This window comes from Meriones unguiculatus, chromosome 1 (genome assembly GCF_030254825.1).
Source record: "Meriones unguiculatus strain TT.TT164.6M chromosome 1, Bangor_MerUng_6.1, whole genome shotgun sequence".
Classification (NCBI taxonomy): domain Eukaryota; kingdom Metazoa; phylum Chordata; class Mammalia; order Rodentia; family Muridae; genus Meriones; species Meriones unguiculatus.
Genome location: NC_083349.1, coordinates 52168551 through 52240639, shown reverse-complemented (window position 1 = coordinate 52240639; position 72089 = coordinate 52168551). Strand labels below are relative to the sequence as shown.

General features: G+C 45.1%; 1 protein-coding gene and 1 long non-coding RNA gene across 2 annotated transcripts; both read left to right on the top strand.

The window, feature by feature from the left end:
- The first annotated feature begins 23126 nt into the window (after nucleotides 1-23126).
- Nucleotides 23127-28885, top strand: LOC132655751 (uncharacterized). Its single transcript, XR_009593557.1, has 2 exons — nucleotides 23127-23274; nucleotides 26612-28885. It is a non-coding gene; the product is annotated as an uncharacterized LOC132655751 (long non-coding RNA).
- Nucleotides 28886-32526: 3641 nt separating this feature from the next.
- On the top strand, nucleotides 32527-37417 carry Ppp1r3c (protein phosphatase 1 regulatory subunit 3C). The gene is made up of 2 exons (XM_021631256.2): nucleotides 32527-32685; nucleotides 34792-37417. The coding sequence occupies exons 1-2, from the start codon at nucleotides 32672-32674 to the stop codon at nucleotides 35729-35731; spliced, it is 954 nt and encodes a 317-aa protein (XP_021486931.1). The 5' UTR covers nucleotides 32527-32671; the 3' UTR covers nucleotides 35732-37417.
- Nucleotides 37418-72089: the final 34672 nt, after the last annotated feature.

Sequence of the window (72089 nt, the reverse complement as noted above, 5' to 3'; positions counted from 1 at the left end):
AATACAAGTGGAAGCTGTGACTCTAACCTCTCAGAGCTGATGTCTCAGTGAGTGCCTGCATTTCTAGCTTCTTCCAGTAGGAGGTGCTGATGCCTTCTATTGTGGCCTTACTTTATCACTTGGCTCAGGGTAGAATTAATATTCCTGCCATAAATCTGAGATAAACGCTAGGCTCTTCAATGCTTATAAAGCAGAACAATAATAACAACAACAAAAACCAAACTTCTTATGTCCTAATCTAGCTCACTATTTTTCTATCTACCCTGATAACCTTGGCATCCAAAAGAGATAAGAAATATCTATTATTCACAGCATGTATTGAATTTAAAATGTGTAATAGGTGGCTCAGAGGTGAGAAAATTATTCATTTAGCCACCCAAACAATATATATGAGAGCTAAAGATGCAGGGGAATGGGCCTTATTGTTGATACAGAAGACAGGAAGTTTGGGAAGTGCCTGTGAGAGCAGTGTGTGAGTCACTTCGCATCACTCTAACGGAGCATCTGAGACAGATGCCTTAAGGGAGGAGAGATTTATCGTGTGCACGACTTCCAGAGGTTTTGTTTATTGAAGGCTTACTCCATTGTGAAGGGGCTCTGGTGAGGCAGAGCACCATGGTGAGAGAAGGGCCTGGGGTAGGTAAGTGGCTTATCCAGGAAGCAGAGAAAAAGGAAAAGTCTTGAACCAAGACACCTTCCAAACTGATGCTCCAGTTACCATCTTCCTCCAAACAGGCCCCATGTAAAAGCCAGATGAAGCCAACACACCCAGAACTCAACACCTTTCAATAGCACCCCAACTCTGGGCCAAGCCTTAAATACAGGACCTTTTTTTTTTTCCTGTAATGTCTTGTATCTGAACCATCATAGCAGCAGCAGAAAAGTCCTGTAAGAAAGTAAGAGAGCCCAGTGAGTTCGGACTACTTTCACACAGGCGATACAGCTGTTTTATGGAAGAGGCAACAGATGCGTTGAGACTTTTAAGAGTGAAGGTTCAGGAAAGCAGCAGGAACATAGCATGGTGTGACCTGATGAGGGTGATGAAGGTGGGAAATAAGCCGGGGAGGATGACAAGTTGCTATGCTAATAGGCAAAGTCTAAGTAAAAGCTCAGACTTTGTTTTAGTTTTTGCCTTAAAAACATCTGACTTTGCACAGGTGTATTTGCTGTCCAGAAGTTCCTAGAAGGTCACAACAGGGGTCCATGCCTGTGTCATGCTTGAGCTGTTTCAAGGAGAACAACCTCTCTACTTCTATGTCTGGGAACCAACATGAACGGCAAATACCAGATACATCATCTTAGCAACCTGCAACAAAAAGCAGAGAGCAGTTAGAAGTCTTTGTCCAAACCCAGAAAATGAATGAAAAGAACGCCAAGGGAAAGATGACAAACTGGAGGGATCTGTGATTTGTCCTTTAGATCAGGATAGCCCAATTGCTTGCAACTTGAATGGCATGGGGATAGAGACCAGAGCTATTCACAAACTACGGTCTTCCTACTTAAATATTATATTGAAAGCAGTGGTTAACAGCAGCTCATTGTGGTGGGTTTGTACACAATAGTTTATGCAGTCACGCCATTCTGGAGAGTTACATGATGTACTTAAAAAAAAAAAAAGATTTATTTATTTATTTTGCACAATGTTCTGTCTGCATATACACCTGCACGCCAGAAGAGGGCACCAGATCTCATTCTAGGTGGTTGTGAGCCACCATGTGGTTGCTGGGAATTGAACTCAGGACCTCTGGAAGAGCAGCTAGTACCTTTAACCTCTGAGCCATCTCTCCAACCCACATGGCATATTTTTTAAGCTTTCTGTTTTCAATTTAATCTTAAATTCTCTGGAATGAATAGTAAGACTGAGCAAAAATAGTGAGTGAAATAATTCTGAGGAATAAGGACATAATGGAAGTGGAGAAGTTAAGTTGGATTTAGTGAGTAGGTGAGGCTGTTTAGTCAAGTGATTGATCAGGTCAGGTGAGAAATGCTAGGAAGACAAAACAAAACAGAAACAACACAACAATTGCCAGAAAGATATGAAAAACTCTGGAGTTTCTGTGATTATTGTAATTACTCAGGTCAAAAAACATGACCTGAGTAATTACATGAGATAAATCCCTTATATCATGAAACAAAATGCTCCAAGGTGTGGCTGATGAATAGGGCATTTACATTTTATCATTTACTTTCCCATTTCTTCTTTTTATTTTTTATTTTTTTATTAATTACAGTTTATTCACTTTGTTTCCCAGCTGTATCCCCCTCCCCTCCCAAACCCATCCTTCTTCCCTTTTCTTCTCCTGTGTCCCTCCCCCAGTCCACTGGGGAGGTCTTCCTCCTTTTCCATCTGACCTTAGTCTATCAGGTCTCATCAGGACTGGCTTCTTTGTCTTCCTCTGAGGTCTGGTGAGGCTGCTCCCCCCTCAGGTGGAGGTGATCCAAGAGCCAACTCATGAGTTCATTTCAGAGATGGTCCCTGGTCCTATTATTGGGGAACCTTCTTGGATACTGAGCTGCCTTGGGCTACTTCTGTGCAGGGGTTCTAAGTTTCTCCATGCATGGTCCTTGGTTGGAGTATCAGTCTCAGGAAAGACCCCTGTGCCCAGATTTTTGGTTCTGCTGCTCCTCTTGTGGAGTTCCTGTTCTCTCCAGGTCTTTCTATCTCCTCCTTCTTTCATAAGATTCCCTGCACTCTGCCCAAAGTTTGGCTATGCATCTCAGCATATTCTCTGATACACTCTTGGGTGGAGTCTTTCAGAAGCCCTCTGTGAGAGGTTCCTGTCCTGTTCCCTGTTTTCTCCCTCTTCCGATGTCCATCTCATTTGCCTTTCTGAATGAAGACTGAAAGAAAATGTAAAATCTAAAAAATTCTATTTTTCCTTAGGAACTATTAAAAGGAGTTAATCTTTTATATTCTTGTCATTTGTTATTTTTTTTTCTTGCTGTGAGTAGATGAAGAATCAGAATGTAACAGTAGATCATTTGATTGCATGCACGATTACTGTGCACTGACATTAATCCAGGTGCTAGATATGAGATGCCGGTTCACTTGGCTGAAAAGAACTGGACAGCGCAGATCCTCCTGTCAAGGTAAGTAAGGATAAATCGATATGGAAGTCGCCAGTCATGGTATGTCATGGAGACTGCTTCATCCGAAGCTTGGGCAGGAGAGATCAGACTAGGAGTGGAGCTCTAGGTGGTAGACTGGAAGCTTATGTCATATCATGGGTTGTCTGCTTAACGTAGACTCTGCCTTCTGCTCTTTGGCAGTCTGTAAGGATATAGGGTAGTCACTTTGTATTGTGGTTGATCTCCAAGAGCAGGTGGGAGGAGAAGTTTACTGGCTAGAGGTGTGCTATGGGCCAGGGTCTCAAAAAACCAGAAAAGGAAGACAATATCTTTTAGAGGTCATTGTCCCATCCTGGGGAAGACCTAGTGTGATGTAATCCTTAGCAATAGAACAAGTGTGTGAGTGTATTGAAGGTGAGGTGGGGCGGGTGATTTTTTTTTTTCCTGCTTTCTCCATGGAAGCACTGTGAGAGGCCCTCTGTTCTCTTGGTTTGACACAGGGCTTGTTGTCAGCTTTCGGATTAGGCAAAGGTAAGCAAAGTTCAAGACAAATATTATCATGAATGGAAGGACTGGACTGGTGAGAAAGTTTTCGCAGCTCTGCACAATTTTGTAAAGAATGAAATTGTGTTTTCAAACAGTTGGAGCAGATTCTACTGCACACAGCAACTTTGCAAAAGATGGTTTTGACTTGAATCTAGCTCTTGATTTCCAGCATGCTCACATGACAGAAGTTCAAAGTTCATGAGTCTGTGCTGATGTACCCATCAGAAAACTGGTAAAAAGGCTTATTGCTTCAGCTTGAATCCCCCGCATCCCAGAAGAACATAGTCTTATTTTTAATAGACACAAGCACTATATTAAATACTACAATGGAGATGCTCTGGAAATGCCTGGCTGTGGAGATATAGGTGTTTGTTTTTCTGCCCTTTGTCTGTCCTTGTGGACACTTTCAGCCAGATCTGATCACAGCTAACAAACCACCAGATGAACTAGGGTTACCTTTCGGCTAAACACAGCTCTTTATGTTAGGCAGTCTATTATCTAGGTGACAATTTAAGTACTTGAACAACTATAGGCCTGGCTGAAGTTCAAGTAGATTCCAAAGTCATTAGTTGCATCTTAAACACAACACAGAAGAACATAAACCAAATGTTAAAACATTTTTCATGATGACCAGTAGCAATTGTTTTTCTAAGGAAGGCAACACAAATCAGTAAAGGAATTCTGCTTCTGAGCAGGAGGTCAGATAAAACAGGTTTTTTTTTTTTTTTTTTTTTTTTTTTTTTTTTTCTAGATGTTTCTAGACCTTTCAAGAAAAAGTGACCTGCTCATTTTGTGGAAGCAGAGCCAGTGTCTGGGATTAGTGAAAATTAGGCTTACTCAGTGTCTGTTTGTCTAAGCTGACTAATGGCTGATTAATGAGAACATAGCCACAGAACATGTGGGTTGCACACTTATGCTTTGAATTCTCTTGAATATACATCCAGGGGTGATATAACTTGATTATATAGTAATTGCAATTTTAGTTGTTTGAGGAGCCTCTACGCTGATTTCCACAGTGGCTACACTGACTTACATTCTCATAGCAGGTACGCCTAGAGTGAAAAAGTCTGTGCACATATCTAACACCAGTACACACTGTCCACAACGTTTCCCTTTGGCATACTTGGGATCTTATTTCTAACAGATTTTCCAGTTCATTCTCCAGCCCTTAAGAGCCACCTTCTCATTTTATAGGTCAGTTAACGCTGATGTTGGGTAACATCTCCCAGTGCCTTGGCGCTGCCTACACCACCTCTCCATTGGCAGGCCTTAGCATCCTCAGCTGGTAGGAGGCTCACTTGTTCCTTACCTTAAGAAACCTGAGAGGAGGGCCAGGCGTGGTCAGTGAGGGGCATGTCCACAGTCTGGAGTGGACTCACCCGCAGTGTTCTGCACGCCTCATCCAGAGCTGCCATTTTTACCCAGAACAGTTTCTGTGAGAAAGAAAGGCAGGGGCTAGTTTTCCCCAAGGCCTTTTAGAGACTCTGAGAATATTAAAACTTTCGGGCTGGAGAGATGCCTCAGTAGTTAAGTGTACTGGCTGCTCTTCTAGAGGACCCAGGTTCAATTCCCAGCACCCACATGGCAGCTCACAACTGTCTGTAACTCCAGTTCCGGGACTCTGACGCCCTTGCACAGACATACACGCAGGCAAAACACCAAAGCGTTTAAGATAGAAATAAATAAGTCACAAAAAAAATTAAAAAGGTTTTATTCCTGCTTTAGCTTGTAAAACTGCGAAGTGATTGGGTTACTATTAATTTAGTTTACGAAAATAAAATTACTGCATAATAGGTAGCTAAGTCTGGGCCCAGACACAGGTTCAAACGCTGATCCAGGCTTAGTCAGCTGTGTGATACTGGATCAGCTGCATGTTCTTCTGTACCTCAGTTTCTAATCAACAAAATGGGCTCCATGGTACTTCCTCGCAGGGCTTTATGTGAGGATGAAATGTGTCACAGAGAAGCTATGTGCACCGTGTAAGAGCCGCTGTGCCCTCACTTCTCTTGCTGTCTTTACTGGGCTCCAGGTGATGCCCTCTGTTAACAGTGTGGGGCTTATTCACGTTTTTATCTCCAATGGCATTTGTCTCACTCATGTCAGGATATCATGCTAGCTGTAGGCAAGGTTTCTTCTGCAGATAATTAAAAAATTCTAAATTAAAGGACCTGGCAATGCATGCCTGGGCCTGACAGTGCCTTGACAGTCTTTGTGAGACGGTGGAGACAGTTTTCAGTCTGCACTGCAAACCTCTGCCCACAGCAGAGGCCCTTCCTAGCCCTCAGTGTCCCACCAGGCTTGTCCTTGCGCTGCCAGGCTGACAAGGGAGTGACTGGGAGCAAGAACTTCTGACCCTTAGGATGCTATAATCCACGAGCCGTTTGGCTGGCCACACGGCTTAACTCTTCCTTTCCCTTTAAGTCTCAGGTTCTGTTTCCCTGTGTGACCGTGTGTCCAGTTGGCCTGGCACACGTTCCGCATTGCTAATAGTCTCCCTCTCCCTGGCACGATGCAATGAGCCCATGTGCCAGTACTTGCCATACCCATGGAGGATTGTGCTAATCTCACTCCCTAAATATAGTTGTGGCTGTCACTGCCCAACCTGTGGATGATGTGCACTCTCCACCGGCACATCTTACCCACTTCACGTGTTCCAGCACCCGCCTGCTGTTGCCCTGCAAAAGCTTGGTATTTAGGAAGAATGGCATAAAGGGCCATGGAAGCCGGGCAGATGGGAGCCGGGATGCAGGAAGGCAGGGTGTCCTGCTCTGAGGTCACTCTGAGGTGACCTTGGCTGTTACCCATGGTCAGAATTCAGATAATGGCACCAACACCTTGATATTAGAGACCTGTTTTGCATCCTGGCCAGGTCTGGCCATATTCTAGGATCACCAGTCGTCTGTTGCCGAGCAGTGAGAGGGACCTGGCAGACCCGACATACAGGTGTGGGGCTGTTGCTCTGTGCTTCTGTGCTTGCACAGTCTCTGCCCCTCTTCACCTGGCAGCAGAGGACGTAGCGCCTTGCGTGGCATGATAGGCAAAGGAGAGGGAGAGGCTTGCTTTTCGCAGAACATTTCAAATCATTATGACTAGGAGGAGCCCTTCACCAGGGCCTTCGGGCCCACTGGTGTACCCCATTGAGTGCTATGGCATTTACACCTGGGGAGGCTGGGCAGGGGATGACTACTGATTATGTCTAGGGCAAGTGTGTTCCTGGTTTCTCTTCCTGCAGGAAGAAATTACCCATGCCAGTCGCTTGTTTGAGAACTCTATATATCTAATGTGTGTGTGTGTGTGTGTGGGAACTCGTGCACACATATGTGTGCATCTGAAGGCCAGAGGACAGCCAGTGAACCCTGGGGTTTCAGCTGTTCCTGCCTCCCAGGTGCTGGGATGACAAGGGTACGCCACCGTGTCTGAGCTTTCACTTGGTTTCTGGGGATCAAAATAAGGTCCTCTGCTTGCAGGACAAGCCCTTTACCAGCTTGTCACCTCTTGAAGCAGTGTCTTGTCTTGTTTGGTTTTGTCTCAGTTTTCGACATTCTAAGATGAGGCTTCACATTGGGGCCCTGGCTACCCTGAAACTCCTCTGCAGACCAGGTTAGCCTCAAACTTGTGGTGACTTGAGCATGCAAGGATTGCTGGTGTCTCATCACACCTGGGTTTCTTGTATTTTAGCTAGACTAGACAGTGAACCCATCCAGTGAACCCTGGATGGGAAAGAAAGGATGCACAGAGGGATGTATATATATTCAACCCTGGGCCTCCAGGCTGGTGGATAGGGGCCATTGGCTTTGAAGTTCTTAAAGTTTTATCAGTGAGAGACAATAATTAAATTATTTTCATTTATCTACCCATCATCTGTCTATTTAGTGTGTTTGTATGTAAGTGTGTGTGTATTTGCATGCATGACTGAGCACATATCCCGTGGAACTATTGGAGGCCAGAGGACAACTTTGTAGTTATCAATTCTGTCCTTCTACCTTGTGGGTCCTGGGAATCTAACTCAGGTTGATGGCGGGTGTCTTCATCAGATTAAGCCTCCCTGATATCTTTAAAATGTTCAATATTTTGTGTATAGGTGTTTTGTCAGCTTGTATATCTGCATTCTACCTGTGTGTCTGATGCCAATGCAGGCCAGAAGAGGGTGTCTGGAACTGGAATCACAGGTGGCTGTGAGCTACTGGATTGAACTCCAGTCTTCCAGAAGAGCATCTAGTGCTCTTAATCACTGAGCTACTGCTCTAGTCCCCTAAATTATTTTGAGTTTTTTTAGAAAAATGTATTTATTTGTATTTTATATACATTGGTGTTTTACCTGCACGTTTGTCTGTGTGAAGTGTCAGAACAGGAGTTACAGATGCCTGTGAGCTACCATGTGGGTGCAGGGAATTGAACCTTGGTCCTCTGAAAAAGTAGCCAGTGCTCTTAACTGCTGAGCCATCTCTCTAGCTCCTAAAATTACCTTTTATCTAGTGCTTCCGCTCCAAACACAATTATAAAAAAAAAAAAAATCTGAAAACATGATTTCCAAACAATAGTTCAGAACAAAGGAACTCTCCCCCCACAGGAAATCTTATGCCAGACATCAGTTAGTAAGTCTGGAATGACAGCACCTCCCAAGAGTATCTATGTGAAGCATGCTTCCTGACACAGATCTTGTTCAACGAACCGCCTATCCGACTATTCCCTTTTAAGTTGGTCTTACGTGTTTTTGTGAGCATTTCCAAACAGTGGGAAACAGACTAGGAAGACAAGGAGTCTGCCTCGGAGGAGTGACTGCTTGCACAACCACTTAAAACACAGCAACCTTTGCGAGAAGGAAATTCGTTTGTTCCTAGGAGCTTGGGCATTCTTATTTCTTATTCTGGCCGGCTCCCCATCTAGAGCAGCGGTTCTGTGGACCCAGCACCAACTGGAGCTTGCCCAAGTACAGACTATTTAGATGTGGGCACATGGGCACTCACTGGGTGTTTTGACGACTTCTAGACCATTCTGCTCTAAGTGAAAGTTTGAGAACTGTGAGTTTAAACTATAATTTTCTTGCCAAACAGATCTGCAATCCCATGAGGTGTTTTCAATAGTTTTCTTTGTTTTTAATTAAAAGATGATCATCCTGTTTAATGCTATATACCATAAAAGGGAAATTGTGCAAAAACTGTTACTTCTAGGTTGTAACTGAGTATGATACCACAGTTCTTACTAGTTTAAAAAAAGATTTATGTGTGTGTGTGTGTGTGTGTGTGTGTGTTTGTGTGTAACTGAGTGTATGTATGTGCACCACATAAGTTCAGGTGTCCATGGAGGCCAGATGAAGGTACTGGATCCCCTTGAACTGGAGTTAAAGGAGGCTGTGAGTCATCAAGCCTGGGCGCTTAGCTGAAGTCCTCTGCAGGAGCAGCAAGTGCCCTTAACCTCTGGGATACCTCTCTAGTCTCTTGCTAGTGAGTAACAGCAGGAAAAGGAGAGTTTTGAAACAAGGTAAATGTTTCAAATGTAAAATGTAAGGGTTTGGAGTCTGTGCTTTGGGGGATGATGACGATGATGATGATGACTCACAGGATCTCATGTATCTGAGACTGGCCTGGAAGTCACTATGTAGCAAAGGATGACCTTGAACTTTGGGTCCTCCTGCTTCTGTCTTCCATAATGCTAGAATTACAGCCATGTGTTTGGTTTTTTTCAGTACTGAGGCGCAAAGCCAGGGCTTTATGCATGCTCAGTGAACACTCTACCACCTGACCTAGTTTTCCTGGCTCATTGGCTGCTGAGCTCCATCTTTTGGTTTCCTGAAATCCTCTCGGAAGCAACTCTCCTGGGATCAGCCACACTGCCCACACTGCACTCCAGCGATTGCCTGGCCTTCCTGCTGGCCATAGGCGGCTTCCACCCCCTCTCCTCTGCCCCTACACCTGAGTGGCATGCTTTACTGGCCCACATAGCTGTTGTCACTCCCCTGGCTTCAGTCTATGTGAGCACTTTGATGCTTTAAGTCCTCGCGCCACACCCCTAATCCCTTAAATGTACACTCCACATGAAAAACAAAACAAACCAACCCAACCCAATTCTTCTCCCCAGGCATAGACTCCACAGCCCCCCTCCTGAAATTCATGCATGATAACACGATCAATCAGCAGTGGGTGGAAATGTTAGATTCTGTCCCTCACTGAGTGTGCGCTCGGAAACCTTGAAAGACACCAGGCATGCCGACAGTGACCCAGCTTCCTCACTTTGCAAGCCAGCATTCCTCAGCTTCATGTCGGTGACTGCAGAACTCTGGATATCTTTGAGGTTCTTTTTATTTTTTTGACAAAGCAGTAGAAATATATTTTCTTGCAGTTCTGGAGTGTTGGTTTCTCCGAGAGGCCTTTCTTCCAGTCTTCCAGATAAGATTGCCGTCTTCTTTCCAAATCCCACACAGCCTCTTTTCTGTGCACACTTGTGGGGAAAATTGGCATTCTGGTATCTTTTCCTTATTATTATTTCTTTTAACTAATTTGTTTTTAATTGGGAAATAAAAATTGCAGCTATATATCATCCTGTACAATTATGCCTTCTTGAAATATTGTTCTACTGTGCGGTGGCTAAATCGACCTGGTTCAAGGATGTGCTGAGAGAGTTCCTTTCTGAATCTGTTCTGTCCCTTGATGCACTGTTGCGCCATTCTCCTCAGGTTTCCTAGAGGCTGGGAAAGCCGTGGCTCCCACTCCCCTCTCCTGTCAGCAGGCCTTTTTATCTTTGTGGCAGGGATCAGGTATTGTGGGTGGAGTGCGGATGGTCTATTAGTGGATCTGAAAACTGATACCTGCCCCATCCATGCTCTTGCATGATCTGGCTTGGATGTGTGCTGGCTGGCATCCGTGTGCACCGCTTTGTATAAGGTTTATAGAACACCTTTGGGTTTCATCATTACAAAGCACCTCAGGCTGTCTGAGAGGGGATCAGGGAACTCTCATTCTTGCTGTGTTACTGACAGGATAACAGAGCTGGAGGACGGCCCTCTTTCCATAGGCTGCTGAGCTAATGAAAGGAAAAGCGGGGCTTACCTGGGTTTATATTAACTTTACCAAGTCACTTTTGCTAAGCAGATATAATCTCATACCAATACAATCCAAAGGACAGGTCGATGGCTTTGTTCAGCGAAAATTTGACTTATGCATTCATGAAAACCACATTTGTATTGGCTTTACAAGTAAGTAGCACTTCAATCCAGTACTTTTGCAGAAACTTTTCTTCTTCTTATTTTTTTTTTTTTTTTTATAAATAAGAAAACACAGTTTGGATAGAGTGACCTGATTAAGGTTACATGGGCGGCATAGCAGTTGCCACTGGCTTCCCTGATGGAACACTTGTTTCCTATGCTCCTCTCCACTGTAAGGCTTGGGGTTTCCCAAGCCTTTTCTTCTGAGAACTACAGACATATGGGTTTCTCTCACACTCTTCCATGGGCTCTGCCAGACTGTGGGGATGGCAGCAAGGCATCTGGAGATTCTTTCAAGTGGCTACTGCTGGGAACTGCTGCATCAGGGAAAAGATGGGTATAGGCATTCAAAATACTTTCTTTTAAGTTTTAAAAAATGTGGCATAACATTGTTATTTGTGGTTCATTTCTTCTTAGTAAATGCAAGAACTCTGATCACTAGGCTTTTTATTTAATTAACTAGCTAACTTATTTTGTGTGTGTGTGTGTGTGTGTGTGTGTGTGTGTGTGTTTAGGGTTTGAGCCCAGGTCCTTGAATACTCTAGGCAATTACTTTACTTTGCAGCTGTGTTTCTGGCCCTTAATTCTTTATGTACAATTTTCTGTGGGAGTTTTGGATTTCTGTATGACAACACCAATTAAATTTCACAGAGTGAAATGCTGACCTGAATAGGGAGAGCTTAGATTCAAATTCCATCCTCAGAGGGCTAGCCATTTCTTCCCTCTTGCAAATACATTTCCATGTCACAACTCATCCGAAAATAGCTATCAGTTATTGAATTGCTTCTCAGAGCATCTCTGCCAAGAACTGCCATTGCCAGAAGACTGGGGACTTTCAATGTCAGCAGCCCCTGGGAGCTTGTTAGTGCTGTGGGTGTCCACCAGGAAGGACTGCTCCGCTTTAGCCAACAGGAGTCTTTTTTTTTTTTTAAAGCTGGCTTACGACTATACTGGGTGTTCAGGATCTCAGCGTAGCACTGAATTTTTAATCACAAACACCGTGCTGTGGGCTGACATACTTTAGTTAGCAAGAACAGTCAGCCGGAAGCAGAACTACAGAAGCCAAAAATCAAGGTTAGCATATTTGGAGACTTTCCCACAACTATGGACCGTGGACTTTGATGGATTAGGCCTTTGTTTTAGTTTTGGCAGTCTGTGTGCTGACTTTTACAGCCTAAGTGGTACTTCCATCATGGAGTCAGTTGTGCTGAGGCTGGGGTCCTAGTATAGTTGGAAAAACAGACCGCAGGCAGCCCGAAGCAGAACCTGCATTCGGTGAGATGCCCAGGTTATGCATACACGTGTTAGTATTTAGAAGCACCAGTTAGGGCACAGTGTGTTTTACTAACACCGAGAGCCTTTCGTGTACAGATCTAACAAGCCTCATAAGAATACTAAGTTTTCATCTTCCCCTTGTGTCCAGTCTTTCCCCCTTGTTACTACTTTCTAAAGAAGGCAATAAAAACAACCACATACATAGCTTTTAGATTGCGTAAGCCACATACTACCATGGCTTACTCTTCACTTGTTTCAGTGCTTTCTCAACATCACGTCCTTAGAGAGGTCTTCACCAGCTGCTCATAAAACTGGCAAAGAGAAACTCCCTTCTGGAGTACTTACAGCTCCTTAGCCTCCTTTGTGCTTGAGCAATCTTCCCCAGAATGTTTTAACAGAGCGGTCACACTTACCTTCCGTGGGCCCAACTGTCCTCTGTAAAAGGAATTTTTATTCCCGTTTCACTTGTCATCTCAAAGGTTTACTGCCTCCTTCAGCTAACCGAGGCCTAGTCCTGGAAGCTTCTAGCCTTTGTACAATCTAACCTAGGCCTAGAATGCTTTCAGCCTCTGAGACTTATGCTCGTTCTTTCTTGTTCTTACTGAGCTCTGGGCTGGCTGGGTCAACTCAGTTGTTCTGGCTCAAATGCTTCTCCTAGCTGACTTATTCAATCTGGCTTCTCTGTTGGCCCCTGAATTGCTCTGCTTGGTCTCAGACTGACTAGCAATCTTTTCTAATCTTTTGGCTCCTCTCTCAATCTCTGGCTCCTCTCTCATCTCACTCTTCACCTGAGTTCTCTCTCTATTTCTGTCCTGGTAAAACCGTCCCCTTTCTACCTGTATTACCTGTTAAGTAGCTTCCCTTTCCCCTCTCTTCTCGTGAGAGTTGGGCATATCCTATTCTGTCAAATCTTTCTCTGATTCATTACTGTTTCTGTCACTCAATTAGACATCACTTTCAAAAATGGGTGCTTCCTTCTACAAACTAACTTTACCTTCATTGTTTGGGATTAAAGGAGTATACTTCCATCTCTAAATTTTTCTTTACTTGATACTTTCCAGGCTGGCCTGGGACTCAGAGATCTGCTAGCCTCTGTCTTCTGGATTAAAGGCATGTTTGTATTCCAGGTGGATCACACAGACCTAGAAGGTCTTTGGATGTGATCTTTTACCAGAGCAGCCATGTTCTGAATTAAAATTCCTCTACAGTCTTCCTTGAGTCCCTACCCTGCCTTCAGTACCTAGAATCGTAGCCAACACATAACAGTCTTTAGGTATTTGCTGAATAATTGGATCAGGAAAGACTACATCTTAAAATCATTCAAGCCAAGAATTCCATGGCTCTGGGTGTGTGGGGTGGCTTTAGACTCCACCACTTAAGGTGGCGGAGTGCATGGTTCAGACAGCTCTCCTCCATGTGGGAGAGTCTCAACGATTAGCTGCCAGAACCACCACTAGCTTGCAACTAAAAGGTATTAAAGCACACCTAAAAAACAAGAGACAAAACAGGCTTTCCAAACCGGACCAGACATTTAATGCTTATTGGCCAATAGCTCTGAGGCAAGAAAGAGAGGTTGAACTAACGTCCTTTGCTATCAAGAAAAGCATTCACCAGTTCTTTGCTACCAAGAAGAGCAAACCAACAGCAATTTCCTACTGGGAAAGCATCAAGCAAAGAAGAACTTTTATTGTTGTTCCTTTTCTTCAAGTATTTCAAGAAAAACCATAAAATGGTAGGCGAGAAAAAGCACTCAACAACCCCTAAATCAAATGATACTTCTAGAGATGAAAAACTGATACTTGAAATGGAAAAAGTCACCAAATGGAGTTGATTAGTTAAACATTTAAGAAGGAAAGATGACAATGTATTGTGGGAGAAAATGAGGGAGGGTTTGGGAGAAGAGGAGGGAGGTGGCTACAGCTGGGATACAAAGTGAATAAATTGTAATAAAAAGTAAATAAATAATTTAAAATAATAATAATAAAAGAAACACCCTGCTGAAGCATTATTATGTGTGAGGTAGCTAGAGTTACTTAAAAATATAGTCAGGAAAAGATGCACACTACACAGTCCAGGGCAACTTCCAAAATGTGGAAAATAAGCTTTTGGTGAAACACAATGATCAGTTAAAAAAAATAAATAAAAGCAAACAACAGCACCAAAATAAACAGCAAACAAATACAAAATAAAAATAAAATCCCAGACAAATAGAAAACAAGCAGCCAGACCTAAATCCAACCAGTTTGGTAACTGCATTAATGAAAATGATCTAAGCAGTCCAATCAGAGAAAGAGGCTGTCAGATGTGATACACAACAAAACAAAAACAAAGTAAAAACCAAACTACCCCAAGCTGACACTCTCTACACATAAAAAGGCAGGGAAAATATAGCATGGAAAAACTGAGCTCAAAAAGAGCTTGAATGGGCAGGAGGTGGCTCAGTGGGAGAATGTGTGCTTAGTTCTCATGAGGACCCGGCATAGCACCCAAAAACAACAGGTAAAAGTAAAGTAAGGTCCTCTGTGGCAGGTTTCTAGGTTGTTTCCTGTTTTCTTCTTCTGATGTCCATCTTCTTTGCCTTTCGGGATGGGGATTGAGCATCTTAGTCAGGGTCTTCTCTCTTAAATAGTTTCTTTAGATGTACAGATTTTAGTAGGTTTATCTTATGTTATATGTCTATATGAGTGAGTATATACCATGTGTGTCTTTCTGCTTCTGGGACAACTCGCTCAGGATGATCCTTTCCAGGTCCCACCATTTACCTGCAAATTTCATGATTTCCTTATTTTTCATTGCAGAGTAATATTCCATTGTGTAGATGTACCACAATTTCTGCATCCATTCTTCAGTTGAGGGGCATCTGGGCTGTTTCCAGCTTCTGGCTATTACAAATAAAGCTGCTACAAACATGATTGAGCAAATGTCCTTATTGTTTACTTGAGCCTCTTTTGGATATATGCCTAGGAGTGGTATGGCTGGATCTTGAGGAAGCGCTATTCCTAGTTGTCTGAGAAAGCACCAGATTGATTTCCAGAGTGGTTGTACAAGTTTACATTCCCACCAACAGTGGAGCAGGGTTTGCATTTCTCCACAACCTCTCCAGCATGTGTTGTCACTTAAGTTTTTCATCTTGGCCATTCTGATGGGTGTAAGGTGAAATCTCAGGGTCGTTTTGATTTGCATTTCCCTAATGGCTAATGAGGTTGAGCATTTCTTTAAGTGTTTCTCTGCCATTCGATATTCCTCTACAGAGAGTTCTCTGTTTAGCTTTGTTCCCCATTTTTTAATTGGATTACTTGATTTGCTGCTTTTCAGCTTCTTTAGTTCTTTATCTATACTGGATATTAGCCCTCTGTCAGATAAAGGGTTGATGAAGATTCTTTCCCAATCTGTAGGCTGTCGTTTGTTTTGATGACAGTGTCCTTTGCTTTACAGAAGCTTTTCAGTTTCATGAGGTCCCATTTATTGATTGTTGCTCTTAGAGCCTGTGCTGTTGGTGTTCTGTTCAGGAAGTTTTCTCCTGTACCAATGAGTTCTAGGGTTTTCCCCACTTTTTCTTCTAACTGATTTAATGTGTCTGGTTTTATGTTGAGGTCTTTGATCCACTTGGACTTTAGTTTTGTGCAGGGTGATAAGTATGGATCTATTTGCATTTTTCTACATGTAGACATCCAGTTAGACCAGTACCATTTGTTGAAGATGCTGTCTTTTTTCCATGGTATGGTTTTGGCATCTTATGGCCAACTGTTGTGCAGAGTGCATGGAATCTTATGTAAGAAGTGGGAAATAGTAAGATCTGGAGAGGACAGGAACCCCACAAGGAGAGCAACAGAACCAGAAATTTGAACACAGGGGTCTGCCCAGAGACTCATACTCCAACCAAGTACCGCTTTCAAGAACTCAGGAGAGCGGGGGCCCTGTTTAGAATTTATGGAGATAAGTCACAAAACGAGAAGTGTGAAAAATCAATTGGTGTTTTTTTTCTTTCTTTCCGCTCATTTAAAGGCAGAGGCTCTCAAAACGGAAAATCAGAGTGTGAAATGCCATCCGTTAGCTTGAGTTTCTGTAAAGTGTGGTTGTGAGGACTAGTTATGACTGGTTCTGGTTCCAAACTGCCTTTTGATGCACATCTTCCCTTAGGTTGGAGGACAGAGGTCATTTGTAGGTAATGCCGAGCCCCTCATGCTCTGGCCTGGCCAGCCTTGCATGAGGATGTGGAAACACTGGTTGGTGCTCAAGTGAAATGACATCCCGAAGTTGGCTACCCGGGGACTACGGCCTCCTTTTCACAAACGCCAACCTTATGGCTTACTGAGCGAGCCAAGTACGCCTTTCACCTTCCTAGATCTTAAAGAAATGGCCAAGAAGTTATTCTCTACAAAATAGTGCTAATGTTTAATTTGGGATTTGGCTTATTGTATTTGATGTGTCTGGTCACTGTGTCACCACATCATCACAGGGTTCCCTAGACATGAAGATGAGGAGCATGTTCTCCGCTTGTAGAACAGGATTATGATCATGTGTGCCTGCAGGGTTATGGGAAGGACGACGTGAACCAACGTACAGGTGTTTAGAGTTCCCTGTTCATGGCCTTCAAAGGCTGCTGTTGTCCAAAGTAGAAACTTCACATTTCACAACATGGCTTTCAAAGATCCTTGGTGATCCAGCTTCACCCCACTCCCCACCTCCTCATCTTACCTGAGTCATTTAATGCCAGTGCTCCACCTTGATGCACTTTTGTGCCTTGGCTCCCTCTGACCCCTGATGGAAGATCCTAGCCCCCACCTGCCCAGTCCCACCCCTCTTGTTGGTGTCCTACCCATCCCTTGGTGCAGGGAAGGAAAGCAGTTCCTGTTTGCATGTCCAGATCACTCTATCTGGACCTTATGGAAACCCCACTTTTTACCAATTTACATATCATCTCTGTATGTTCTAAAGGACAGGCCTGAGGCTATTTCACCTTGAATATTCAGTCACATTGGCATTTTGTCTTGCCCTGCATATTTTATGAATGAATGTATTAAAACTGAGAGTTTCTATTTGGGAAAGCTTAGGGGCTCGTGGGAGTCACTGTCCTGCATTTATCTAAATTGTGTAGAATTATCTTCCTTTGTGTATTGACTAATGAGTGTGAAATTGCTCTCCTAATTAATGGTATTCCATTAGAACACCTCATGAGTCTCACCCAGTTTTAGAAAACTGTGAGCTCATTATCTGGAGAGATGCCAAGTTGACAGCTTTGACTCCTTTATGTGGAGTTTCAGGGATGGTTGTCTGTCCACCTGGGTGTGGGTAGGACTGAGTCACTGCAGCTGATAGATTGGTTTGCCCTCTAAAACTAATGATCTGGTGGTCAGAATCCTTGAATCCTTTGTTATCCAACTTTCTGATGTGTGTTTAGGATTCTGGACAATAGAGTGTAGAGTCTGCCTTGAATGAGACTCTCCTGTCTTTGAGGCTGGCTCATCACGAAGCATTTTCAGCTCTGCCACAGCTCACAGGCTTTGCCTGAGCAAGTCTCTATTAATTAAGTCTGCATTAAAATTACCTGGCTTAGATAAGACAATTTATTTTGATCTCACCATTTCAGATAGTTTCCGTCCTTTAAAATGGGGATGGCACAGCAGAGGGCTCTATGTGGCGGTGTGAGGGTGAAGGCTGTTCACAGTGTGACAGTCCGGAAAGCAGAGGACTAGGAGTAGAGGCCAACGGGTCTTCAAAGGCCTGGTGACCTGCTTCATCCAGCTAAGTCACATCTCTGGAAGCCTCCAGGGACAATGCCATTGGCGAGGAAACAAGCATTTAAGTGATTCCAACTGTAACTACATCTAATGAGCAAAGTCTCCTTGGCTTCCTAGTTCACTGTTGGAGAGCCCAGTTGTTAGAACACTTTCTCTTATATTGAATCAAAATTTGTGTTTCACGTTGGCTAGAAGAGGCGCCTGTCATCGAGCCTCACAGCCTGACTCTGATAGCTGCGAAGGAGAGAAATGGTTCGTACTCCTCTGACCTCTACACACGATATGACATGTGTACACACACACACACACACACACATACACTAAATAAATAAACACATAAGTAAATGTAAAAAAATTTTATCACTTTTCTCATTAGTCCTATTTTAGTCTTGGAGCCAAGTAGAAGTTTGCTCTCCCTTCTGTACCTGAACTTTGCATATTCATAAAAATATACATTGATACTTCCATAGACCAGCAACTTTGACAGCATGTGTCAAAATCCTTTTGGTCTCTTTTTGAATTTCCTGTTCATTAGTGATCTTTCTAAAATGTAGGAGCAGGATATATCATGCTCACCTGTAGTTACAACTATGTTCACTTCCAGGCACCTTTCTTATTTATTTATTTGTTATTTTATTTATTATTTATACAGCATTCTGCCTGCACGTGTGTCTACTCACCATTAGAGGGCACTAGATCTCACTATGAGGTGTTCCCCGCCCTCCATGTGGTTGCTGGGAATTAAACTCAGGACCTTTGGAAGAACGACCAGTACTCTTAACCTCTGAGCCATCTCTCCAGCCCCTCCAGGTACCTTCTATTGATGTTTTTTTTTTTAAAATGTCATCTCATTTAATGCTCTAAACAGCGTGATGCAGCAAGTTCTTACTCCTTTCATTTATAGATGAGGAATCCATAGCTTATTTAAGACATTGATGGACTCAAGGTTTTATAGCAGTAAAGACTAAAAGCGTGTGTGCTGATTTTTCCTAAAGCTGACAACTCTCCACCCCATGATTGCACCTATTATTTAACAGCTTAATTGTAATAAATCTAATCCTCCAAATACAGTCCGTAGGTTTGAACTGAGTGTAATGCAGGAAGTCTAACGGCTGAGAGATGGCTCTGCCCTGGCTGGAGGGCCCAGCAGTGTGGTCTGAACAAATGCCAAATGACACTCTGTCACTCCGCATTGCTGGGTGACTTCCTTGATGGCATGTAGCAGCCTCTCCGTGCTCATTCACTAAGCCGTTGCAAGTGATCACTTGCTGCAAATAACTGTTAGGGAATGGCGGGGGTGGGGTGGGCGGGGGGAGAGCAGGCCCGTGATCTGGTTGAACGGTTGGTAAGTTAGAACAGGTTGGCCTCCTTGTCTGTTGTAAAATGACAAGACAGGCTACCCAGAACTGATGCGAAGCAGAGGGCAGCGATGTGACTGGAAATGCTCTGCACTGCCTCCTTTAAGAGGAGGGAGTTTTGTGGAGGAGGCTGCATTTGGACCTATTTCATGCTTTCTTTGCTCTTGTTTCAATCCCTAAAGATGCTATTTCGATTGGTCCTTCTCACGTAAGAGTTTTATGAAAATCAAATAAGGAAATTGAAAGGAGTTTAGTACAATGTGTGTCATTCAGTGAACCATCACTGAAGTTGACAATTTATTATTGGAGAAAACAGCATTAGGTGAGGTTCTGCTATGGAATTCTGAAGTTTCCCTGGCCTGGCTTCAAATCCAAACTGGTGTAATTATAATCATTTAATTTCTCCAAGCCTCTGATCATCAACTGCAGAATGGAGTGGATGATAATAACACTGCTAAAGTAGGAATATTATATGAGCTGATGTTGGTATCACAAATCACAAATCTGAAAAACAGTTTATATGAGGGTTTTTTCGTTGTTATTTATTTATTTTTTTTTGTTTGTCTGATAGGATTACTTATCTTTTGAGCTGGACCTTGGATAAGTAGTATTTGGATAAGAAGCAAAACATGCTAGATTGAGGATATCAGGCATGAGGTAGGTACCCAATGATGAGTAAAGAGGTCACTTCATTGGGCCATCTAAACTGAGTGAGGAACTCAGCGACCAGAGCTGGGCAATCTTGGATGCTAGGGTGAAGATCTGGGGTCTAGTTTCTCTGGCCAATGCAGCTATGTTGGGATGTGTACAAGATCATGCTCGCTTTTCATTGTCCTCCCATTCCTCCTAGTTCTGTGCCATACTCTTGACTTATCACATATGGCCACCGTTTGCCAGGTTTATGACTTCAGCTGCTTCCCCCCTGGACCCTCTGCTCCCTCTCGCACCCCTGTTTCCTCACCACTCTATAAAGATCTATAAAGATGTTAGGAATGATTACTTCAAACAAAACTCAAGCTTAGTTGTATACTTGAGCGTATTTTGGATATATGCCTAGGAGTGGTATGGCTGGATCTTGAGGTAGCACTATTCCTAATTTTCTGAGAAAGCATCAGATTGACTTCCAAAGTGGTTGTAAAAGTTTACATTCCCACCAGCAGTGGAGGAGGGTTCCCTTTTCTCTACATCCTCTCCAGCATGTGTTGTCACTTGAGTTTTTGATCTTGGCCATTCTGTTAGGGTCGTTTTGATTTGCATTTCCCTGATGACTAAGGATGTTGAGCATTTCTTTAAGTGTTTCTTTGCCATTTGATATTCCTCTATTGAGAATTCTTTGTTTAGCTCTGTACCCCATTTTTTAGATGGGTTACTTGGTTTGTTGGTATTTAACTTCTTGAGTTATTAATATATTCTGGATATTAGTCCTCTATCAGATATAGGGTTGGTGAAGATCCTTTCCCAGTCTGTAGGCTGTCATTTTGTTCTGATGACAGTGTCCTTTGTTTTTATAGACGCTTCAAGGACATTTGCTTAATCATGTTTGTAGCAGCTTTATTCATAATAGCCAGAATCTGGAAACAACCCAGATGTCTATCAGGGGAAGAATGGATGCAGAAATTGTGGTACATTTACACAATGGAATGCTGCTCAGCAATTAAAAACAAGGAAATCAAAATCATGAAATTTGCAGGCAAATGGTGGGAGCTAGAAAAGATCATCTTGAGTGATGAAACTGAGAAGCAGAAAGACACACATGATATATACTCATTTATAAGTGGATATTAGAAATATAATATAGGATAAATATACTAAAATCTGTACACTTAAAGAAGCTAAGTAAGAAGGATGACCCTGGATAAAATGATCAATCCTCATTCAGAAAAGCAAATGGGACAGACACCAGAAGAGGGAGAAAACAGGCAACAGGACAGGAACCTACCACAGAGGGCCTCTGAAACACTCTACCCAGCAGGATATTAAAGCAGTTGCTAAGACTCATAGCCAAAATTTGGGCAGAGTGCAGGGAATCTTATGAAAGAAGGGAGAGATAGAAAGACCTTGAAGGACCAGGAGCTCCACAAGGAGAGCAACAGAACCAAAATATCTGGGCATAGGAGTTTTTCTGAGACTGATACTCCAACCAAGGACCATTCATGGAGATAATGTAGATCCCCTACACAGATGTAGCCCATGGCAGGTCAGTCTCCAAGTGGGTTCCCTAGTAGGGGAACAGGGACTGTTTCTGACATGAACTCAGTGCCTGGCTCTTTGATCACCTCCCCCTGAGGGGGAAGCAGCCTTACCAGTCCACAGAGGAAGACAATGTAGCCGGTCCTGAGGAGACCTGATAGACTAGGATCAGAAGAAAGGGAAGGAGGACGTCCCCTATCAGTGGACTTGGAGAGGGGAATGGGAGGAGATGAGGGAGGGAGAGTGGGATTGGGAGGTAATGAGGGAGGGGGCTACAGCTGGGATACAAAATGAATAAATTGTAATTAATAAAAAATAAATTAATTAACAAAAAACAAACTCAAGCCTGCCTGCCTCACTCACTAACTGCTGCAATGGCTCCCGGTAGCTGGTAGGGCAAGAATGAAGCCCTCACAATTTAAAACTTTCTTCTGATGATTTAACTTCTCCTTTACCGCGTGAGCCAGTCAGAGAAGTCAGGTAGAAGAAGAGCATCATCAAGGTGGGTGATTACAACATGGTGGGTAGGACTGGAGAGATCTAACAAGTGTGCAGTGCTCAGTGGCCTAACTCAGGCGCCGTTGGCAGCTCTAGTGCTGAGGGACAAGTGGAGGGGCCACTGCAGGGGCTGTGGAGCTGCTCCACGGAGAAGAGCCCCTGATGGAAGCCATGGCCTTGGGTAGAAGGGCAAAGCCCAATCCCAGCTTCTGTCATAATGGAAGCTAGGAAGTAAAGTCCTCAATTTTAGTCTCCTTCCCACCCTCTGCTCTCCTGTCATTGACTACACTCAACCAGAAACCAGAGGTTAGAGACACCTACTGACAAAGTCTGTGTAAGTGAGGCCCCGGAGGCACGAAGCACAATGTAAAAACTGAGCATTGGAGGATCACTTGGACACCTACAACAGGCCCTTGCACAGCTTTGCCACGCCACCTTGTATTTCAAGCACAATATTTCCTTTGGTCTTGCATACTTGCCCCTTTCCCTAGCTGATGCCCTCTTTTCATCTAATTTTGCCTGTGTATCAACTCCTCATAAAAGGAGCCTGCCCTGGTTTTTTCTCCGTTTAGATGATGTTCCTCGGAACACCCCATAGCCGTCACAAGTACAGAAATTTTATATTAATTGACTGTACAACTATTTGCTTAAAAATAGCATTGTATTAAGACTAAAACTAAGCTCTCTTTTAGAGACCACAATAAACAATAAGAGTAGAGCATGGATGTGCATATCCCCATTTGTATGCCCATGCATTTGGAAGCCAGAGGGAAATGTTGGCCGTCACTCTCCAGGTGAACTTGCCAAGGAGGCTAATAGTGAGCTCCAGAAAGACCTGACCGTTTCCCTGTAGTTCTGGCATTCTCCATGCATGCTCCCAGGCCTGGTTTTTCCTTGCAATTTTCTTCTTCTGAGACAGGGGCTCACTCTGTACTCTAGATTGGCCCAGAACTCACTAGGGTCTCAAACGCACAGCAATTCTCCTGCTTCAACCTTCCAAGCGCTGGGATTACAAGCACGGGCCACTGTTCTTGGCTTAGAATGCAGGACACGCAAGCTAATCTCTTCTGAGTGACTATGGTGTTGGGGCATTGTGAAGTGTAAGGGATATGGAAGTGGGTGATATCTAGTACCTGTCCTCCAGGGTTCATAGTTTAATAGAGGAGACAGTTAAGTAAACAAAACAAAACCACTGAGTGCTACAAAATCTGCTTTAGTTGTCTAAACAAATTCATCTCTAAAGTACAGAGCAGAGAACAGGGCATTCTGTCTCTGTTACTAGAAACTGGGGACATGTAGCAGTGGACATTTGAGCTGGACCTTGAAGGATGGATAAGGTGAAGGACTTCCAGGAGAGGGAATAGCAGAAACAAACAGGAGACCATAGCACACCAAGGTGAGCACTCATTTGACCTGTACTTTCTCCAATCAGTGGTGTCTGTTATGCAGCAGAAATGTCTGACAGTCTTGAAAGTCCATGGTGAGCTTACACAAGCAGCAAGAGGAGGATGCAGATGGAGTCGCTGGAAGAGAGAGGAGGAAAGAGATTTGGAAGCCGATGAAGAAAAGGAGAAGATGGGCAACAGACAGAAGCAGTAAAGGGACATCGAGGATGAGAAAGGCCTTTAGATACACCAAGGGAATTCCTGATGAGTTATTGCTTAAGGAAAGCCAAGTCTTGGCTGGTCCTAGTCCTGGGGACTGGCTTGTGACCTGAAAACAAATCTGCCATGTCCTAGGACAGCTTGTACTTTTGCTGGGGCTCTCAAGTCTGGTTCATTGGGTGGTTCGATTGGCACCTCTTTGTGGTACTTTTGAAATAACCTTTCCTCTCGCCTGCCAAACTAGTAGTACACTATCTTTATTTAGGATTTTTTTTTTTTTTGGGGGGGATCTTCATCCCTCTCTAGGCTGGTTCTCAAAGTATCTTTTGACAGTTCGTGTTCTTTTCATCTGCTGATTCACAGCATTCGTGTCAGGTCAATGTCGTCTTCTCAGTATCTGTGAAGGATTGGGAAGCCAGTGCCTATATCAATAATTAATGCATCCAGTTCTCCTGGTGGTCATGTATGCTAGAGAGACGCGATGTCAGGTGTTGGGGAATCACAGATAAGTAAGGCCTGTGCTCAAGGAGCATACAGTCTAGCAGGGGAGACAAGCACAAGGCCAATTTTTATCAAATTCGATGCTACCTGAAATGAAAAAAATTTCCCTAGGATCTTATGGAAAACACAGAGAAGGTCATCAGTGGGTGGGAGGGGGACATGGAGGGCTTCCTGCAGAGATGACTTCTGAGATGAACCTCAGAAAGGTCAATGGAGAGGGCACTCTCCAGAAGGGGACAGTATTTGGGCACAGGCATTATGTGATTGCTTGTCTAGTTTTGGAAGATTTAGTTTGGGGTCACTACCATTGGATTTTGTGGTCAGAGCTATTTGTTGGTTGTGACCAACAACCTCTGAATGAATTATGGGACAAGCTAGCAAAAGGGACATTCAGTTCAAGTGAGACATGGGGAAGAGCAAGGCAGTTAAAAAAAAAAAAAGACAGACCCAGAAACAGAATGAATATGGAGAGACAAGTGATCAACAGACGGCCCACACTCCATCCTAGTACAATGTCTGTGAAGGACCCAGCTAATGGACACGTTCATTTGGGTCTTGGCTTTGAAAATTGATTCTTTGCACTTTCTTCCTGTGACTCTTCAACGTAACTCAGTCTGACCAAGTCTCATTTCCCCCATCGACAGAAAAGAATCATGAGTGGCTCCACAGGGTTTTAATGAAGAGCAAGTGCAATAAAGCTTGTAAGGACAGTTGTCACACTGATAGGGCCAATCACACATAAAATGTTATTGCTCAAGTGCTGACCCTGGTTCCTACTAATCGAACCTTTGGATTTTACAAAATAATTGCCTTTCCCAATATTAACCATGGAGAAGACTTGTTCAGTAAATAGTACCCAAACTTTGAATTTGGGGGTGGGGCGGGGTGGAAGCAAGACAAGAAAAATGATAACAAGTCTTTTTTTTTTCTGTGTTAAGCAACAGCCTCCTGCTCCTGTTAACTTAATGCTATTTATTTATTTTATTTTTCTCAGTCTGACTTAATTTTCTAAATTGTACTTTAGTCATCATGCAAAATAATAGGTTTTATTATTGTTGGAAATGAAATCTGTTAGTCCATTTTCAAAGGTATCTTGAGACAACTTAGGCCCAGCTACAAAGGAACAGATATTAGACCCCGGCTAATGCCTACCTGTGTGGCTGCAGTCCCAACCCAAAAGCCTACTCACAAACTTGGAGTTGAGAGTAGAAAGTTACCAACGTTCCTAAGTGGCCAAGCTTGCCTGCAAGGTCATGTCCCTGACAGAGACCAACTCATGCGGGGTTTTCATTGAAAAGAAGATAAATAACGGAAGAGGGAAAGATACAGTGAAGATGACGGGTATGACTGTGCTTTTCTAGTTACGGAACAGTGAGAAAGGAGGGAGGGACTTGCTTGGGTAGGGTTTAAAATCTGTTCTCTTCACTAGGTCAGCTGTGTCTGCCATAATGGGCTGACCCTCTACTTTGTAAGATTGCAAAATTAACTGCTTCAGTTTCACTTCTCTGAGTCTCTGGTACTCTTATTATGAAGCGAGGGTCATTGTTTCTCACAATCATCACGTCTTCATACAATAGTGTCATTGCATTTCATTTTCATTCCTTCCCCTCCCCCACTCTTCTCTGACATCATCCACCTCCAGCTGTTTTCCTTTCTACTAGCTAGTATCCCCTTCTGCTTTCCTGTTATAAGATTCTACTGCCCTCTCTTAACTCCCACCTCCCTCAGGGTGGGCTCCCCACTTCTCGGGATCCCCCTTTTAAGTCTCATGACCCATAAATTGCATACATAAGCACAGGCATATGGATACATATATATAATTCAAAATTCAGGTAATGATCTCCAGTTCTATCCATTTTCCTGCAGATGTTATGATTTAATTTTCCTTTGTGGTTACGTAAAATTTTACTGTGTGTATATCCTTGCGTTTCTTTATCCACTCCTCTGTTTATAGACTAGATCTAGCTGGTTTCGTTTCCTGGGTATTGTGAATAGTGCATCAATAAACACAAATGTGTAGATGTCTCTGTGATATGTGGACTTAGCGCTTTTTGGGTAAATGCCCAATAGTAATACCATTTAATCTGAAATGCATGTCATATCCTGTCAGGGTGGTGCATGCCTGTAATCCCAGCACTTGGGAGGAGGAGAGGGGAGGATCAGTATCAGGATACAAGGTTATCTTCAGCTGTATGACAAATTCTAGGCCAGTGGTTCCCAACCTGTGGGTTTCAACCCCTTTGGGGTTGAATGAGCCTTTCACAGGAGTCACCTAAGACCATCAGAACACACAAGTATTTGCTTTACGATTCACAACAATAGTAAAATTACAGTTATGAAGTAGCAACAAAAATAATTTTATGGCTGGGGGTACCACAACATGAGGAATAAAGGGTCCAGCCTTAGGAAGGTTGAGAACCACTACTCTAGGCCAACCTGGGATACTTGATACTCTGTCTTAGAAAGCTAAATAAATAAATAAGGCAAAATATAGTAAAAGTAAATACTACATTATAATCATATATATTATAGCTAGGAGTGATGCCATTAGATGTGAAAAGGACATGGCATGCTAATAAATAATTTGTTCTTAGTATTGTGAATTTTCTTTCTTCTGTTCTTTTTCAGAATGAAAATCTTTTTCAACCACTGATTGTCTGAGCTCTAAAACCTCAACCGTAGACGCTGGAAAGGCAGACCAACTGCTCCTTTGCTCAGCAGCATCTCTTTTGGCTACACATTTTGACTAACCTGTTTTGACAGGGGGAGCAGGGGCCTTTGAGCACACTTATCTTTCTCTTGGTGGCTCTCAAATCATCCTAAGTGGTTTGAAAGTTTAATAGTTGCAGTGGGTGTGGTGGCGCACATCTTTGATGATGGCGCTTAGGAAGCAGAGGCAGGTGGATCTCTGTGAGTTCTAGGCCAGCCAGGTCTTATATATAGTGAGTTCCAGGACAGCCAAGGGCAGTGTGGAGAGATACTGTGTCAGAAAAGCAAAAAATGTTTAACAGTTGCTCAAAAAAAAAAAAAAAAAAAAAAAAAAAAAGCCAGTACTTAGCTAGTGGATGGCAAACAACACTCGGAGGAAAGTTGGCTTTGAGGAGTGTTTTTAAAGTTCTGGGTGACATTCTAGAAGATTTACTGCACTTTAAACAAAATATTAAAGCCCTACTGCAAATAGTTGGCTCTGTGGGATCTGGAAAGTGGCTGCCTTCTCCAGGCTCCGGAGCTGGAACTTTCCACCACAGCCTTGGCAGTAGCCAGGTAGAGTCAGTTCTCCGACACACAGCCCTGGCCTAGACCGGGCCTACCTTTTCTCCCCGAGGTTTATGAGACGACACCCAGTCCCCGTTACAAAGAATGGAATATGGAGCTCTAACTGCTGCTCGGAGCAAGGAATCACCAGCAGTTCTGTTAGCTGTTTGGCCTCGGGAGCGGGGTGACGTGAGTCATTTGTGAGCGTGAGGAGGCAGCTGGTGAGGGGAGGAGGCTAATTTTGTCACAGTTAAAGGAAGTGTTGTGGTACCTTACCAGTGGGGGGCTACCTCCTGCCGAAGGTGTTTCGAAATCCTTCGTGTCGCGGAAGTTCAGAGCCGAGTCCGAACGTCAGGTGACAGGACAGAACGCTGAACACCGGACCATTCGTGCCTGGTGAAGAAAGTGGCCTGGTTACACAGACGGCGGCTGTGTCTCACGGGCAAGACGGCAGAATTTGACGTCACCGGACGTAAAGACTTAATGAACTACGTGAGCAAACCGGAAGTGTGAAGAGCCGCCTCGCACAGTAAGAACAATGCAGAGGGCCTCGGTCCACAGAACAGAAAGCCACTCAACCAGGAAGGGATTGGTCTGGCTCAGAAGGGAGGACATGGAGATACGCTGTCCTTCCTCCTGTGCCAAGCAGATTCTGTCTATGCTCTAACGCGCTTTTTAACCTTTAAAAATACGTTTTTTAACTTTCATAAATACGTTTCCATTCAAACATATCACACACTTTGGTCATATTAACTCCCACATTCTCTCCTTTCTACCTATCCCCTTAGAGACAACTTTGGTTTTTTGAGACAGGGTTTCTCTTTGTATAACTTTGGCTGTTGGCTGTTGTGGAACTCACTCTGTAGACCAGGCTGGCCTCGAACTCACAGAGATCCGCCTGCCTCTGCCTCCCAAATGCTGGGATTAAAGGTGTATGCCACCACCTCCCAGAGAGACAACTTATTTTTAATTAACATTTTTTTTCATTTACTATATTTTGATTATGTTTTCACCCTCCCCCTTTCAATTCCTCCCAGGTCCTCCCCACCTCTCTACCCAACAAACTTTGGTCTTTCTCTCTCTCTTTCAAAAAAACCAAGAAACAAAACAAAACACCACATAAAAACAACAAAAATCAAAACAAACAGTATGTCTATTTATGCATTCCTTCCTCTTACTGCTAACCCTGAATTTGTACCAATATTCATTTTTTTAAAAGTCTACAGTACAAGTTAAGCTCATGAGTTAAAATATGTTCTTACTATTCTTTTTCAGAATATTATTTGTCTTCCCTTTGATTTTTCTTTTGATGCTTCCTGTGCATCCAGCTATATTTTGGCCAATTTCTGTTCCTTTCCCTGCACAGCCCTTCTTCTCTTTTATCTTTGAGGTAGTCACATTAAAGTCTATGAAGGGCTGACAAGATGGCTCAGTGGCTAAAAGCACTTGCTGCTAGAGTCACCTTCATCCTTCAGTGAACACAGAAACGCCACAGCAATCTGGAGATGTCACCATCAAGAGGAGTCAATGACCCCTTCTGAGGGCCAGACTGTATTCTACTTATCGTGGTTTCATTTTGTAGCACTCAGATGTCCAATTTTGTTCCAGATAATCCAGGAGACTAAAGAACAAACAACAAATATGTTATTTGGTTGGCAGTGTGTGCCCATAGTTTTAGCTACTTGGGGAACTGAAACGGAGGATGGACTGAGGGCCAGGGGGTGGGGCTACAGTGAGCTATGTCTTTGGGGCTTGTTGGCCCTCAGTGAGCTTCAGGTAAACATAAGAGACCCTGTCTCAAACAATAAGGAGGCGGTGGTGACTGAGGAAGACACTCAACATTTACACACGTACCTACATTCTTGCACACATGTGCGAGCATGCTTACACACACACACACACACACACACACAAAGAAAGAAGAAAAAGAAAATGAGGTGGTAACTGGAAGACCCCAGAGTGAGTTTCCCACGAGGGCAGTGAGCTTTCTGATGATGTATTGAACAAATGTCCGGGCAGCTTCACTTGTGTAAATCCCACAGCCAGCAGCCCCTCATTCGAGAGGTACTTTTTGAGTTCAAGAATCAGGGGTCTAGAATAGGGCTGGAGGGATGGTTCGGTGGTTAAGAGCACTGTCTGGTCTTCCAGAGGTCCTGAGTTCAATTCCCAACAAGTACATGATGATCATATCTACAATGTGGTCTGATTCCCTCTTCTGGCATTTGGGTGCACATGCAAATAGAGCTAGCATTCATATACATAAAAATAAATAAATATTTTAAAGTCTAGAATATTCTCAAGGTCAAAGGGCTATGGCTGTGACTCCTGGTAACCCCAGCATCGTGCTGAACACAGGGCACCAATTAAAGAGCCCCAGCTGATAGATTTACTACGGGAGCAAGACAAAGCAATGCTTGAATGCTGCCAGACCGCACTTGGAGAGAGTCCACGAATAATAAAATTCTTCATAACTCCTGGTTTAACCCATCTTCATTGACGCAACACCCAACTAACGAGCACTGGCTCCTTTCCAGCTCCTCCAACCCCATCATGAAAGGCAGGAAAAGCCAGCTAGGAGCCTAGGGAGAGGCCCAGATCCCTGAGCTTATAGGTTACTCGGACTCCTCTTAGGAAAGAGCACTGTTTTCCCGAAAATTTTCCCTGGAAGTTGAAACAGAAAGTTGCTCTGACAGCATTAATCAACACCAGGGGGCCGGAGAGAAAGCAGAGTCAGGAGAACTTCAGAAGGACGGAGGCAGGGGACAGTCTAAGGCCTTTAAAAGGCTTCCAGCACGGTCTTGGCACCCAGCATGGTGGCCCACCACGTCACTTGAATCCGAAAGTTTGAAAATTGTTTCAAATTTATTTCATAATGACAGAAGCCTTCTGTGTTTTTTGTTTAAAAAACAAAACAAACAAAAAAGAACCCCAACAACCCAAAAGCTACAGAGAAGCAAAACAAAAACATTTACCACTGGTACTGTCACCATTCCCAAAATAAGAACTAACATTTCAGTAGAGAATACGCTACGTCCTATGCACATCTTTCCCTCTTAAGTAGAATCACAGAACATTCTTCTTATCTTTTGCTGTTCCACGGCTTTAGCTGGTAACATTCCCTCTTCACCTTAACATACTCTAGTTTTGGCTCTGATCTCACTGGCGGCTTGTCTTCCTCAGGATTTAGATGTCTCAACTGTGAAATATAGAGTTTGACGCCAGCAATGCACAAAGCCCCTTTATCTCCATCCTTCTAACTGGCCAGTAACTGAAGAAGACAGAATGAGGCAGGGAGTTGTTACCAATCTTGCATCATGCAGGTTCTGATCCCACCTCTGCTTTGAAGGCCCTGGGCAGGTTTATTGCTCTCCTAACGGCTTTCTTTTCTCTGATGTGGCATCTGTGACAGGCAGTGCCACCTAGGGTGGTGTGAGTATCAACGGATGACACGATGGCCGTGTTTGGCATGTGATAAGACTCCATGAGCAATGGCTGTGATCACTGTCTCGCTCAGGTGCTAACATTGCTGAGGTGAAAGGAGAAACAAGCACACAAGAATCACACCCTCCTTTGAGCTCTCACATGGGCTTGAGCATACTGGATGCTGCTGACGAATAAACTAAGTAATTTAACATCTAATTTATCATCTCTATGGCGCATACCAGGAAACTGAGACTAGAACTTGCTTGGGTTGGGGTGAGGATCAAACCCCAAACACTGTGGCCTTTCACATGGTTTTGGCCGACTTGAGAGGGACATTAGTCAGGTACTTCATTTCAGAAAAGAAGCCCCAGGCCTAGAGAGGTGTTCCAGTGATTAAGAACACTTGTTCTTGCACAGGATCAGGGTTTGGTTCCCAGCACCCACATGGTGGCTTACATGTAACTCCAATGGCATACATACATGTGGGTAAAAACACTATTACGTATAAAATAAAAATAAATCTTTAAAAAGTCCAGTTATTTTCCCCTGTGGCACTCAGCACACATTTCTTCCAAAAAGATATTTTATTTGTACTTACTTGTGTGTGTCTTTTTCTATGTGCACATGTGTGCAGGTCACACAAAGGCCAGAGAAGGGCGGTAGACTCCCCGGAAGCTGGAGTTACAGGGTGGATGAGAGCCGCTTGATCCGGGGGCTGGGAACTGATCTCTGGACGTCTGAAAAAGCGCAAGGCATTCTTAACCCCTGAGCCAAACCCGTAGCCACGCAGCAAGGGTTTCTGGTTCTTCACGCTATCTGTATTATAACAATTCCAGTGTTTGACAGTGAAAGCACAAGGTTTTTAATTAATTAAATTATTTATTTTTACATTCTAATTGGCTTCTGGATAACCAAGCACAGATTTCATTTTATAAAATTATTATAAAAATGATTTGTGCATATATGCAGATAACAACAATTAGTAAAAAACAAACAAAAAAAAGAAGCCATGATTTTCAAAAAGAACAGGAGCATTTGGAGGGAGGAAAGGGAAGGAGGAAGTAAAATATTAAAATCTAAACAAACAAAAAAAACAGAACAATTTTTACTTGACTAGTAAATTTAATTTTATAGTTTTTAATTGTACCACCGATTTGGTTCCTTAAGTTCTAAAATAAAATAAGGAAATCTCGATGAAAGCCGCTGGCTTGGGAGGGTCGTGATGTGAACTGTGATTTTTACCCCCTGCCTGAGGATGTCGGAGCTTGGTTCAGGGATTTGGGCTGCCTGATGTGTCTTGAGGTCCATGAGCGCGGACAGTGACTTCATGTCGGCCTATAGTTTTTTCTTCTAAGGAGAAAACTAAAGAGCTCAGCGCAGATCAGCGTCTGTTGGCTTTTTTAGAGGCAGAGTCCCGCTAGGCTGCCCAGACTGGCTCTGTAGAGAAGGAACTGCTCACAGGGCCATCTCCTGGGTTTTCCGAGTGGGTGTGCGGCCTTAGTTGTGGAGAAAGAGAAGTCAGCCAACTTGTTTTTTTTTTTTTTTTGGCTTGGACCCAACGCAAGGAGCACCACGAATGTCTCATCTAACTCAGACTCCGGGTGGAGCCACAAGTTTCTGAGCTCAGAGTCAACTGCTCCCGAGACCCCTCCGGGCTCGCGCTGGGAGAGGCCAGCGGCGCGCGGGGTTCGGGCACCGCAGCGGGGTCCCGCTTGGCCCAGGGCTCCCCGACACCGCGCCCGCTTTCCAGCACGCTCGGGGCACGGCCAGCCCCGCGCTGATCACGTTCGGGGAGCAGGGGCTCGTGCCCCGGCTGCGCGCCGGTTGGCCCGGCCATCGGGCCGCCGATTGGTCCGAGAAGCCAGCTCACGTGGTCGGGGCTCTGATAAGGTGCCTCCCGGCCCTCGGGCGCCCAGTCGGCGGGCTGGACCGCGGCGCTGCATCCGCTGGGTGCTGGGTTCTAAGTCGCTCTGGGTGCGGTTGTCGCGGTCGCCGCTGCCTCTCGACCCAATGAGCTGCACCAGGTAACGGAGGGGATCCTGCAGCTGCGGGGACTTTGGGGGGCGTCCGTGGTTTTTGTCTTGTCTGCAGATGGAGACCCTCAGGTCGATGGCTACGTTGAATTGTCCCGGAGGCCTTGAAGGGGTGGAATTTGAGTTGTATTTCTTAGCGCCTGTTTTGGGACTCAGCATCCCAAAGCAGAAACTGCTATCCAGTGAGTCAGGCTTAGCTGGGCTTTCCTTGCTGAAGCAACTGTTGCCTTTGAGCGCAAACACCCAAGCTCTCGGGGACAGCTTAGTTTGCACCCCGACATGGCTGGTGAGGTAGTGTAGGCTGTGGCATCGGTTACAGGATGATTTTGCCTTTATTTCCCCCCCCCCCACTTGCCTTCTCCTGATCTGTCATAGAAAATTTATTCTTAGAGTTTGAGCAAAGTATCATTTTTAACTCTTGGCAGGGACTTAGGATTCCAGGGAAATAGCCCTATACTAAAACTTTCTATAAATGCAGAAGTGAAAAAAAAAAAAAGAAAAAGAAAAAGAAAAAAGAGCTCACCCCTCCAAAACCAAAAAAAGACAAAGCCGAACACCAGTTTAATCAGCCAAGCAATCAAGAACAACCAGGAAAATTTGTTGCTTCTCCAGTTGTGACTTAGTTGAAGAACTCTCTCCCTCCCCAAATCCTACCCTTTGAGCTTTTGTTGCTGTAAGTTTGTAACCCCTCAGGAAAACCCTAGCGCTGTTAACGGGAGCTCTGCACACCTTCCTTACTGTGGTGAGGACCGTTTGCCAGCGTGCTTAGGGCAGCTGTGTAGAGAATTCTTCAAGCCAGAGTATTCGTATGATCAAAATGTGTTACACACTTGTGTCAATTGTTACAGAACAGATACTTTAAAAATGAAGCAGAGACCAAAAAATGGCCACCCACTGTATTTCTTGTTTCCTCTACCTCTAAGGATGAAATTGGTGAGGAAACTACAAATTCCCAATATAGAGTGAGGGCAAGGGAAAGAAAGACAGAAAAAAGTCTTGATGGATGATTCTTGGTTTGTTACTAACAATCGTTATTGTGTTTCTACTTGTAAATACCAGTTTCTCAAACAATAGGAAACAACAAAGACAGACTGTGTAATTCTGTCACGCAAAGATAATTAACATTTTAGTGGTTTTTCTCCTGTAAAGGGTTTCAGTATTTATAAAATTATATATCTACTATGTATTTTAAAACAGTTTGATTTTCAGGTTTTCAGGTTATCAGTTCTTTTTAAAAAACACAGCTTATTTTGTATATAAAATGTACACATCAGGTTACAAAACAGCGACATAGTAAAGTGCCTCTTACTGGACAGAATTGACATGTCTGTTATCTCAGCAGCCAGCTTTTCCATTGACACTTGGACTTGTCATGGGCATCTTTCTATATGAAGTGTAGGTTATTTAAAGTTTCTCCTTTAGTATGTGAGAGGTTGGCTGGTGTTGCAGTTGGCCATTTGTGGAAAAAAAAATGAAGATGAACTTGATGAAATGCAAAAGTGGTTTTTTTACTTCACCTAAGAACTACACGAGATTTAAAAAACCGCCTCATTGGTCTCTTTTCTAGTGCATTGCTTTTCCAGAGGTGTGAAACCGATTCGAGATCCAGAATAAGAAATAGAAGCTAGAATAAGCAAGAGGGTCTGTCTGGGACTAAGATTATGGAAGGGCGTCTGGTCAGCAGAGCCAGGGAAGCTCCAAGACCGTTTTCCCTTGTTTGGCTCCAGGCCACGAAGCTCCATTGTAGTGGTTCTGAGTCCCAGGAATCTGCTTCCCCACCCCCCCAAAGAAACTCCTTAGCTCATGTTGGCCCTACACATTTAAGAAGCACTGGCCCAGAGCAGAGCATACAGGCCTAGGAGCAGGGTCCGACATTGCCAGGTCCAACCCTCTGATTTCTCAGCCGGGGAGACCGAACCCTGTCTGGGTGTTTCAGGCAGTTTACACATGGGCCGGTGGCCTGCCAAGTGCAGAGCTGGCCTGCAGGTGTAATCACCCGGTGGTCTCCCTTTCTCCCTGATAACCACGCGTGCCTTTGGGCCCAGGGGCCGACTGCCCAGACCCTGGTGGTTACCGCTCTCCTTTTTCTCATTCCAGAATGATCCACGTGCTGGACCCGCGTCCCCTGACAAGTTCAGTCACGCCCGTGGATGTGGCCATGAGGATTTGCTTGGCTCATTCACCACCTCTGAAGAGTTTCCTGGGGCCTTACAATGACTTTCAACGAAGAAATTTTGTGAATAAACTGAAGCCTTTGAAGCCGTGTCTCAATGTCAAGCAGGAAGCCAAATCGCAGAATGAATGGAAGCGGCCCCGAGACCAAGCCAAGAAGCGGGTCGTGTTCGCCGACTCCAAGGGGCTCTCACTCACTGCCATCCACGTCTTCTCCGACCTCCCGGAAGAACCTTCGTGGGACCTGCAGTTTGATCTCTTGGACCTTAACGATATCTCCTCCAGCCTAAAACTTCACGAAGAGAAAAACCTGGTCTTCGATTTTCCCCAGCCTTCAAGCGATTACTTAAGTTTCCGGGACCGCTTTCAGAAGAACTTCGTCTGCCTAGAGAACTGCTCTCTGCAAGAGCGAACAGTGACCGGGACAGTCAAGGTGAAGAACGTGAGCTTTGAGAAGAAGGTTCAGGTCCGGATCACCTTTGACACCTGGAAAAGCTACACAGACGTGGACTGTGTATACATGAAGAATGTTTACGGTAGCTCAGACAGCGACACCTTCTCCTTTGCCGTCGACTTGCCCCGTGCCATTCCCACTGAGGAGAAGATCGAGTTTTGCATTTCCTACCATGCTAACGGGAGGGTCTTCTGGGACAACAATGAGGGTCAGAATTACAGAATTGTCCACGTGCAGTGGAAACCCGATGGCGTGCAGACGCAGCTGGCACCCCAAGACTGCGCGTTCCAGCAGGTGCCTCCCAAGACTGAGTTAGAACCCACGGTCTTTGGCAGTCCCAGGCTTGCTAGCGGCCTCTTCCCAGAGTGGCAGAGCTGGGGGAGAGTGGAGAACCTGGCCTCCTATCGATGAGTTAGGCAATCTCTAGACTGGCTTTGTCCGATCATACTCCTCATCCGATTCTAGGTCTGTATTGCTCAACAGTAGGAAGTCTTAGCTACTTTCCACGAGTAGATTTAGGTATGAGCTGTTGGGGCCTGGCTACAGAAGATACAGCCAGGTGAGAACTTAGTGTTGGGGGCCTATGAGGGTGATGCCGCCCAGCCCTGTTTGGAAGGATCCAGTGACAGCCTGGGAACTGGTTTTCAATAAGCAATACCTTGTTCCAAAGGTGCATTTTGACACCTCCCTCTCGGTTCTCTAGCCTTCGCTTGGGACAAGGAAAGGTCTGAGGACAGCTGATGGTGATGGGACGCTGCGGTGAGGGTGTGAGGAATGTGAAGGGCTCCGGGCCTCAAGTCAGAGAAGGGGCAGGGGGACTGATGGTTAACCCTTGGCGGGAGCACATAAAGTTAACTTGTGTTTCAAGGCGGGTTCTGCTGGGTGAGGAAACACTTGAGGGGAAAGAGATCCATTCATTCTATGTATTCTTGCAGAGAAGAATAAGGGGTGTTGGATGGTACTGGGGGAAGCCGAACTGTAGTTCTGAAGAATCAGGTCCTCGAGGGCTGGAGGCGTAGCTCAGTTGGTAGGGCGCTTGCCTGGCATGCGTGAAGCCCTGGGTTCCAGGCCCAGCACCATAAGACTGGGGGTGTCAGCACAGGCCTCAAATCCCAGTACATTAGGGTAGAGGCAGGAGGATCAGGAATTCAAGGTAGTCCTCGGCACAGAGGAAGTTGGAGGCCAGCCTGGGCTGTACGAGACCCTGTCTCAAAGGAAACGAAAAGATCTTAAGGGAACCCTTTCAGTTTAAACGTGGCCTGCCAGAAACCATGTTCTGGGGAGTGGTTAAGCAATCCAGCTTTGCATTAATCTTAATCTTATAAGTGGCCTTGTGATCAGGGCATCACTCTTGGGTTCTTGGTACAGAATGCTGTCTAACGTGAGGCACCCCGTGTCCAGTGTGATGCCACCGGCATGTAGGGACTCCACGTCATGTCAGAGGTAGCTCTTTCAGTGCCTTGATTAACCCAGAACACTGTAGCTGCTTAAACCGGTTACCTGCATGGCCATCTGATAACTCACGCACTGTTTGGCCTTATTTGAAGGTCCGTTCGCTGGCGTTCTCCTGAGAAAGCGTTGCCTCATCAGGAGTGCTGTCAGGGTCCACAACTCACATCCTTCATATTGAAGGTGACTCATCTCTCTGCCACACTTTTTCGATGTGATGTCTGAAGGGGGGGGTGCTGACTGACATGAGAGTCTCGATGCAAGAACTCAGCACCTTGCACATGAAAGTATCCGTCTATCTCATGCCTACCCTGGTCTTGCTGTTTTAATTTCAAGTCAAAATGCTTTTTTTTTTTTTTAAACGTAGATGTGAATTACTCCAAATGTGAACTGTTTCTGTGTGCGTGCATAAATCCACCTTGTGGGATCTCAGGTGACTGTCAGGTAGCCTGGGATGTTTGCTGGTTTCATTGTGCATGTCCTTTGAGGGGTGTTAGAGAGCAGTGAAGTGTAACCTATGTGATCTCCACGCTGGAAAAACTCTCCTCTGACAGTACTTGAGGTTTGGCTAGCATCTGTGAGTTCTCTGTTGTAAATATCCACGCTGTCCCGAAGAGGCTCTCACTTTAATAAATGTGCTCGGTAGAAGGTCTGAGGATGCTTTCTTTCCCCCAAACCATCACCTGTCAAATCAGAAGCTTGGCAACTGTAGTCCTCCTGTTTTGCCTAGCAGTGAGTGACCTAGCAGAACTGGTTTGGACCAGGAAGTGGATTCACCTACACACATTCGCCAGCTTCAGTCTCCTTAGTGACCACAGGGCCTTTCACTGACAGCTGGGGCTTGGGTCCAGGGGCGATGAGCTGAGCTGCTGTAACTGTCTATCCATGGTTACTTCTCCTCTTACATGTTCTCTGCTAGGCTGGGTCAGCATCCTGGCTGGGAAAGGGGGCTGCTGCTCACTTTTACAGTGGGGCAGGAGTGGGGCAGGAATCTCACTTTTGAGCTCTCATACCTTCCTGAGGGTGAAGCTTAGAGCTGCAGAGAAGACTCAGGAAGGGCCCTTGGGTGTTGTCTTGGGCTGAGGGGGAGGCACAGCTCTTTAGGGTAAGTCAACAGGTCCATGAACCTGAGCTGCTTTTCCAATTCTCCCAAAATTTCCATGGACGTCTTCACACGGTATCTTTTCTTTTTAACCTTCTTTATTGGAAAAAAAATATTTTGATCATGTTTTTCCCTTTCCAAATTTCTCCCAGGTTCTCCCTACCTATTCAAAATTTTTTTTTTAAGTCTCCCTTTACAAAACAAACAAACCTCCCACTTCTTTAATACACAATGGAAATAAAAATAAACAAACAAAAGAGCCATAAGGCAAAAAAAAAAAAAAAAAAAAAATGCCCAAGCAAAGCAAAATGAGACAAAAAGTCTACAAGAATACCATTGAGGTGTGTGTGTGTGTGTGTTGGCCCTACTCCTGGGCATGGGGCCTGCTCTGGAGTGTAGTTAATATACCCAATGACACATCACTGGAGAAAACAGCTTTTCTTAGCCAGAGGATTTCAACTTCAGATAGCTTCTTGGTGAACAGTGGGAGCGTGAAGGCTCCCCTCTCTCCGCTGGGACCCACCTGGCTTGAACCTGGACAGGCCTTGTGTGTGCCACCACAGCCAGCTCATTTGTGCGTCTTCCCTGTCGTGTCTGGAAAACAGTTTCTGTGGTGCCATCCAGCCCCTCTGGCTCTTACAGCCTCCTCTTCTGCATAGGCCCCGGAGCCCTAAGGAGAGGGCTCTTGTGAAGACATTTTAGGGCTCAGTGCTCCAAAGTCTCTCAGTCTGCACATGGTCTGCTTGTGGGTCTCTGTTTTCACAGTCTCTTAAGTTGAAGGATAACAGTGACTAGTCCATTTGAGATGCTGGACTGTAAGAATAAACTATTATAACACAGCATCTTCTGTACCAGGGGCTTTAACCTACAAGACTTACAACAGTTGTATTTTATTTGGTACGCAGATTTTTCTTTTGTTATTTTTTTGAGACAGGGACTGATTTTGTAGCCATGGCTGGTCTGAAATTCTCTATGTAGACCAGACTAGACTCAAACTTGATGCACTCTGCCTGTTTCTGCCTCCTAAATGCTGGGATTACAAGTGTTTGCCAGCACATCTAACATACAATATTTTAAGAAAATTCATTGTCAAAGCATAACAGTGAGCAGACTTACAAAAAACACTAAATGTCATTTTTTTTTCTTTAAAATTGCAAGTTCTGCCCTCCTGGCAACAACTGTGAAGAGCTAAACATCAGCCACCCCCTTTAGATAGGGCATGCTACCCTTAATGGGGCAAGCATGGGGTGTTTGCCAACGTCTGTACCCAGGGCTCTATTCCAGTACACTGTTGGCTGGTTTCTGAAGGTCGTGGTCAGCGTTTTGTCCCTTCTGTTGGATCTATTCACAGTAATGACTATGTGAAGAACGCTCTCTTCCAAGAGGTGGACAAAACTCAAACTGAGGTTTGAAAACCATGAGACTCCAATATAAACTGTATAAAAAAAGAAAATAAGATTGAGAGGGGGGAGTGTCTAGCTCAGCCTGTGCCAGGTTGGTCAGTGGCTTTTGGCCTAGTGTTCCTTCCTGCTCTTGACATTTCTTGAAGTCTCCCATGAGACCCTGCTTCTCAATAGCTGGGGAGCTGAAAGAAAGAGCTGTTTCTGGACAGGCATTACTCTGACCAGCTTTTCTTAGCTGCCGGTGTCAGCTTTACCTGGTGTTGGCATATTCATAGGCCAAGTAAGGATCTGCTCAATAGTTGGGTGCTACACAGGGCTATAATTGTTCCATTTCATGTTATGATAGCTGCCTATCACAATGAGAAGCAATGCTGTCTTTAGGATTAACACAAGGAGTTGTTAGATGACTCTGTAGTTAGTTAAGAGCTATTCCTGCAAAAGACCGAGTTTGATCCTCAGCATCCATGTTGGTTGACTCACAAGTGCCTGAAACAGCAGTTCCAAGGGATCTGCCATTTGCTTCCAGCTCTGTGGGTACCTGCACACATACGACATGGATTCACCAGACACACACACACACACACACACGTAAATAAAAATCTTTATCAAGAAGATTTAACATGAGGAAGGATGAGGAGATAGCTCAGTTGAAGTGCTGGCTGAGCCAGAATGAGGACCTGAGTTCATATTCTCAATATCCATGAAAAAGATGGACATGGTAGCACACGTCTGTAATTCCCATGCTGGGGAAGCAGAGTCAAAAGGATTCTTGGAGCACCTCAGCCAAATCAGTGAACTCTAGGTCAGTTATAAACCCTGTCTCAAAAAAATAAGGTGTAGAGCAACTGAGGAAGATGTCTGATGTTGACTTCTGGCTGCCACATGTACATGCTCATACCTGTATATACACACACACCACACACAGATAGAAAAACATACAGTTACGGATAGACACACACAGACAAACATACATATGTACAGACAGACACAGACACACACATACATACAGGCAGACAGACAAACATACAGTTACAGACAGACAGACACACAGTCACACACAGACAAACATACATACAGACAGACAGACACAGACATACCCATGAGATTTAACATGGAGGAATGGCTTCTTTTAAGCTTGGTGAATGATTAACTGCCTCAGTTTAGAAGAATGAGGTAAGTGGCTGAGAGGAGTCTTTTAGCACTTTTGTTTGTTTCTCTTTCTAACTCACTATGTAGCTGAGGATAAAGATGAACCTGATCTTCCTCCGCCTTCCACATGGAGGCTGCAGGTGTGGGCTGCAGGTGTGGGCTGCCATGGGACGCTCCTCCACTGCTTTTGTTTTGTTTTTCTTTCCACAGGCAGGTGATAAAATGGAAGCCCAGAGATTAAAACTTGCTTGAAAAAAAGAAAAAGTCTACACTACCCTGTTCCAAAAAAAGAGTTCAATATACTAAAAGAAGAACTCCATTGCGTTCTAAATTTACGTCTTTTTAAAATTTAAAAGACGTTCTAAATTACGTCTTTTTCATTCAAGTATATTCTGATCTCAGTTTCTCCTCCCAAGTCTCCTCCCAGTTCCTCCCTAGTTCCCTACCCATTCAACTCCAAGCCTTCTTTCTCTCGCTCTTTAGAAATCAAGAGGCAGAGGCAGGTGGATCTCTGTGATTTCGAGGCCAGCCTGGTCTGTCCGGGACAGCCAAGGCTACAGAGGGAAACCCTGTCTCAAAACAAACAAACAAACAAACAAACAAACAAACCAAAACCAAAAACCCCAAAACAAAATAGAAAAACAACAAACACCCCAAAGATGAAGCATAAAACGCAGATACACAGACACATACCTATACAACCCGCCTGAAAAAAAAAAAAAACACAAAAGGAGAAACCGTAATATATAAGCAAAAGACCAGTAAGTTTTTTTTTTTTTTTTTTTAATAATGCCCAAGCAAAGCATTAGAGACAAGAATTCTCCCATAATACCGTGAGTTCATTTTGCGTTCGTTGGCTGCCTACAGTCGGCATGGGGCCTGCCCTTGAGTATGGTGTGAATACCCGGTGAGGTCCAGTGGAGAAAACTAATTCTTCCTTTGCAAGTGGTTGCCAGTTGGAGTGGGTGGGGGATTATGTCCTCTTCCCCTTCCCACCGCTGGGATTCCATCTGGCTCGGAGTTGCGCAAGTCCCGTGTGTGCTGTCGCAGCGTCTGAGAGTTCCTACGTGTGTCAGGCCTGCTGCATCCGGAAGCCACTGTTTCCTTGGTGTCCTCCATCTCTGTTGGCTCCTGCACTCTTCCCGTCTCCTCTTCCACAGGGTTCCCTGAGCTCTGGGGGTGGGGGTGGGGAAGGAATTTGCGGTCTCCTTAAGGGTTGAGTGTTCCAAGGTCCCTCACTCTCTGCACCCTGTCCAGGTGTGGGTTTCCATCTGCTGCAGGAGGAAGCTCCCCTGACGATGGATGAGCAAGGTTCTGATTATATTTGCCTTTTTGTTTTCTAAGTTTACGAGTCTTTCTTTATCCCCAAGCTAAAAGGCCGTAGCTAGGTGAAATGGGATCGACCCACACATTTTCCTCTGAGTTCCAAAGTGTTATGAAAAGTCATTCCTTCGCAAGGAGCTAAGCAATAATTTCCACATTTTTCTTGGAGTTTTCGGGAAGCTGCTGGGGGCCGTGGCCTGTCATTAGTGGGCAGGGATTGACCCAAACTCGGAGCAATTCTCACACACAGTTCTGTTGTCTCTGCCTCCTCACCCCCTCTGCCCGTGAGAGGATGCCCACTACAGGGCCTGGAGGGCTCCTGCCGCCAGTGGTCCTAACCGCGGCTGCACATCAGAACCATCCTGCGAGCTTTGTAAGGTACAGATGCCTCTCTCTGTGCCTCCTAAAGTTCATATTTCATTCCTCTGACCCGTAGGCTGGGCGTTGGGTGTTTCCGAAGACTCCCCGAGTATCTTCATTACGTATCAAGGTTGAACACTGGGTGAAATGTCTTTAGCTGCCACGGTTTCAGAGGATCCCCTCTGCCACTCACACTTAATCACCACCTCCGCCACCACCAGACATCAAAACAGTGAACAAACAAGTAAACAGGCAGACAAGACAAATTGGGGTCCCAGAGGTTAGCGCTTACCTGTAATCATAGCAGTGATAGTACCGGACTTCCTGTCCCCTTTTCAGCACCCCTATTTCCGTTTTCCCTCCATCGTCCTCATAGGTTTGGGTTGTTCTTGCGTTAGTGTCCTTCCAAATTGGGAGATGGCTGCCACTGTTTTCAGGCATAAGAAGACATATCTCTCTGAGGAAGTAGTCCATTTCTTCCCCTTGTTTATATGTATATATTAACCTCTGTATATTTATACACACACATATATATACATATATATATACATTTTTGAGACAGGGTTTCTCTGTGTAGCCTTGACTGTCCTGGATTTGCTTTGTAGACCAGGCTAGTCTCAAACTCACAGAGAACTGCCTACCTCTGCCTCTCCAAGTGCTGGGATTACAGGCATGTGCTACTGTGCCCAGCTGCTATATATTTTTTTAAATTAATGGGTAAATAAACTTTTCCCAGAAGTTCCTACTCCACATCTCTGGACAGGAAAAGGAGCCTTTGTGATTGGTGCAGACAAGTCAAGATTCCCATGTCAACTCTGTGCCAGTCAAACAGGGGCAAGGGTAGGTCTAGGTCCGGCTTTCTGAGCACAAAGGCGAATGGAGGATGATGGGAACCTCAGCTTCATTACAAGGCTCTCCTGGACAGAGCTTGTCTTACAGGGTTGAGGCCTATGTTTCAGTGGCTACTCAAATACCAGTCTTTCCCAGGAATTTACCAGTCTGTACCGGAAGGAAACTGAGCTGGCCAGAGGGTCTGACTACCCTCATAAACTTCACATGTTAATGTATTTTGAGCCGGGCAGGATGGCTCGTCTGGTAAAGCCTCCACCACCAAGTCCGTTCACCTGAGTTCTGTCCCTGTGACCCACACAGTGGATGGAGAGGCCCCCACAAGGTGCCTTCCAACCTCCTGTGAGCATACAGACAAATAAATAAAAGTTGAAAAGAGGTTATGCTAGGGTTGGTGTAATAGCACATACTATAATTCTAGCACTTCGAAGGCAGAAGCGGGGTGTGTGTGTGTGTGTGTCACAAGTTTGATGACAGTGTGGAAAAGAGAGAGGAAGGGAGGTAAAGAAGGAGGGAGAGGGAGAGGGAGAGGGAGAGTATGTGACAAATAGAACAAGACCTGCGGTTAAGCAGAACTAGATTTAAACAGTTCTGCCACAGTGTGTGGTAAAGCAGTCATCAAGGGACTGGGTATTCCCAGGCCTCGGTATTCCTATCTTTAAACCGGGAGTGTTGACATGTGCTGCTCTATAGAGTGATTGTGAAGATCCAATGAACTACAGATAAAGTACTTAACAAATTATTTGGCCAATAACTGGTGACTAAAATTTATCAGTTCATTCTAGCATCTGGATCTCTTATGGGTTTAATTCTGTTGCATAGTTTTTTCTTTTCAAGAAAATGGAGGGAAAGAGAATTTTGTTAATATATGGGTTTCAGAGACACCCTCCCACACTTGTGAGACAATGCCCAGGCTAGCTTGAAATTCATTATCTCTGGCCTCTCTCTCTCTTCTAGTAAACAGGCTTAGGCCTAGCTAAGGCTTGCTAAAGCTCTCCATCTTTGGTTTACCCCACTCCTAATTTCTAACCCTCTTCATTGAGCATCTTGTGTCCACTCAGAAGGATCACAGGAGAAAGAAACATAAAAATGGAAGGAAGGAAGGAAGGAAGGAAGGAAGGAAGGGAGGGAGGGAGGGAGGGAGGGAGGGAGGAAGGAAGGAAGGAAGGAAGGAAGGAAAAGAGGGAGGAAGGGAGGAAGGAAGGAAGGAAGGAAGGGGGAGAGCTGCTGTGGGTTAGCATGGGAGAAGCACATGGCCAGCATGGATGGAGGGAGCAGCCCAGATGAGAGAATAAGCAAGTATTTATGGAACTATGGGTGGGAAGTGGCCTGGGGCTGGGAAGTAAAAGTAGTTTAGAGGGTTACTATCTGCCTTGCTCCAGGTAAGATAAGGCTATTGTAAAACCTATCAGGTGTCTGTGTCTTTTATTGATTGTGATAGCAGGTTAGATATACTGCCATAATAATTATAGGGCTAATAATAAACATTAGACCATACTTTAAATTAACTGCAACGTAGGTATGCTAGAAGAGAGGGTTTATGGTAGATATGATGGAGAACACAGCCAGTGACAGAGACATCTAGGAGAGTCCTGGGTGAACATGGGCAGACAGAGAGGAGAGAGGGAGACTGGGTGGGAGAGCAAAAGAGGAGCCTCAGCCCAAGAGAGGCAGTCTGGGCCAACAGTCTGGCCAAAAGAGTGGTGTAATCAGCTGGGTGTGGTGGCACACGCCTGTAATCCCAGCACTCAGGGAGCAGAGACAGGTGGATCTCTGGAAGTTTGAGGCCAGCCTGGTCTACACAGCAAGTCCAGGAGAGCCAAGGCTACACAGACAAGACAAGGCTACACAGACAAGACAAGGCTACCCTGTCTTGAAAAAACAAAAAAACAGTGGTGTAGCTAAAATGGCTGAGTTCTCTAGGGGACAGAGGAGCTAGGGGAAGGGACAACTCAGCCCCTGGGCTGGAGAGTTCAGGCAGGATGCAGCAGAGGACCCTGTAACAGGTGGGGACTGAGGGATGCTGGGAGGACCTTTCAACAGAGTCTGACTTGATATGTTAAATGAGCATCTTAGCCTTGCCTGGGGTTTGAGACCTAACGTAGGCATCTTATCTGATATTTCATAATCTTTGAGTAGCTTCAGAAACTGCAATGTTTTGAAATGACTTGCGTGGGTATTTGCAGTGGCTTAAATGTGAAACTTAACCCTGCAAAGTCTCTTGGTCTCTGGCTGGTGCTACTGTCTTGGGGGTAGTAGAGGCTCTAGGAGGTGAGGTCCAGCTGGGAGAAGGTGATCCCCGGGTGGCCTGTTTCTGAAAGGGGTAGTTTATCTCCAGCCCCTTCCTGTGAGTCACCGTGCTGCTGCTGGTGATGGTGGGGGTGAGGGAGGATTGTGTGAGGAGTCATGCTCCTGTCTCCATGATACTTCTGACTTCCCTCAGGCACCAAACAGCAGAATCTGATGACTGCGGGTTGAGACTGTTGACACTAAACCAAAACAAACTCTTCCTCAAGGTTTATTTATTTATTTATTTTTTTAGTATTTGTCCGAGTAGCAAAAGAGCTAACTAGCCCAGTGTTTTCTAGGCTGGTCTAGTTAGTCTCCCTAAGGACATCCGTGTTGGGGGTTCATCTGGTATTGTGTATTCTAATACTAATTCCTGGCCGAGGTCTGGTTGCTGCCCAGGTATACCCAGGCGAGCACGTTCTCACCTGTCCTTGATTAAAGTTGATTGGTTAATAAAAATGCTGAAGTGGAATTTGGCAGAAGAGGGGGGGAGATGGGAGTTGGAGGTTCCCAGGCCTGGGGTCAGCAGTGAGAGAGAGGGGGGAAGGGCAGAAGATGGACTAAGAGGACCTGGCCTGAGGAAGCAGATCCAGCCCAGAGAGGACGGCTTATTGGCAAGTAACTTGGGTTGCGTAGCTGAGAGGGAGCTAAATAGCTTAGAGGGTTGAAACCTGCCCAGCTCCAGCGCTCTAAGCTTGTAAAAGGAATCAGTCTCTCTGTGTCAATTATTTTGGAAGCTAACGGGGTTAAAGAAAACTGTTGCTTTGTTAATTAGCCTCCTACACATCAGTTCACTACAACTAACTCTGTAATAATCCTACTCACTGCAGCTTGAAATAACTTGTTTATTTAGTTCACCTTTCCTTTGTGCTGCTTAGTTTTTATTTTTATTTTTTTGTCGACCTGACAAAAGCTAGAGTCATCTAGAGGGAACTGAGAAAACGCCTCTATCAGATTGGCCTCAGGCAAGCCTCTGGGACATCTTCTTGATTGATGATTGATGTGGGAGGGCCGAGCCTGGGCCCTGGGGTGGGGGTGGGGGGGTAAAGACAACGGGCCGAGCAAGCAGGGAAGCATGCTCTCTGCTTCAGTTCCTGCTTTCCCCAGTGGGCTCTGACCAGGGATGTGTAAGTCAAACCCTTCTCTCCTCAAGCCACTTTTGGTCAAGGTGTTTATCACAGCAAGAGAGAGCAAACTGAGGCACACCTCCCACGTGAGTTCCTTCTAGGAATGTAAGGAAAAGGGTCGTGAGTGTGACTGTGGTAAACGTTGAAGGAAGACTAGGATCCAGCAAAGTTATCTCCCCCCCCCCCCGCAAAAACACTTCATAGATTATTCTAGTACTTAGAGCACTGGTTCTCAGCCTGCCACTCCTGCCCCTTCGCCGGTCGAATGACACTTCCACAGGGGTTGCCTCAGACCATTGGAAAACACAGCTATTTCCATTACGATTCGTAATGGCAGCAGAATTACAGCTATGAAGTCACAACAAAAATAATTTTATGGCTGGGGGTCCCCACAACATGAGAAACTGTATTAAAGGGTGGCAGCACCAGGAAGGTTAGGAACCGGTGCTCCAGAGCGTTCTTGCTGGAGTATCCAAAGTCATGTCCTGTGTAACAGGATGGCTTTAAGCTTGAAAATACAAAATCAGGCAGACAGTCTCTGTTATGCTCTGCAAAAATCTGCCCAGGGGAAACACTTAAATGGTTGATAAAATGCTTTAAAGTTATGTATATATTTTTAAAGGAAATGCTGAGCTGAGAGGAAGAATGGCTTTGAAGACCTCTGCCCTACTGAGTAAAGGGGACACACAGCTTTCTAGGGAAGGAAATGTCGATTGGAGCTCCCACTTTTCTTGAATTCACATCTTTGTCCCTAGGTGACCAACCTGATTTTTAAAAATATTACATTTATTGCTGGGTGGTGGTGGCACACAGCTTTAATCCCAGCGCTGGGGAGGCAGGGGCAGTTGGATCTCTGTGAATTTGAGGCCAGCCTGGACAACTACAAAGTTGAGTTTCAGGATAGCCAGAGCTACATAGAGAAACCCTGTCTTGAAAAACTGAAAAAAAAATAATAAATAAAATTACATTTATTTATTTACCATTTATTTGAAGGAGTGTGTGTGTGTGTGTTGGGGTTGGAACTCAGATTGTCAGGCTTGAAGGCAAGTGCCTTTACCTGCTAAGCCATCTCACCAACATTTTTACCCAAACACGTCTACTCTATAGTCTCTTCATGTGAGAAGAAAAGAATATCACTTTTTTTTTCACATGAAATCTAACTAGGAAAAATGCCTCTGTCAACTTTAGCTCTGAAAATATGGAAAACAAGAAAGGATAGAGGGAGCCGAAGGAGTCAAGGACATCACAAGAAGACCTACAGAATAAAACTAACCCGGGCCCATGGGGTCACACAGACACTGAACCACCAACCAAAGAACACACATGGGCTGGACCTAGGCCCTACACATATGTAGCAGACATGTGTTGTGGTCAATATATGGGTCCCCTAGCAATGGGAGTAAGATCTGCCTTTGACTGTTACCTGCCTCTGGATCCCCTTCCCCTAGCTGGGCTGTGTCAGGCCTCAATAGGAGAGGATGTGCTTAGAACTGCTGTGATTTGGGGTGCCAAAGTGGGTTGGTGCCCCTTGGGGGCCTCACCTTCTCTGAGAAGGAGAAGGGGAAATGGGGTGGAGGGGGATTGAGGGTGAGAGGAGGGGAAGGAGGAGCCTGGGATCAGGCTGTAAAATGATTAAATAAATTAAAAAGTAATGTTTTAACTAACTCCAGCTAATAAAATTAAGATGATATAAGTAGGAAAATATATCTGTGTTTAATGATGGTTTGAATCTGTAATGACAACGTATTCCACAATGCCAGACCTAGATAGTTATAACTAGACTAGACATAGTTAGACTGTCATAATGTAGTTAAAGAATAAGTAGTAGTTGCGGTAGTTTGAATGAGAATTGTCCCCAGAGGCTCATACATTTGAATACTTGATACTTTGTTGGTGAAAGTCTTTGGGAAGGAGTTAGGATGTGTTTCACTGTGGGCAGGCTTTGAGGTTTTAAAAGCCCGCCCTGCCCTGCCATTCCCAGTTAGCTCTAGTTCTACCTTGTGGGTGTGGATTAGGTGAATGCTCTCGGCTTCTTCTCCCGTGTCATGCTGCCTGCTTGCTGCTATGTTCCCTACCATGAATATTCTGGATCTAATCCTCTGAAACTGTGAGCCTTCAAATCAAATGCTTTCTTTTCAATTTTTTTTTCTTTTTTTTAAGAAAAGAAAGAAAACATGGAAAACCAAACCAAGACCCCCCTAAAGTTTATTGCCATAGCTGGCCACCCCATTAATCTGTGATGTGAAGTCACGTTCCTTTTTGTTTGTTTGAGATGAGTGTTACGTAGGCAGCATCTGCAGGCTCTGACTTGCTATGTAACCCATGATTACCCTGCATTCCTGATTGTTTTCTCTCCATCTACCGAGTGCTAAGGTTATAGGTGTGTACCACAATGCCTAGATACATATGCCTTATATTCTGGAAAAAAAAAGAAAACTCAAGCCAAGAATTAAAAACAACAACAACAACAACAACAACAACAACAAAAACCCCATCTATTTGATCACTTTATTCAGGATACTTGCAACCATCCCAGCATACCTATCAGTGATTCCTTAAGGTTTGGTGTATTAGAGGAAGGATCGAATCACAGCATACAGTGGCAAAGATAGTTGTGAATAAAGCACAAGTTATCATGAATATAGTCTGCACAGCAGGCCAGGGGAAACTGAAAAAATTCTGCCATGAATGTTTTCAGTTTTTCAAATGGTTTGAGTGTGGAGGCCGGAAAACGTTTTTATATGGAACACTTCATTGTTATGAAATTCTGGGTAACATGATTAATTCAGTCTAAGGCACATATGTATATGATTATAGGAAACAAAAAACAATAAATTCTTCAAATTTCTTTATGGTAAATGTGATTTAACCATGGCAGAACTCCATGCTGCCTTGCAGCCCCATCCCTCTCTTCTTTCCTTTCTCCCTTTCCTCTCTTCCCACCCTCCCTCTTGTCTTCTTTCTCTCCATCTTTCTCTTTCTAAGTTAGGATACAAAATAATGGGTTCCATGATGGCATTTCTGACGCATCTAGCCAAGGACTTATTAAGAAATACTTCCTGGTTGTACTGACCTCAGGTGCTTCATAGATGCCCATATGCAAACTGTTACACTACAAGAACATTATACCTGTGCCTCAGGAAATTTCCATCAAATATGTGTGTACACACAAAGCAACAAATGGGCAAATCCTTTGTTAGGATACATAAAGATTTAAATGAGAATGCTGGGGGTGGTGCCGCACATCTTTGATCTTGGCACTCAAGGAGGGAGAGGCAGGTGGATCACTGTGTCTGGTCTACAAAGCAAATCCAGTATAGCAAAGGCTAAACAGAGAAACCCTATCTTGAAAATTCAAATATCAAAACAAAACAAACAAAAAGATTCAAATGAGGGAACAATATGAATGCAATAAAAGTTTAATAATTATAGAATTATAGTTAACACAGAAAAAATAGATTATTAAATTTTTTATAATGTATATAGAAACTATAAAGATATATATCAGATATGCTGCATATCAGATATTTACATTCCAATTCATAACTAGCAAAATTACAGTTATAGAGTAGCTGTTGTGCCTAGATTGCAAGACCCCAAAAGACCACTGGAAGTCGAGTCCCTTGCAAAACACATGAGGGTTTATTTAATACAAGCTCGAGCCTGGGTCACAAGATTCCTGCTGAAGCAGAGAGGAATGCTCCAGCGAGGTCTAGGGGAACAAAGTTTTTAAAGGGCAAAACTGCAAGCAGGGGTGGGTGGGTGATGGGGGTGGGAGTGGGAGGTGGGCTCCAAGCCGAAATTGACTTTTGAAATGATTAGTTTACTTTAGGCGCCAAGACCATAAATCAGTTCTGGTCTGGCCATCTGGGTGGGTTGCCAGGAAACAGTATCTCTTAAATGGTTTTGGCCAGGCCATCTGGGCCGGCAACTGTATATCTCTAGTGGGCAGAAAAAGAATTCGGTAAGGCTGGTTCCTCCCCACAGGTGGCTGGGCATGTATCCACCTGACTGGCCTTTGTTCAGGCTTGTGCTTTAAACATTAATTCAATACCACCCCCCCGAAATAAACACCCTAATTTTTAATTCTTTGGTCTTTCATAGCAACAAAAATAATTTTATGGTTGGGGGTCACCACAACATGAGCAGCTGTACAAAAGCATTAGGAAGGTCGAGAACCACAGCATTAGACTGTTCAGCTTTGTAGTTTAAAAGCTGGAAGCTGAAACTCTACCCACAAATGAAGTACCTGGCCTGGATGTTTTCTTGAAGTTTTTTCCAAAAATTCAAAGACCAATCATTTATCTCCCATAAAATATTTCATATTATATAAAAAAGAAAGAATACTCTCCAGTCTTGTATATGAATTAACATAACCTCAATAATGAAGACTTCCAGGGACAATGGTGAAAGGGAAAATTGTAGGCTGATTTCATAGGGAGGCACACGAGTAGAGAGAAACAGATGTGAAATGTATATACAACAAATTACAAAAATGAGTCTAATAGTATACCGAAAGATAATGCATTATGATCAAGTTGAATAAATTCTGAGTGTTATCAAGCTTGGGCGTCACAGCTTGTACTCTAAGCAGACCTACCCACCCCTCTTTGATAAGCCAATTACATTAGACAAATTAAAAGTGGGAAGCAGGAAAAGGTTATTCTTGTGGCCACATTGGGAAGAGGAGCAAAGAGATGCAGTAAAGCCCTCAAGTCGGCCTTGAGCTCCTGAGAAGAGACCAGAGTTTAAATAGAGGCCAGAGGTGTGCAGATCCAGGTAGTTCTGGTGAGGATGTGGCTACCCCACACAACATTGACCTATCCCTGTCTGGGATTCAGTCTTATCCAGTAGGGTGGTCTGACAGGTTGTTAGAACTGTGTGGAATCTCTTTTTGGGACACAAATTTCTGGTCTGTGCCCTTTTCTTGTCCTGGGGGAAAATTCCCATTACTTTGAGGGTCATTGTTTCAATAGTTTGCTAGTCAGGCTAAGATATACACTATCTCTTCAGAATTTCTTCATTTCTACCAAACTGGTTACATAAGTGTTGATGACACTAGAACTTTGATCAACGTAATTTAACTTACAAGCAGACTTAAAGGGATGAAATTAGTCAATACAGACTTCTGGGTAAGATGGTGGCCTAGATGTTACTTCTGTGAGACCCAGAAAAGAAGTTTCAGAATAATTAAAAAAAAAAAAAAAAAAAAAAAAAGGAATCTTCCAAAGATGAAGAAAAACAGTTTGGAAATCCATAGAAAGAGTGCCAGGGAGGTAGAGTGCAGGGAAAGAAAGAGCCAAGGTGAGCACCACTCCTATTACTTGGTTCCCTGAGGTTGGGAAGAGAAGCAGATGGCTCATCCAAGAGCTAAGCCAGCAACTCCGGTGAAAAGAGGCTGGCAGCCCTTCCCTACAAGCCATAGCCTCATGAGCCTCACATCCAGTTGTGGGTCTTGCCGAGAAAGAGCCTTCCCTGGTGAAATGACTCAACAGTGAAGAATCGTCCCATCAGAAGGCTGTGGCTGGGGATCATCTTGAAAGGAAACCTATTGTCTAAAACTGAGCTCCCCCTGGGATAGGATAAGATAGTAGGGGATAACCGCAAGTCAGGAAGCCTAGATTTGCCCCAGGATGAGACATAGTTTAGGGAGACAGTTGTAGACAGTCTAGGCCAGGCACTGACAAGCTGAGAGGTACAGGCAGCATGAAGTTTGGCCTAGGCATTGAAGTGTACAGAGAAAGACAGCCCTGCCCTGGATACCTGGGGACAGCCCTCATTATGGAGTGTGGTAACCCTGAGCCCGAGTTCTTTGGATAGCTCAACCTGTGGAGCCATCTAGCTGCCATAATGTTTATTGTTGTTTTAAAAAAGTCTGGTCAGCTGAAACAACATAAGTGTGCACAGGGAAACAGACACATACACATCAAATAAAGACATGCATTTTCATACAAATACATGATAATACATTGAGCAGATCCCCTGAATGCATCCTACCCTCTTATCTCTCACATTTCTGCTCCAATCAGAATCCTTTTCTCCCCTAGACAGCTTTGCTTTCACTTTGATGTCATGTATGTAGACACTATTCTACATACATATGATCTGAGTTCATTTCTCAGCACCTACAACACAACCACATGCAACTCCAGATACAGGAGAACTGACACCCTCTTCTGGCCTCCTGGAGCACAAGGCATGCATGTGGTGGACAGAGACACACACAGGCAAAACATTCATACACATAAAAGAAATCAGTAAGGGAGTCTTATGGAAGAAGGGGGGGATAGAAGGACATGGAGGGAGAAGGACAGGACATAGGACATAGAAGGACATAGAAGGACAGGAGCCCCACAAGGAAACCAACAAAGCTAAAAAATCTGAGCCCAGTGGCTCATGCAGAGACTGATGCACCAACCAAGGACCATGCATGGAGAGGACCTAGACCCACTGCTCAGATGTAGTCGATTGGCAGCTCAGTCTCCATGTGGGTCCCTGAGTAAGGGGAGCAAGGGCTGCCTCTGTCATGGACTCGGTTGCCTGCTCTTTGATCACTTGCGCTTGGTGATGCGGCCTTACCAGGGCACAAGGAAGAGGATCCAGGCAGTCCTGATGAGACTTGATAAGCTATGGTTAGATGACAAAGAAGGAGAACTCCCATTTTCAGTGGGCTAGGGGAAGGGAATAGGGGGGAAGAGGGAGGGAGGGTGGGATTGGGAGAAGTTGAGGGAGGGGGCTTCAATCGGGATATATAATGAATAAATTGTGAATAAAATAAAACAAAAATTGAAAATTTAAAATAAAACATATACTCAATCAAAGAGCTGGTAGTTGGAAAATGTATGCAAAATTGACATTCCCCTAGCCAGTCTAACCATCTGTAACCATCTAACTGGAACAAACAAAAAGATAAACGAATACTAAGAAAGAAAGAAAAACCTCAAACTGTGATGGGGCTGGAGAGATGGCTCAGAGGTTAAGAACACTGGCTGCTCTTCCAGAGGACTTGGGTTCAACTCCCAGCAACCACATGGCAGCTCACAACCATCTGTAACTCCAGTTCCGGGGGATCTGACTCCCTCATCTGGCTTCATCAGGCAATGGACATATGTGGTACACAGACACACACACAGGCAAAACACTCGTACACATAAATAAAAATTATTGCTGGAAAGGGAAGAGTTACAGCTGCCAGCGAAACCCAGAGGATTATTAGAGAATATTTTAAAAACTTATTCCAAAAATAAAGAAAAATCTAGAAGAAATGGATAAATTCCCAGACACATATGACTTACCAAATTAAATCCAGGAAAGCAACGAACAGATCTGTAATGAGCAATGACACTGAAGTAGTGATAGAGTCTTTCCAAAAAGAAAAGCCCAGAGCCAAATGGGCTTATTGCTGAACTCTTCCAAATCTGTGTGTGTGGTGCTGTTATATATGAATGTGTGCTTGCATGTGTGTGTGTGTGGTGTATGTTGTGGTGTTATGTGTGTGTGGTGTGGTGGTGTGTGTCTGGTTTTGTTTTATGTGAATGTGTGCTTGCATGTGTGTGGTGTGATAATGTGTCTGAAATGTAAGTGTGTATACTTGTGTGTGTCTGTGTGTGTATATGCATGTACAGTGTGTGTTCCTGTGCACGTGTGGATGACTCACTCTATCACTCCCCACCTTATTCCCTCGAGACAGAACTTCTCACAGAGCTTGACGCTTGCTAATTCTGCTAGGCTGTCCAGCCAGCAAGCTCCTGGGATCTACCCATCGCTGCCTCCCAAAGCTGGGTATAGGCACGTGTATCCATCCCCTGTTTTACATGGTGGCTGGGGATTAAAACTCAGGTCCTCATATTGGTACAGTAATCACCCTTACCCACTGAGCTGTTTCCCTACACCCTCTACCATATTTATTTAGAAAAGCTAACACCGCTATTCCTTAAATTGTTCTATAAAGTAGGAAGGGAAGAAACAATAACGAATTCATGCTATGAAGAGAGAATCAACATGATACTGAAGACGATAATCTATAACATAAAAAGAAAGCTATAGACTGATATCCCCCATGAACACAGGCACAAAAATTCTCACTGACATACCTGCACATTGAATTCAAGAACAGATTAGCAAGATCACACACTGTATTTAAGTTAGTTTCATCTCAGAGATGCAAGATGCTTCGATACATACAAATTAATAGTGTAAAATAGATAATAAAAATAGACTTAAAGGCAAAAATCACAACTTTCTCAGTATGTACAGAAAATGTTTCAGATAAAGCTCAGCACCCTTTCTTGATCAAATCCTTAATAAACTAGAAATAGAAGAAACACCGTCTCATGTTAAAAGATACATAGGACAAACCTATAGAAACATTATGCTAAGCTGGAAGATGTTTCTCTACCATTTGGTTGTAAGTGTCCATCATTTCTCGTACTCAGTGTGTGCTCAACTTTTGGGCTAGAACAGCTATTTTCAACTGTGAGTCAGGACCCCCTTGGGGGTCAACTATTCCTTTCACAAAGGTTGCCTAAGACCATCAGAAAACACAGATATTTACATTTTGATTCATAATAGTAGCAAAATTGTATAGTTGGGAGACAGCATAACATGAGGAATTGTATTAAAGGGTTGCAGCATTAGGAAGGTTGAGAATCCCTGAGCCAGAACAGTAAGACAAGAGAAAGAAATAAAAGAGATACAAACAGGAAAGGAAGACGTGAAAATATCACCATTTTCAAATATCACAGTGCTTGACAGACTACACTTGAATGAAATGACTCTCAAGGCTCCACTGAAAGCCTCTTAGATCTGATAAGCACTGTCAGCAAAGTGACAGGGTACAAATTTTACAACTAAAAAAATCACATCACTTCTACTTCCCAATAATGGACTTGTCAAGAAGAAGTGGAAAAAGAAAACCATTCATGAGAGCTTCAAAAACATATGTAGGAATAAGCATAAACATGGAGGTAAGAGAGTCCCGCAAAGGTGATTTTAAAACTCTGAAGAAAGAATTGAAGAAGACACCAACAATCAAAAGACTTCCCTTCGTGGATTGGCACAATTAACACTGATCTATAGGCCAATGAAATCCCCACCAAAATTCCAATGATACCCAATACAGAACTAGAGAGAAAAAAAACACCTAAAATTCACACAGACGCACAAAACACACCACACAGTCAGAACAACTGTGAGCTGAAGGGCAGTGCCGAGGGGAGAACCAGAATCCCTGGTCTCAAACTGTGCTACGGAGCCATAGTAACAGGACAGCGTGGCACCGGCCCCAGAGCAGACACAGAGAAACAGAGCAGAACGGCAGGTCCAGAAGTAAGCCACAGAGATACAACACATAATTATCCTGAAAACAGACTTTGGGGGAAAAAATGCCAAATGATGCTGGTGAACTGATTAGCAAATGTACAGGAATGAAAGCAACTAGGTGCATATCTGCCATCATGCATTTGAAAAAAAAATATCACTTTATGATGTAAGATCTTGTCTTAGGGTTTCTATTGATTAAAACAACAACAACAACAACAACAACAACAACAAAAACAAAACAATGACCAAAAGCAATTTGGGAAGGAAAAGGCTTATTTATATCTGAGGTCATACTCTGCCACTGGGGGAAGTCAGGGCAGGAGCTGAAGGCAGGCACCGGGAAGCAGGAGCTGGAGCTGAATTGACAGAGGAATGCTGCTTAGTGGCCTTCTCCTACTAGCTTGCTTATACAACTACTTTCTTAGACAACCCAGGGCCACCAGGCACCGGGAAGCAGGAGCTGGAGCTGAATTGACAGAGGAATGCTGCTTAGTGGCCTTCTCCTACTAGCTTGCTTATACAACTACTTTCTTAGACAACCCAGGGCCACCAGGCACCGGGAAGCAGGAGCTGGAGCTGAATTGACAGAGGAATGCTGCTTAGTGGCCTTCTCCTACTAGCTTGCTTATACAACTACTTTCTTAGACAACCCAGGGCCACCTGCCCAGGACCTTCCCACATCATTTGTTAATCAAGAAAATGCCCCACAGGCCAATCTGGTAGGGGCATTTTTCTCAATCGAGGTTCCTCTTCAACTGGAACTCCCTGAAAAGAATTGCACCAGCATAGGAAATGGCTAGATAACAAAGGAAAATACAGCCCACACAATGGGGAAAAAAATCCTTGACACTATATATCTGACAGAAGATCAATATCTAGAATCTACATATATAGCTCCAACATTAAACATTCTCCCTCAAACTTAATCACTCAGTCAATAAATGTGCTACTGAGTTGAATAGATGGTTCTCAGAGGGGTAGTACAAATGGCCAATAGGTATTTGAAAAAGCTTCAACGCTCCTAACCATCAGGGGATTGCAAACTAAACTGCTTTGAGATATGTGTACTGCATTTACGCCTGGCTGTTTGTTAGCATACCAGGCACCATGCTGAGTTTTACTTACCTTTTCTTTCTGTTAGCTCTGTGAGGTATGTACCACTACCACCCCTGTTTTATAAGGAACAGTGCTGAGCCATAGAACAGGTAAATCACTTGGCCAAGGTTAGACAGATAGTTAGTCAGGACCAGATCTGGATTCATACTCAAGGAATGTGATTCTGCAATGTGGGCATTTCCTAGTACCACAGGTGCCGTGAAAGGCATGCTGTGTTTCTGGGAACTCCAGATGTTCTTCAGTGATGGCTGCGGCACGAACTGAGCTTGTGTGATACAGTCAACCAGCTTGTATCCCGTGTCTATAGACAGAAGGCTGAGCTAGAGAAAGTGGTGGTGGGGGGGTCCTCAAAGTCCTGGTGTGAGAGCAAAAGGAAAGAAAGGCTCCTTTCCCACCATTCAGAATGAAGAGTACCTTAGAGGAAATACTGTCAGCATATTTCCTGGTGGGATATCTGCCCTGGTGATGGTCTTGATGTTGGCCCTGTTCTAGGAGAGACGAAGCAGGGAAGAGACAAGGCTGGCCCACAAGAAAGGCTGGTGATGGCCGGGACACCTTCTACGGCTTGGCAGGAAGGATGGCCAAACTCTCCATGGGCCAAAGGACATGGAGGAAAGTGCTGGGCCTGGTCAGCTTGCTGGCTTCCACTTTCTCGGTACCACTCTCCCACCAAGGGGTTATCCCACAACAGGATCTGTGAGGTGAACAACAGGAGCAAGACCTGGGGTTGAAGAGGAGCTGCGTAAGCCCCACATCCTCTTTTGCTCCTTCTGGCCGACCAGAAAAGCCTCAGAGAGAAGAGGAGAGGAGAGGAGAAGAGGAGAAGATAGGAGAGGAGAGGAGAGGAGAGGAGAGGAGAGGAGAGGAGAGGAGAGGAGAGGAGAGGAGAGGAGAGGAGAGGAGAGGAGAGGAGAGGAGAGGAGGGGAGGGGAGAGGAGGGGAGAAAAGGGAAGGAGAGGAAGGTGGAGGAGAGGGGAGAAGAGGAGAGAGTAGACACACCCAAATTCACCCTCTTCACCCCCTTTCCCAGCAAGATTCAACACTCTGGCAGGTCTGAGGGCTTTAGACAAAATAAAATATCAGATGAAGGATCTAAACTGGTCTGAGCTAAACTCAAGTGACTGAAAAGTAGACTTTGTGCGAAACACTTTTAAAGGGGCTTGGGGAGGACGAAATGACTTGACACAGCATAGCTGAGGACATCTGTGATTGGAACCTCTCTGTAAACTATGAACGTATTTACACATGTGTTGACTTATGGAGTCTCTTTCCCATTAGCCGACAAACTGTGAGCAAAGGACCTCGTATTGACTGTTCTATCCTCAAGGTTCAACGAAAGGCCTGGATAAAAGAATATTTGTTAAAAAGCAAATTAAAAGACTTTAGGCAAGGGGAAGTTGGACTGGGTGTGGGGTCCTGGCATTCCTGGTATCTGACTAGACCCCGACTCCCATTGCAGGAGATGCTTTGGAATGCTATAATGCCAAGAGGCTCCTACCAACAAGTCAGGGACCGTGTGAAGAATGAGTACAATGTATCCTGTGGTTCTGGATCAAGTCCCGCTGGCCCCTACAGTCAGGATCTCTGGCAAGCACTACAGCAACAGATCTTCCGCGTCCTTATCTGTGCCCTGATTGTACCGACAGTGTCAGCCTCTTCTCCTGTATGGTCTCACTTCAGTCCCACAGAAATCCCGAGGAGCCAGTACCCTCAGTGCGGTTTGAGGCAACAGGTTTATCAATTAGCCTTATCGAATCATTCCACAGAGCAAATCATATTCCATAAATATATACGCTTAGTGTGTGTTAACTAGAAGTTAAAATAAGGTAAAAGAGATAAATGAACCAAAGGTTAATTTTGGTTGTTGCTGTTGTTTTCTGAGACAGGGTCAAACTATGTAGACCTGTATGCCTGCAGCTCACTGTGTAGACCATGCTGGCCTTGGGTCAGGGCACAGGCCTTTGAAAGCGTGGCATTCCAGAATAAGTGGAGATTACATATGGGAAAGGCCTGTGGAAGCCATGAAGGAAAGAAAACTGGCAGTATGCATTGACCCATACCTAGGACGCTTTAAGAATGAATAGTGGGCTGCTAGAAGGCTCCCGGCTTCATTATATATTTATAAAAATGCCTTGAGGAATAGAGAAGTGTGTGTGTGGGGTGTGTGTGTGTGTGTGAAATGCCAGGAACACGTTTCTGGGAAGGTGTGTGCAGCAGAGAAGGGGGTGGTTGGGGGTAGACAGAGCTAGCCTCTCTCCTGGCTTCCATTTAGCACACTCTTCCAGCTTCCTTGTCCCTTATCTTCCTCGCCCCTTATCTCCTAGCCATCTTAGCGCCACCTCCTCTTGTGGGTTCTGTCTGGATGATTTCTCTGACCTTGAGCTATCACTGGTTCTTCTGCGCATAGTCTCATCCAGGCAGAGCCGAATCTTGGCAGTCTTCACTGAAGTCAGCCACAGTGAGAGCGTGTTCTTTTCAGAGGGCGAAACAGGCTAAGAAGAAAGGGGTGGTGGTGTCACCCCCCCACGCCCCACTCCCACTCCCCGCCCAGTTTCACTCCCTCAAAAGATCTCTTTGGACCCTTTCCTGGATGACCTCCAGCCTTAACAGAACGGGAGAGCAGAGCGTTTGGCTTGCTTCCTTGCCAACCAAAGGAAGAGCGTGCTGCAGTGCGGTTTAAATGTCTTTGGCAAGCGTGGGCAGGTGGGGAGGCCAGGAGACTTAACCCTTTGTGCTGCGTTCTTTAGAACTTGGCCCACAAGGACTTTGTCCACGAACCTTGAAGGGCAATGGGTCACTCTCAGGGTCTTTATGAACTCGTTTGTACTTACAAGGATGGGCGGGGACCCGCTAAAGAAGTCTCAAGCAAGACCCCTGCTCTGCTCACTGTTTATGTACAGAAAAGCAGCGAATGAAAACAGAAAGGGGGAAACCCGAAGATGCTGCGTGAGAGGAGCAAGCTTTAAGAAGTGAGCTGGCTCCTTAAAGGGTGGTGGGGGTGGCCAAGATGGAGAGGGAAGGAGAAGTCCGTACAGGACTACGTTCACCAGAACGTGAGGAACACAGGAAGTAGCGGCGAGTGGGAAAGCAGAGCTAGAGTAGAGGTCCAGGAAGGCCAGGGGCTGGGGGTGGCGGCGGCACAGACCGAGACTGGACAGAAAGGGAAAGGGTGGAGAAAATAGTAACAGGAGACAGACTAAGTATGTCTTTTCCTACAAGCGAAGTAATGAGGGCTACATAGACTGTGTGGGGGAACATGGTGGCTCTCCCCTCCCCCCAGCTGGGGGTCCTGCGAGGCTCTTGACTGGGCTGGCTTGGCTATAGTTGTCTAGTTAACGCAAATGGCTTGCAGCATGTGTAAATGACCCTTAGGATAGAGCTGGGTGCAAACGCTCTCTGTGCTTCCAAGCCAACTTGAGCAAGGCGTCTATGGCTGTTTGCTTTTCGGTTGTTTGCTTTGTAGTTGGCAGTGATGGCCAAGAATTGAAGGTCAGTGGGCATGCTTTTGATTTAGCTCACTGAGTGGGTTTTGAATCTTCATGGGAAACCCTGTTCCCAGAATTCCAGTGGTTAACTTTCATTAGACAAGAATCATGCATTTACTTGCCCCCTTTAAAGCTCTGTAAGTGAACAACGAGAATTTCTGAAGAACTGAAAGGACAAATGAAAAAGTTGCACTTTAGTTCATCTATTACAAACAGACATCTTCCTTAGGGACTTTCCAACTCAGATTCTACTTACTATGTAGGCAATAGATTTACTTACAATTCTCCTTGAATCACCTTTTTTTATCCTACGTGACAACACAGTAGAGGGTTAGAAAGGTTGGTGTGTGTCGAAAGAGTTGATGAGTGTGCGCATTTGTTCTTTCCCTCTTCTCTTCCATCCAGATCCACTTTCTTTCTGTCTCTTAGGCTTCTAAGAGATAACAACAAAACATAATAAAATAAAATAATAAGATTAAAAAAAAACCCTATCACATGGAAGTTGGACAGGACAAACAACAAAAGGAAAAGAGCCCGAGAGAAGGCACAAGAATCAGAGATGCGCTTGGAGCTCCATAAAAACACCAAACTAGAAGCCATAATATCTGTTAGAGGACCTGGTGTGGGCCCTATGCAGACTGCCTCTGCAAGGTCTTATGAGCTTTGCTCATGTTGATTTAGAGGGCCTTGTTCTTTCGGTGTCCTCCATCTCCTTTGGCTCTTGCGTTTTTTTCCACCTCCCTTTCCACAGGGTTCCTGAACTCTGAGGGGAGGGATTTGATGGAGACATTCCTTTTAGGGTCGAGCGTCCCAAGGTCTTTCACTCTCTGCGTAATGTCTGGTGGAGGGTCTCTGTGTTTGTTCCCATCTGCTGTAGGAGAACCCTTCTCTGATGATGGCTGAATAAGGCACTGATCTATGAGCACTATCAGTGGGAGTCATTTTATCACTACATTTTCCCTTTTTTAGACCAGTACTATTTATTTTTTTTCTTAGGTTGCTGGGCTATCTGGTCTCTGGTTCTTAAGCAGTGCTGTGCATGGGTTCCGTCTCATGGGCTTTACGTCAAACCAGACATTGGTTGGTTGCTCTCACAGGCTTTGTGCCACCATTACACTGGCATATCTTGCAGGTAGAACACATTGTAGATCAAAGGGTTTGTGGGTGGCTTGGTGTTTATGTTTCTCCTTTGGTATCAGGCAGAGTACTTTTAAGAACCGAAGACGCAAGAACGTAGAATCCCAGTACTCTTATGAAAAGAAGGGAGGAGAGAGACAGGCCAGTCCCCAGGTGCTTGTGTGGCCAGCTAGGATGTCATATGCACAGAAAAAAACAACAACAAAGGAACCCTGTCTCAAGCCAAGTGGAAAGGTTAGGGTTGAGGTTAGGGTTAGAGCTAAGAGTTAGCGTCATTCTCTGACCTTCATGTCCATGCTGGGGCACTGGCGTACCTACACTCACACACAAGAAAGCACACACAGAGACACATATACACATACGCATTTTACAACCACATACCCACCCCCACCCTCTGACACAAGGATAAAACAAAACAAAACTAAAACCCTCAGAAATCAGGCCAGAGAGAGAGCTCAGTCAATAAAGTGACTTGCAAGCATGAGGACCTGGGTTCAGTCCCCAGACACCACATAGAACTCTGGGGCACAGTGGCATGTACTGCAATCCCAGCATTATGAAGACTGAAAGGCAGGCAGTTTCCTGGGGCTCATTGGCCAGCAGGCCTAGCCTAATGGATGAGCTCCAAATTAACGGGGCCAGTCTCTAAAACAGGATGGTAGACATTTCGAATGACACTTGAATTTGGTCTCCACGTGCTTGAGCACCCCACCTCCAACAAAACAACACAGAACAAAACAAAACCTCAGGAAACTAGTCATTTGTCACTACTGACTATCCAAACAACCCTCAGGGTCATTCCTGCTTGATAGAATCACCTAGCAGCATCTTAAGTTTTGATAAGAAGCTTAAGTTGATTCTTAGATTTTTTTTTTTTAAAGACTGGGAAGGACATAGACTTTTCAGAATAGTTTCTACTGAGGCAGCACAGCACAAATGCCTTCAAGAACTAGCAGGTATTGTCAGTTTGTGAAGTGGACCACGTGTGTGCAGAAGGAGGGATGGCATCTCTAAAGACAGAGAAATCCAATTTTTTAAAAGGCTGCCAGTGTCACTGTGCATGCAAGCATTGGATGAAACCCACAGCAGGCTGTCATCATGAGGTCCTTATCTGAAGGGTTAGATTTATCAGAGCTAGAAGACTGTAGAAAAGTCCAGAATGATGACGAGTTCATTCCATACAGGTGGATAAACTAAGCCATACTAAATTCAGAGAGATACTAACCTGTCACTGTCTTTAGTTCACAAGACCAGGAAGCAGAAATTTGAGATGAGGCACAAACAGGTGATTTCTCTTTGGAGACCTCTCAGACATAGCAGGGAAGTTGTCAGTCAGCACTGGGGGAGCGCTCTGGTTTCCTAAAAAGGGCAAGCAGAACTCAGAGATTCCAGGCTCAACTATAACTGTGTTCTTTGTGCAGAAATCCTGCTCTCTGGAGTCAGGGCCTCCCGACTTTGAGGCAGCCCACAGCCTTCTCTTGCTCTTATTTCGGGCAATCTGGAGCTGCAGGAGAATCGAGCTGTTCTCAGCTGTGCTTGGGGATCTGAGAACCCTCTGCCAGGAAGACACACAGCTGCATTTGTGATTCTCCCAAAGCTCTGCTCCGGTTGGGTTTCGAGTGTGTTTGTTTTAACAGAAGCCAGTCTGTGTGCGCTGGGCTCTGATAACATCTTTCTGTAAGACAGAGTCATGTTCTGAAGTCTCACTTGTATTTGGAAATCCTTGGCAGTTGTAGAACTGTTTATATTTGAGGCGAAATGGACCAACTGAGACTTGGTAAACAAGCGGATGGACACAAAACTGGATGCGAAGAGAAGAATTGTAGCTTTGATAAATTACAGCCTGATTTGGAGAGGAGATGTCTTAATTTAAACACCTTGGAATAAAGGCTCTGCAGTGGATCCCCAAGCAAACCACACGAGGAAGGGCAATGGATCCTTTCTCTGACCACTAAACTAATCTTTTATCAAAACAGCTCTCAGCCTCTGAAAGGGAGTTTTCATATTTAAAAAAAAGGTTCTGCTTGCAGAAGCTGGTGGCATCTCTTACATAATTCAGGAGGATTTTCCCCATCGGGCCAACATTCCTGGTGTTTCAGTTTACCTCGCACAGCCTTAACCATAGCTGGATTGATCTAGATTCTTGGAGAAGCCACAGGATTATTGGAATGTTTGCATCTTTTTTACTTATATCCACCATCTGTCTTATCCTTCTGACTTATGCTTTGGGGAGAACAGTGCGACCTTGTAAGCATCGTCAGCACCGTTAGGGTTATAAACAGCTGTCTGCCTGTGCTCAGTGTGGCCTCCAATTAGGAATGGGTTGAAATGAATAAATCCAGGGTCTGCCATGCCTGGCAGCATTCCTGTTTGTCATTAATTAATCAGGGGGAGGGTGGTTTTCTGCTTCAGACCTTCTTCTGACTGGAGTGTGAGCGGAGTGGGAGGTGGTCCTGCCTGAGACCCGGAGGTGTCTCTGCTGTGCCTACCCCCAAAGGTCCCTGAGTGTGTGTGTGTGCAGGCTTTGTGCTGGACACTGGGCTAGGCCACAGAGGTTCCTGAGTGCACAGAGCCAAGCACAGGCCCTGCTTTAATGAGTGTGCTCTCATGATATCCATTTCATTATAAGCTAGGACAGGTGTCATGAGGGAAGCCCATTGGTGCGGGAGGGTTCTGGAGGGAGACCCTCCATAGTTCCGGGGTCCCAGCAGGCTGAGGTGTGAGGGTGGCGCACACAGGAGGAACCAGGTGACCAGATGAAAAGGTGGGTGGACTGAGGGTGTTCTGAGGAGACGGGGCGAATCGTGGCTGCAGGGGAAGTTCCATCTTCATTACAAGAGCAGTCTTCCTACCCCTGGAAGGTTCTTCAGTTTCCTAAGCCTACCAAATCCCCACTGTCCTCCGTAGACCATTTCAAATGTTGCCTCCCTTTTGAAGTTTTCCTTCCCCCAGAACTTCCCCCTGTCCTGTGAGAGCTTGTTCTCTACAGCAGACTTAACATTATAGGAATTGTGCCTCAGAGACACAGAATCTGATTACACAGGCAGGATGTCTGAGTTTAAATCCAGACTCAGCTATGAATTTGCTGGGTGACCTTGGGGGAAGTTGCTTGATGTCTCTGAACTTGAGCTTTGTCAGTTACAGAATGGAGATTCGGAAGGTACCTTCCCTAGAGGTTTCAAGGGAGGGTGGGATAGTTAACATTCAACCGGCCCAGTCCAGTGCCTGCTACACAGGACCCTTACTGTTGTTTCACCAGGTGCAGCTTTCTTAATAGAACCTATCGGCTACTTCTAAACACGCCTGACTCCTTACTGGTTCCGTCCATGTGCTGAGAGTCGATTAGGGCCCATGCAGGAAGCTAACTTAAACGATTTAGTTTAATGTTTGTTCTGGAAAACAGGGCGGCCTTCCACGTCCATTTTGCCGAAAGTCTGTACCTGTTTAAAAGTCTAGAATTCTGTGAAGACCCAGTTCTGGTTCAGCTAGTGGGAGGCCTGGGGGTGGGGGTGGGGCCTCCAGCCTCTGTGTTTCCATGAAGTTCGAGGGTGATGTCGTGCAGTTGCTCTGTGCTGGGGAATGAGGGACCCCACCACCTTGTTGAACTTTTTGGGCTTACCTAGGGTCTGCTGGGGGAGCCAGGAACCCCAGGAAGAAGAAGGGGCCTTGCTCTGCTTTATGCCTTTTCTTGCCCGGTGCCCACCAGTAGTGGCTCCTCAGATGATGTGAGGGGACTATCAGCCATGCACCAAGAATGATCCAGTCCTTGGGGACTATTACCAGTCAAGGTTCCTCAGAGAGAATGGTGGAGGTTTTTTTGAGGGACAGTAGGCATGCTGGCAGTTGTCCCTGTGTGACAAGACTGATTCTGAAGCTTCACCTGGCAGGCCAGTGGACCAGGAGCTCAGGCTAAACCTCTTAAGGACGAAATCCGGAATCGGTTCCTAGGACGCCTGGGTGCTTGCTATTAAGTCCTTCCACTGACTGGATGAACCCACCTACCTCAGGGTGGATCATCTGCTTTACTTGATGTCAAACGGTAATGTCAGTCACTGTGGTGGTTTGAATAAGAATGGCCCTCATAGGCTCATGTGCCTGAAAGCTTGGTCTTTAGACAGTGGTGCTTCTCAGCAGGGCGTTAGGGGTATGGCAGAGTTGGAGTAGGTGTGGCCTTGTTGGAGGAAGTGTGCCACTGGGCTGTGGTGTTGCCAATGCTCGAGCCAGTCTCCCTGATCGACCCCCCCCCAACCTCCTGCCTTCGAATACAGATGTGGCACCAAGGCTACCTGCTTGGCACCATGCTTCCCGCCATGCTGATAATGGGCTAAAGCCCCGAAACTGTAAGCCATCCTCTACTGAATGCTTTTCTTTATAAGTGTTGCTGTGGTCATGATGTCTCTTCGCAGTAATAGGACATTGACCAGGATGGTCACATACACCAAAGGCTACAGAGTGACATCTGCCTTAGTGATTGACCAAAGAGCTGACCAGTCCAGCCCAGCCGAGCAGACACGAGCACATGGCCTCTTCCAGATCACATCTTCCATCCCTACCATGGCAGAGGGTGGGTATATCTTGTGAGCTTACCCCTCTCCTAAGATAGAATTCATGAATCTGACACTCCCATCTTGGGGGTTGATGACTGCCATTAACATGTGATAATTACCCCAAATTTTGGGTGTGCTGTTGTATCCACCTTGAATCAAGTTAACCAACATTTTGGGTTAAGTTCCCTAGTGAAAAACAGTCACTCCAAATCCACAGTCACCCTCTTTGGAATGCCAAGCTCAGGGTGGGGACCTCAGAGGCTGTTTATGTGGGGCCACAGCAGCACACTGGAACCAGCAGGAAGTTCCTTCTGGGAGGTCTGGGTCACCTGCTGAGCCTCTGTGGCTGTGGTCCCAGCCACCCTCTCTGCAGAGAACAGGGTGGAAAATGCTGTGTGGTCCTGGGGAAACTTCAGGATCCACCAGTACCCGAGGCCTTTCCAGGCTGGGGTTTCATCTCAGGGAAGCCCTGTTCCTCCTCTCTTCCCTCCCCGAATCCTGCCCGCACTGAAAAACACAGAGCAAAGGGATGGCATAGAAGCTAGGTTCCGAGTTTCCAGAGTTTCAGGCAGCTAATGTAACCCATCAGCCCACCCAAGAGTGCCCACCCAAGGGCATAATCCCAGCTCCTGGCTGACATCACCCCTTGCCTAGGATCTATAAAGTCCCCTTGCCTCAGCATCTCTGGCTTCATTCTCTGGGACCAGTGAACAGCCCGGGAGTTGCTCCCAATAAACCTGCTGTTATAACTTTTTCAATTTCGTTTGGTTTGGCTTAATCTGTTGGCGGAGAAGCTTATTATCTAGGCAAAAACCTATTACTAACCTCCGTTTTTCCTGATTTGGTCGAATAATACCATCTCGTGCTGCGATGGCCTGGGGTTGAATAGTAGCAGGAAAGCGAGTGTGTTGTCATGGAAACCTGGTGGACCTGAGTGAATGCTCCTCACCTCTTACACACTGAGTGACCCTGGACAAGTCACTTCGCTCAGTTTCCACACCTGGAATGAACACCTGGAAGGCTTGGAATGGGATCACATATGTCATGGCTTGCTGTCAGTCATGTACTCGGTGATTAGAAACTGCCACGACTTCTGTCATCACTGTCATGGTTATGACATCAATGCTGCCTACCCATGGCACCCTTGGATAGTCACCGTAGTTACCCAAAGCCCTCAAGGAGTCACCAGACTAGGTACCCTTTGTCATGGCTAATTGGCTAGAGGAACGTTGCCCCCTGACCCAGACTGGACTTGGATTCCTTTCCTGACAATTGAGGATTGGGACATGATGTGACTGACCTTGAGCAATGGGACACTGAGATGAAAGGTTTTCTGTTCTGGGGAACTGAGGTAGCCTTGAAGATTATTATGTCGACTGAGGTGGTAGAGCCCTTGGTGGAGAGAAATAGGGTTGCAAGCTGAGGCAGACGGGAGAGAAACGGGTCATGTGGCCCTTGAAAGATGGGACCTGTTCTTAACTTCCTGGTTCCTGTGTGGCCAGGTGATTCTGGCCTTGAATTACATGGAGCCTCTCTCCTCTTGCTGAGTCAGCCTTCATTTTCTTACCTTAGCTTGAGTAAGTATTAATCCTTACAATGAGAAGATCAGTTACAAGAATGAAGCAGCTGAAGAATGGGGCTTCTGAGAGCCACGACTCATGTCTGGCTGCCTTGACTGGCAAGCACAGTCATAATGAATACTTCCTCTGGCCTTGGACCACCAGTTCAGAGTCTGAAGTGGGTTAGGGAAGGAGCTGTGGCCTGGGAGGCAACATTGCGCTTTGCGGGCTCCTACGAAGCTGCCCACCCTTCCGTTCCCTGGTCACGCAGGGGCCTTTGATGTCTTCTCTTTGATTTGGGCACTGCTTAGTGAACTCTGGTCTTTATGGAAGGAGAAAAGTTACTGGGCTATCGTGGACCAGCCAAAGAGCACCTGGTCCAACTTGGTTCCTACCTATTGAAATTATCAGTCGTTGGGATGGAGAGATGGCTCAGTGGTTAAGAGCACTTGTTGCTCTTGCAGAGGACCTGAGTTCTGTTACCAGCACCCACACAGTGACTCATGACCATCCTTAACTCCACATCCAAGAGATCCGATGCCTTCTGATATCCAAGGGCACAAGGCACACACATGATACACATATAGATATTCAGGCAAAATACATACGCATATACATAACAGTCTAAATATAAATAAATATGAAAATTTCTTTTTGAAGAAAAATGATCTGTCTTGGAAGTCACTTTCCCTCAGCCTCTGGTGCTGAGTGAGGACTGAAGCGGTGAATGATGTGGGGCTGAGCAGAAGGACACACAGATGGGGCTCCCGGGCTATTGTAACTGTTGAACAGTGGTCCCTTTGGCTCACAGTGCTCCAGAACATGACCGACTTGGAAATAAGGCCCCATAGAGGTACTTAGCCAAGACAACTCATTTGGAATGGTGGTGATGGTGGGGCTCAATCTAATATAAAGCATCTTTATAGAGGGGGGAATTCAGATGGAGACAGGCATAGATAGAAGGGAGATGGTGGGGAGAGACAGAATGGTTACCGGCTGAGTGATGGTACCACAGCCTTGAAACACTGGAAGGCAAGAGAAGCTGGGGGAGGGAGGAGGCGTTCCCTGGCATGTGGGTTTTGGGGGACCATGCTTTGATTCCAGATTTCAGGGCTCCAGAATAGTGTGACACCGACTTTCTTAAGGTGCCAGTTTGTAGCACATTGTGATAGCATCCCTAGGAAGCTAAGATAGAGGCTCCGACCTCCAGGTGTTGCCCATTTTGTTTCATTTTGGTTTGGTCTGTTGAGGCAGTATCTTACACTCCAGCGCAGTCCTAGCAGTCCTACTTCAGACTCCTGAGTGCTGAGGTTACAGCCACAAACCACCACACCCAGGTCAGGATTTCAGCCCGCTGTGTCCTTCCTTTGAGTGGCACTGCTGCCTTTGGGGTGTGAAATGAAGATTCCAGAGGCCTGGGTGTTGTCTCTGGGAGCGTCCTGTTGGCTGGAGTTTGGTGTTTCACTAACCTTCATTCCCCTGAGGAATGTGGCACACTCTGGGAACTCAGCAAGAAGCTAGAACCTTAACGGAGAAAGTGGCAGGTTGCTCCCCTTTATGACACCTTGTGAACACGACCAGGCATTTTTGTGGCACGTGTCTGCCGACGCCCAGATAGACTCTAAGTCTGGAGTCTGTGTGTGGAGGTGGTATGTCTCCGTCTCAGGCAAATTCGGGGAACATTAGGAAGGAGGTTGGGAGCAGCTTAGGTCCGGGACTGTGAAGCTAAGCACAGCTGGCTTTGGGTCTGGATGGCAGTGTGGTTGCTGGCTTTCTGCCCCTTCCACAGGTGCTCACCCTCGCTTATGTGTTACAGTTACCTACAGGACTCGTTAGAGCAGTGGTTCTCAGCCTTCCTAATGCAGAGGACCTGATCCACAGGTCCTCATGTTGTGGTGAACCCCCCCGCCGAACATAAAACCATTTTGTAGCTATTTTATAACTGTAATTTTGTTACCGTTATGAATTACACCATAAATATCTGATATGTGCTGGCCAAGGGGTTGTGACCCACAGGTTGAGAACCACTGTGTTAAAGCTTGAGAGTTTCTGTAGGTTTGGCACGAGGCTGGAGGAATTTTGTATGAGATTTCCAGGTGATGAAGATGTGTGTGGACCGGCACAACGAAAGCCACCCACCTTAGTCTCTCTAAGCCTCTGTTTTTCCTACCTGTACAGTGGATTTGTGATGTTTCCCATTTGTATAGTTATGGGGTTTATCGAGGAAACCTCACAAGTAAAGCGCTTGGCACACAGACTCTTCAGGAAGCTCAGTCGATGCCAGCGCACAAAGCTTTGGCCGTGATTGACATGAACTTCAGCGTCTGGTTTGTGAAGTCTCTCCAGGGCGTTTCCAATCCAGGAAGCACCTGAAGATGCAGGCGGATGCCGTGGCCAGATGATACCTGCTCTTCAGGTTTTCAGAGAAGCAGATTTTCCTCCCGTAACTGTGGACACCTGCCGCTCTGCGTGGTCTCTTCTTCCATGTAAGCCAGTGCGTGGACCTGGGATGAGCTCTCAGCTAAAAGTGGTACAGGAAGGACGGCTGAGAGACTTCCCTTTACCTTGAGGCTCATCACCCCAAAAATCTCCTTGCCTGTGCTCTGTGAGCACTTCTGCCATCAGGAACGCAGCTGGCAGCCTTGGCTGTTCCATGACAGCACTGCCCATCTGTGCAGGAAGTGTTCTCGGCCTGAGCCCTTTCCCACACTCCCAGCTAAACACAGCAATTGTCTGGGCACTCAAGTGTCAAGTGCCAAGGTCTTTCAGGGGCCACTGTATATGTATGCTCTGCGTCTCCTCTGGTGTGGGGTGAGCACAGACATACAGACCATTAATGGCCTGGCCCTGCTAACCCACTGTGACATCCTGGCACCAGGGCTCTTCGTTAGCTCCATCTTTGGGATTCTAGCTTTAGAAGACAGACAGTCTGTGTCAATAAATAGCTCCTTGTCTCCAGGATTCTGGCCCCATCAGAGGCCTGGGGCTCAGCTTGGGAGCTGTTGTCCTGTTGCTAAGATTCTTGGAGCTAATCCAAGCTCACATTTCCCAGAGTGGTGGAGAATAGCTAATGATCACAAACCTCTGAAAACTCATATGCTAGGCTCCATCCAACATCATGTAAAAATAATCTTAATATCTGAGGGGATGATATTTCTGCTTCTGTTTGACTTTTATGTGGCTGAACTTTGAGGGCAAACTGAAAAAAAATTTTCCATATATTTTTGTTGAAAGCTCCCTTCTTCAGTGTAGTGAACTCTTTTTGAGCTATTGCCATGTACAAAATAGCAAGCAAGACTCTTCTACTTTAGTTAGAGGTGCATAGTATAAATATCTTGTTTCCGCCTTGGAAAATTTTTCTTTGCCCTAACCACACATTTCTCTTCTTAACATTCTTGTCTTGTCCCATTGTAAGGTCCTTGTGGACAGTATTTTAAGAAAACTTCTAATCAGGGGCTGAAGTGGTTCTGTTATGCCCCACCTCGAATTCTCCCCCAATTCCTAGTTAGCTCAACTTGTTGGCTTACGATATAAGTTAATATTTATTTTCTTGCTTATCTAGCAGGTCTACACAATTTCAGGAATTACTCATAATTTGTTCTCTTGCTTTCCTGGAGTCTTGAAATCCTGTTGGCAGGGACCTTCTCAGACAAGTCTTAAAAAAACCAAATCAAACCAAACCAAAACAAAGAACAAACCCAGAATGAGCAGGTAGTGGTGGTGTACATCTTTAATCCCAGCTCTTAGATGGCAAAGGCAGGCAGATCTCTGAGTTTGAGGCCATCCTGGTCTACAAAGTGAGTTCCAGGATAGCTAGGGCTACGCAGAAAAACACTGTCTTGAAAAACCAAAAACTAGGTAAAGGAGGACTCTATATAGCACATTAATCACTGAGTGAAAATGCATGGACGAATATGTAGGGACACTTTAGAAGCTTGATCTCTGTCCAAATAAAAGTAGGGCTTGCCTTCTGGTTCTGTGTCATGGGAAGTCAACTTACAACTTATTCCCCTTCCCTTATCTAATAATATAATGGTGGAAAACACTGAAAAACAACAACATACAGAGTTAAGCACAATTTTCACTGTAGAACCCAGAGTCATGTTTCTAGATATTCACCCAGTTGAGTCGAAACCTTGTGTCCACACAAATGCGAATGGTAGCTTTATTCGTTAGTGCCTTGAATGGAAAAACAGCACAATGTCCTTCAGTGAGTGGACGGGTGAGTAAACCGTAGTGCTTCTAGAATGTTATTCAGCAGTGAGGAGAAAAGAGCCATCAGGCCCTGGGGAGCCTGAAATGCATAAGGCCAAGTGAGAGTTACAAGGCTGCGTACTTGAATAAAGTGGTCCTGAGCTCCCTTTTAAGCCCATTCTGAAATTCTTTTGTTAAAGAGACTATGAACCCTGAGAAGGGTCCTCCAGTTTACCCAGCGACATGTGCTATCCTGAGTGGGACTCCTCTGGATTTCTGGTGACAATATCACACAGGCCACACAGTGAATGTTGTCTATAACAATTGTTCACAGAGAGGGAGAGGGCGTTCCAATACTG